Below are 72089 nucleotides of genomic sequence, written 5' to 3'. Positions count from 1 at the left end.
ATGGGACGTTGTGATGACAGTTCATAGTGTAGTGAAGGAAATGCTCACTGAACCCCAGGTGAAAAATGCAAATTATCAAAAGAAACTCAACTAGTAATGAAAGATAAATAAATAAAAAGACACTGTTTTTTTCCTGGGATTTTCTGTTGGGTTTTTGGGATTTTTTTTTTTTTTTTTAAACAAACAGCTTCAAACAGCCTCCTAGTAATTGAAAGTGGTTGTTTACTCTTGACAACCAAGGCACTTGAAAACTGAGATGTGAGAGAAGGGGAGTCCCACGGGGCCACTGGTACCGGTACAGAAGATGTTATCAAGCGTTATCTGGTGGTGATCTCCCTAAACATAAGTGAAACAGACAGCGCCTTTCCACAGAATTTATGGTGGCCTGTTATTTCTTTTTGTGAATACCAAGCGTTCTCCCAGCACTGGCACTTTCAGAGAGAAACCTGGTACACTGACACAAATTGATTATGGGAGCGAGTAGACAATCTGTTTCTTCCTCTGAACTGATAGCAAAGAAGGACGGGATGAAAAACACGGGCATGGACATAGACGAAGAACGCGCGACTGAGAAAGAGGCTGAGGGAAAGAAATAATGGGATGGGAAATTAGAAGTGAGAGAAACGATGCGGCGCAAAGTTTTGCAACAAATTCCCATTTTCAAAGACAAACATGCCAATGAAAGTGTTTTGCATTGCAGATCCATCTGGTGATAGTGCTGTACCTGACAGAATTTCAATGATAAACACATTTCCACACTTTGCTGTTTATAAAACTGATAGCACAAGTTTATTAACTCTACGGGCAAGGCCTATTCTGCTTTCTTGTTCTTACTGCAGCTGATCCGACAGCAGGACTCACTTTTCATGGCTGTAAAATGAATCAATATTCACAACAAAATGAATGACACAATGTCATGAAAGTTTTATGATTGTATCATGCATAACCTACAAATGGCTTACAAGGAACCATAGTTAAGCATACAAAACATTTTCAGACCTCGTGTTTTCTCATCTAACAATAAAAGTCTAATGTATATGTAATATTCCAGTTGCTGCATAGTAGCATAGCTTGTGTGCCTCAGTAAATGGACTGGACTGGTTCTTATATAGCTTTTTTTCTGCTCATCCCTCATTCATCCATTCATACAAGCATTTTTTTCTATCTAACATTCACACTCTGATGTGACACATCAGAGAGCAATATCTTGCCAAACTGTTACAAACTGGAGCAACCGACGATTGGACCACCAACCTTCCGATAACTGGATCACCCGCTCTACCTCCTGAGCTAAAGCCAGGTGGTAAAGCGACCTTTATCAGCGGGAGCTTAAGCCCATGGAAGATCTAATTAAGCTGAGAAGGGTAGAGTCCCAATGAAAATGACCCTGTCCCAAAACCATCAAGTTACAGAATCAACGAAAATAGTTCATGTATAATGCAGACGTTTCATGTTCTGACTATGTTCAAAACATCAGAAACATTGCAGGTCGTCAGTGAGACATTTAGGTTTGGCTTTCGTGGAATTTGTGAACACCACTGACTCTGGATTTTAGTGGTTAGTGATGGATCAGTCATCCTGTCTTCTGGACATGAGAACCACGATGTTGCAGTGAAGTTGGGTAGAGACGAACTAGAGTCTATCCTGACTGACATGAGGGTGTTTTGTAGTCTTAAAAATAAACATGTATCCACACAATCTTACACTCACATGCAACAGCCAATTTGGAAGAATATATCCGAGTAATGTTTATCAACAACAACCCCGTTCTGTCACATTTTGTGTGTCATATCTACACGATTTCATCTTTTAGCGTGCCATTTAATGGTTGGCACGAAGGTAAGGGACAAAGCTATGATGTTATTTGTTAAAAAAAAAACGTTCCATAAAATAGCCCAAAATACCAAGAAAATGTGTATAACCCATTATGCATTATTTACCAGATACATACATTATACATTAGATTTTCTCTGGTCTGATTTAATGAAATAACCTTATTTTGTGTTCTGCAAAGTTTCATTCCTTAAAGTTGTTAAATAACGTTGTTAAATAACATTTTTTGCACATGTGCCTCATATATCAGCACTTCAATAACCCCCCTCAGAAACATTTATACTGGCAGACTTCAGCAGAAAGCCAGCATCATCATCAAAGACCGCTCGCACCCTGGACACTCACTTTTTTTCCCCCTTCCCTCTGGTAAACGTTACAGGTCCATCAGGTCAAAGACAAACAGACTCAACAGAAGTTTTTACCCACAGGCTGTCAAACATGCCCTACCTCCACCCTGATTGGAGAATAACTGCACTGCCAACACTCATGGACATTACACCTTATTTATAAATCGTATTTCTATTTATACTTCAATGCAACCAACACCCCTACCTCTTTAAACTGTATTTATTATAACCTTATTTATTATAACATGTATGTGTATGTATATAGATGTAAGCGTGTAAGTGGAAATATGTGTGTGTGTGTGTGTACGGATGCATATATGTATATATACATATATGTATGTATGTGCATGTATGTATGCAGGTGTATCTATAACTTGTACATATCTTTCTTGTGTAAATGTAAATTTGTCTGTTATTGTGTAAACACTTACGTTATTGTGTACTTCACACACGGAGAAATGCCGAACTGCCTTTCATTGTTCTTGTAGCAGTGACAATAAAAAGCTATTCTATTCTATATGCATTTGTACATTGCTGTGAAAAAACAATTGCCCGTTTCTTGATTTTTTGTGGGGCATATTTGTTACATTTACATGTTTCAGCTCATCGAACAACTTTTAGCACTAAATGGCCTGTATTTGTATAGTGCTTTTCTAGTCCCTAAGGACCCCAAAGCGCTTTACACAACCAGTCATCCACCCATTCACACACTGGTGATGGCGAGCTACATTATAGCCACAGCCATCCTGGGGCGCACTGACAGAGGCAAGGCTGCCGGACACTGGCGCCACCGGGCCCTCTGACCACCACCAGTAGGCAACGGGTGAAGTGTCTTGCCCAAGGACACAACGACCGAGACTGTCCAAGCCGGGGCTCGAACCGGCAACCTTCCAATTACAAGGCGAATTGCCAACTCTTGAGCCACGATCGCCCCACAAAGACAAAGATATCTTGAGTAAATACAAATTGCAGTTTTTAGGCGATGATTTCATTTATTAGAGCAAAAAGATGTTCCGACCTATACCTGGCTCTGCACTAAAAGTGCCTGAAGTTTCAAAGCTGCGAAAGCTTTGAGTGGGGATGAACACTGGCTGTTTATTCTGGGATCAAAGCACTGCAAGATCATAACGGCATCCAGTAAGAAGCATGTGACATCACTGTCAAATGCAATTATTAAATTAATGCCAAAAGAGAATTAAAATCTCAGTTCATCACTTCGAGGTTTGCGAGCCAACTTGCTTTAAGAGCTACACAGACAGCACTAATCTCCACTCCTTACTTTATGTATATGACAGCACAGGTAAAGCTGCAGAGCTAATACATTTGTCCTTCAGTACATGACACCTTAGCCTTACTAATGAGCCATTTAACATCACAGTGAAGGGAACAGCAGTTTAACGAAAGGCCCCTTGTGGATTTGGTAAGAGCATGTCAAGACTGGAAGAGACAGTAATACTTCACTTTGACAGGTGGAAGAATGAATAATGAGAGGTTTTGCAGGTCTTTCAGTATGAAGCTAATCACTCTACATTTTCCATTCACTATCTATCTGTGGAGGTGTAACAGTACCTGCACAGTATGCCGCAAAACCAGCTCATAATGTGCTTCGCATTGTCTTAACTTACCATTATATGGCTCCAAATTCATTTACTATCTGATCTTCTGTGAAGCCAACAGACTATAGTCTCAGAAAAATGCTTTTGCACTGTAGACACGGAATGACACTGAATATTTAAATACCCTCTAAAGCATATTTCCTCTTCATGTCTGAGCTATTTTAAAATATTCCTCCAAGATGCACTTGAGGGTCTAGGAACCAGAGAACTAGTTCTTGTGAGGGTTTTTTTTTTTTGCACTGAGGCTTCTTGTATTCATGAGCTGGAATAGGTAGTACTCTCCAATGGGATTGAAGTGTGTGATCAACAGAAACTGTCAGTCATTGTCAGTGTGAGCGGAGAACTCATGGGACATTGTTAACTTTTCATTACAACACAATACTTACAGTTAGACTCCAACAGCTCGCCTCAAAAGAGCCAAAGCATGTGGAGAACAAACAGAAGAGGCTGGCAACCCGCAGATGTTCATGCATGTTGAAAGTTAAGACATCATTTTATCTCTAACAATTTCATGCAACTTTAGTTTTTTGTGAGGGCAAAAAGTAATACTCCAATTCCATCATCAATTTTCCCCTCAAGGTTAAAAAAAATGCAGTAACAGTGTTGTTATAACCCATTTTCTCATAATTTTTCCCAACCTCACCCACCGGAGCAGCTATTCTTTGCAGGAAATCTAAACCTCTTTCATATTTGCGTTAGGTAGCATATTGTGGAGGGTACCAAAATGAAACATATTGTTCTTATTTTATTTATGCTACATCATTGCTAGCCACTATCCAAGGATGGCTGCCTAAACTCTGTCTGGTAATGGATGTTGTAGATACCCAAGAGGGAACCAGCAGCATGGTTCAGTACTTTGATTTTTAAAAATAAAAAGTTGCATTAGAAAAACATTTGAACTTAGCCAAGCAACCGAAAGCACAAGGATGTAAATGCTAGCTTGGAAAAAACCAAGACCATCGATGCTAACAGTGCTGAGGTTAGCTAAATTGCAAACTAATCCGACAATATGTGTTTTTGCGATGTCGTATAGTTATTTCACATTTCAGCAACATTTACAAGGAACATGATTAATTGTCTCGTATAGCTAGAAAAATCCAAAAGTCTTCCTTCATCGAGTTTAACGCCTTCCTTTTATCATATGCTGTGTTTTAAATAATTTTTGAAGGATTGTCTGTTTCTTACTTTGATATTTAATATGAAGCAATCTCAAAATGTGCTGCTGATTACACCAGGGGCGTAATCCCCCGCCCAATAATCAGACCCAACCAATATAACCCCCCAATAATATTATGAATTATCTCGCATAAATAAGCTGTTGATTTTCTTTACTCATTTCAGTTATTACCAGAAAAGTAGTTGCATGTTCAATCATCTGGGAATTTACCCAGATTTATTTATTTATTCAGACAGAGATCTTGACCCCACCCCCAGTGTTCAGCACAAAGTTATTGATGGATTATACTCTATGATATCCCTTAGAAAGCAATCTGCTTTGATGACAATTTTTTTTCTGCTTTCATCTGCAGTGTGGTGCCCTTTTTTTTTACCCGTATTTACAAATCTCCAAACTGGGAAAGAAGGCAACTCTGTTATATTTACCGAGATCAGCAGCAAACTTTTAAGCTTGAGTTGATAAATATGTGAAAATGACTCAGCTTTGTAGCATGCTTTACAACTTCATGGACTGTAGGTTCTAATTTGTGAATGATGTCGTACGGCCGTGTTGGGAGAGGGTAGTCACTTCTTCAGAGGCGCAACTCATATCTCCAGTAGATGGCAAATAGCAGTGCTGGTGCATGGCTGCAACTGAACAATTTGAAAGAAGGAGCTGTACAATATACCTTTGTAGGAAATTCTGATGTCAACAATTATGCAAGTGGTGTGTCTCCTGACGCTGTCAATCTGTTTCATTTCTTTATTTAATTCATTGTAGTTTTTACTCTGAAACAGCACTGCTCATTGGCTTAAGGAAAAGTTGAAACTAATTAGGATCCAGTGTCACTGGCAGTGTTTTATGGCATCGACTGCAAGACCTGAAAGTGAAAGTTAGTTTTCTGAAATGTATCCGATCCACCCGGGCAAATTACACAATGCTCATAATTGTAGTTGTCCAGTAAAATCCTCCGAAATTCATGTGTCACTAATAATGTTGGTCATTAATACTAGTTCTGTTTGTACGCTGATAATCTCGATTTTCATTTCTAGTAATTACTGCAACACTGAACATGATACAACATATTCAATTTCTGTCTGAACAAACCTCTGGCTTAACTGCCTGGAAAACCTAATACCGTGACCTGCTCATTAACCACAATCCATTGTTTTATTTGAATTGGCAACTTATCCTCTTACCACTCCACTTGCCATTTAGTGAAAAGTGAAAAAAAAAATAAAGAACCACTGTCAATAAACTGTGGATAATACATTAGACATCACGGCATTTCTCTAACTACTAGTAATTTATGTACAGCTTCCTTTCAGAAAAAGGCAAAGGATGGAGAAAAGACTAAAAAGAAATTAAGGAAGACGGAGGTCTTGCAGTGGTGGAAGTGACAGCCCAGCATGCAAATGTGCCCATCCATCTTACTGGGGAACACTCACTGTGCTTTATCTCATCTAGAAGGAGCAGTTCATCTCAGTTGGACAGCCATTTGGAAGCATTAGACTTAAAAAGCAGGGCTCTAAATCGGATAGCAATTGTAAAACTGCACATATCTGGGTTTGCCTATGCCTAGAAAGTCTCCTCTGCACAAAGCATGTCAGTGGTGACTCAGCCCTGAGCTGCATGCCATGTGAGCTTTAGTTAAGGCTACCTGACCCAATTTACATCAGCAGACTAAAGGAAATAAAACTGCATATGTGTGAGTAGGTTAATAGAATCTGTGTGCAGCATTTTTGTTGCCACTGTAAGAGGGGAACATGTGTATGTATATATGTATTCTTGAGAGCTTTTTGATATTGGCCACTACACAGCTAAATTAACCTAAACACTGACCTAAATTGTTTTGTTTTTTCCATCAAACAGCTTTTCTTAAATCTAGACTTTCATCCATTTAATAAAGATTAAAATGAAAATCATGGTTATCATTGTTATTCACAGATTTTAAAATTCAAAACAGAAAAGAATTGATCAAGCTAATCAATACATTAACTTGTGAGCTTTAATGAGTTTCTAGGCTATACGATCAAATACAAAAATATAAAAATGTAAAATATTTCTCAGCTGTGCTTCGTTATTTTTTCAGTTGTATCATAATTATATATGTGTGTTTAAATACATTTCCTTGTGTCTTCTGTAATACTAACTATGGTATAGAGTCTATAATATTGGCAGACAAAAGCTGCAACAGCATACGATTTGTAGGTAGAAAGGTGTCGTGACAAAGCCTTAGTCACGTCCGACAGCATCCGAGTCCATCTTCGATATTTGTCTGGACGTGTGAGGAAGGAAAGAAGAGAGACGTAAAGCGACAACAGCACACTCAGAAACAGCGAGAAAATCTTCAATGCAGCCTCTCTGTTCTGTTTCCCGGAGCTTTAGAAAGCAATTCTGTGAACAGCTGCAGTCACTGCAACATGGCAGCCTGAAGGAGGCTCACTGCTTGACATGTAAGAAAAAAAAAACCTTTAGAAAAGGCGAATTTAGAGAAGGTGAAGGCAGGGAGACATCACTGGACAACAAGAGGAAGCCGTGGAGCGAGTTTGAAATGCTCTGAGCTGTGGGAAGCAGTCATCAGGGCTGGTCAACCTGGGTGGAAAATTCCTGAAAAGGGCCCAAAGGATACTGGACTCACAGGGTGGTAATACTGCAGTATGAAAAACAATTTGAGGGATTTATTTTGATCTTACCTGCAAACCAAACTGATTAAAGGGTTAAAAGATAAAGACCAGTTTTGATTACTACTTGTATGTTTATAATATGTAAAAGCACTGCAGGAAATCTTTTTTCAATTGACTTATTGTTTAATGCAAAATGAGCCTAGATTATATTAGAATGTAATGGATACAACATGCTCAGAAAAGTAGTTTTGGGGACAAATACAGTTACATTTTTTCCTGCTTTAATCATCCCTCTGATGTTTTAGATGAGATAAAATTATAGATTCAAACACAGAACCATACTGGAGGCTTAACACTGAGATTTCCCAGCACTGCCACTGCATTAAAACAAGTGTGGAGACAACACTGGCTACGCAAGACTACATAAATGTTAGCTAATTAACATTTATTGCTCTTAATACACTTTTAGCTAAAGATGCCAGACAAAAAACTGTAAAGTCTGTAGATTTAGTGTTATTACCAACAGCATACTTTATCACTTCACTGGTTTGCTTTTAGCTGACCAAGGTTAGCCATAGGTGGGTGACTCTTGCATGCTTCACATAAGAGGAGTCATCTTATTCACGCCTTCAACACTAAGCCGGTCAGTTTTCCACTTTTCAGCAGTAGAAGCTGCAGCTGCCTTTGCTGTCTTATTTGCTGGGGTAACGTAGGTGAAGGCCAAGCATTTGGGCGTCTTTGGTAATAGTTGGAGCTTTTCTAATAAGGGTACCATTCCATCACAGCAGCCAGTTTCAGCAGAGGTACAGGACTGTCTATCCTCTGCAAGATTACCTTCTTATATGATGTGAACAAGAGTGTTGTTTTTTGTCAGCATCACAGGGGCATTTCTCATGGCATTTTGCCCTTGCCTCTATTACTTTATTAATTTCCACAAGCAAAATTTCAGGGTTATTAGATGCTGCTGGAGTCTGCATGATTTACAGATGTTTGGCAGCAAGGAGAAAAATAGCATTAACCAGGCATTGGGAAACAGCTGTGAGCATTTTAATGTCACTCAGCTGCTTGTTATACTCTAAATGCATGCAGACATTTAAAAAAAAGCCTGATAATGGAAAGTGGTGGGTTCTTTTAATAGGCAGCTCATTTTTGTTGATTTTTTTTCTAAATCAGAAATTATTTTTTGCTAAGATGTCAGTAAAGATAAAACCAGGGGGAAACATCAGCAGTTTACACAGTTATACACCACAAACCACATTTACTTCAACCACATTCAGTAACATATCATATAAAAGGGCATAATGAGAGCTGTACACCACACTTTTTTTTCTCAATAAGTTGTGTTCTGTTCTGTTTAATAAATTCGCAAGAACTTCAAGACTTTTTTCTCTTTGTCATTATGGAGTTTTGTGTGTAGAACTGTAAGGTGAAAATGTAATTGAATCCATTTTGGAATAACGCTGTAACATGACAAAATGTGGAACAAGTGAAGCGCTGTGAATGCTTTCAGGATGTAGAGTAAAATGACAAATGTGGCTTTGAGCTGGAGCACTGTTTGGGTGAAGACGCATTAGGTGATCATTGTGTGCAAGGACACCAACCAACACAAGGGTGGCCAATTAATTCTCCAAAGGGGCCACACCACTATGCTTAAAGAATTAGAATTAGTATAGAGTAGAACTGAATTCACCTTATTGGTGTTGCCCTTGACAACAATCACAATTTCTCATGTGCGACCTCGGGAAAATGATCTAACTATCCTTGCTGTGGGAGGAGAAACTATTCTCAAAAGACACCATGGCTTTGAGCTAAAACAAACAAAAAATTACATATAGTATATGGAAAAAAACACAACTGAAATATTGACTTTGCTCTAAGCGAGTGTTAACAATTTATGGTTAATCTTTTCACTTTCCCCTTTGCCCCTATTAGAAATGATTACTATAGCAGCATACATTAAGTGAATCACACCAAACTCTAACATGGTTTAAAATGCAATTAGACTTTGCAAAGTTTGTCTTTTTGCACTTTGGGAACAGTCTTTTTAAAAAAAGGTTACGTTTGAAACAAAACAATGGAGGCTAGCTTCTTGTTACTGGAGAATTTGCCTCTGCAGCAAATGAAAATCATAAAACACGATTAAGAAAAAAGGACAAAATACACTTTTCCTGAGACATCTGAATAAGGAGTAAATAACATTTAAATGTTAATGCAAACCCATTTTTCTAAAACTAAACTCCTGCAACATTACATTTAACCAAAGTTGATACAGCATTAAACAGAGGTGCTGAGCTGAGGAGAACAATACTGTATCCCTCAACTCTCTTAAATCTAGTGACAGCCTCCTCGTCAATCCCTGCTTTTATATCTTAATAATGATTTAATTTTATAAATAATTATTATATTGGCTGATTTAGAAGGATTGCACAATTATATGTTATGCGTTGTATTATCCACTCCGCATTACCGCAGATGCCACTGTGCTTTGGGCTCATGTCAACAGAGAAAAGCGAACCCTTGAGCATCATTTACCAAATGGAAAGCTTTCGAGAGAAACATATCCTGTGTCCTGCTTCTCTCCCCTCTGCTCATATAAATCAGCGTCATTGTCACTGACAACTGGACAGACTCCAGTTTTTAAAAGGCATCTCAGCGTGCCAACTCTGGGACGCATAAATGTATCCCTAAACATATTCCTGTCTTTATGCTTCACTGCTATTCATATTGGCCAAGTGTTAAACTGCTTTTGTTGTGAGAGCCTATAACTTCAGAGTGCAGCCAGTATTGTATGATTTAATTTATTTGCACACTATAAATGTATAATGTGGCCCTTTCGGCTTTTTTTCTGGACTTCAAATGGCTGGATGCAAGCCCGGATGAAATGCCCATGCAAATTGGCCTGCACACGCGCAAATAAACTCATTTACAACCAAGCATAATAATAGCATCTTTTGACCTTGATTGCCTTCAATAAAGGCTTTCAGAGTTTCTTGCAAACGTCTGACATCTGTCTTTGTGCAAAAGCTTCTGACTACCTAATATTTGCCTCCTGTGTTGTCATTGTTTTCTTTAAATGCCTTTCAATCCGTCAAATCTTGAGGGATCAGCAATAACAGGCATTCCAGAGGTAATTTCTAAATGATGAAGCTGAGGCAGAAGTCATAAAGTCAGTTTTACCAATTAAGACTGATGCAGGCTCACTGGGTAATGAAACTTGTCAATCACACATCGTTAGCTAATGGGCATTCCCTGATTTTCCCTTCTTTGTGACTATAATGGAAAGCACATTTACAAAATCAACTGCATGTTCTATTAAATACAACTTGAAGCTAGTAATTAAGCCACAATCAAATCAGGAAAGGTGTTGAGTGACCTGCTTGCTGGGCACTTAAGAGAATGTGAGCTTAAGGCACTTCCACACTGCTACACTGTTTGAACAGGCAGCTATTTTGGTCTCTTATATACAACCTATTTCTCCATCACACCATTCATATAACAGGATTGACCAAACTCCGTACTCCATACTGTGAAATTACCCGCACTGATGTCGTTCTGTTGTCGTGATACAGGTACAAAACATATGTATATGCAGCTCTTAAGTATTTGTTACTGTTGTGCACATTTCAAATTCCAAGGCCACTTTTTGCATCTATCAGCTTTGAATAAAAGCATGTGATGCATGAATGTTTTACCATATGAGTTTTATTACGGTATGGTGAATTCTTTGTGAGATTTTTTAACCTCTTAAATCCCAACAGCGTTACCGTGATTCTATTGGTGCAAATAATTAAAAGGCGGGGTCAATCATGCAAATACACCAATAGAAGCTGAAGTTATTGCTCCGCAGAGAGAAGCTGCAGAGACTGATTTCACTGTGCAAAAACAAGACCAATTGTGCATGTGCGTGGGTAATCCTTAAAAAATATATTTAAAAAAAACAACTATTTTTATGCATTTAAATAAAGTTAAATCAGTTCTGCTGTTCAACACCTAAGAAATGTCACCTCTCACAGGTTCTGCCAACATGTGCCAAATGCTCTTTCACTAAAACAGCTGTAACTTTGCTCTGTTGCACAAATAATGTCCATATGTTAATTAATAATTTTCTGGAGTTTATTGTCTCCCGCAGCATATTTTCAAGGTAGTTGAGGAAAAAATATTCTTATTTCTCTGTGTTCCATCCTCAGTTACATTGACACAATAACATCTGCTGTAATATTTACACCTCTGATTAAATAGCTTTACTTTGATACCAAAATTGTTTACACAGAGTTTATAATCGCAGAAAAATACTCTATTCATTTTGGGCATGTCATTTTCAAGCAGGAACCTCAGAAATGACCCTTGGGGTTCATTAAACATTGCGTGTGAATGCATGTTGACCATGAGAGACTTGTTCATATTGTGACGCTTTCACAGGTATTTTTGAGCATATTAAAGGTTATGGTTCAAGTGGGCGTGAAACTCTTAACTTTCAGCTTCTGTGTACCTTTTCTTAACATGATATTCAAGAGGAAGAAAAAAATAAAATAGATTCATTGAAATCTAATCTAGTCTGAATTTTTTTTTTTTTTATACCCTGTTAACAGGACATGAAATGTTCTTTATTTCAGTTCTGTCATGGGAGAAAAATAACAAATTGCGTTTCTGGCAATGCGTGGAATTGCAAAAATTAGAGAGGGGATAGAGAGGATAGCCTAACATGTGAAAAAGGAAAAGACCGCTGTGTAATTTATTTCAACAAAGTAACTGTATTCTAATTATCACCTTTTTAAATGGTAACTGTAACAGAATACAGTTACTCATATTTGGTATTTTAATTATGTAACGCCGGCACATGTATTCTGTTACTTCCCAACACTGTGGTCTTTAAAGGACATTAATATGTGAGCACCATGTTAGTATCTCACACTATGTCAAATATCTCCCCCTCTCTTTTTTTGGTGTTGTTCTTTTTAATTTTCGCTGTGTCTTCTGTATTTACTTATCCGTCTCCTTTTTTGACTGTGGGCTACTCTTGTGCCACCTCTAGTGAGTTCTTTAATCCAGACCTAATTACTTGTCCTTATGTTCTGTTAGTCTATTAGTGTATTTATAGTCCTCTCCAACCCTCAGTCTTCAGCTTGCCTTTTCTCCACGTCTTCTTTTTACTTCCTTTAAATGTTTGGAACACCTTCAAGAGCTTTTGTGTTTTATTCTGGATCCGCAAAATGTGTTCCCTTTGTTGTATTCATCTTCCTGTTAGTACCTTGTATCTTCCATTTGGGTGCTCATGTTGATGAAAACATAATAATTGCTTTTATACCTGGCCCTTTTTTGTGGAGAAATATCTTAGGTTGCAAAGCTCTTTTGAAAGAAAAACTATTGAGTCAGTTCATATATTGTAATTTATTGTGTCAAAGTGTGGCATATCCAGTCAGCATAGAGACTTTGCAGAGGGTTTAAGGTCAAACCTCTTTATTATCTGTAAAATATGCCACCAAGATCCGTACTGCAGCTGAAGGACCATTTATCATCAGACCATTAAGCCCCTATCACACATGTAGTGCTTTAATTTCACCGTGCTCTGACCTGCACTCTCTAGTTGACAGTTCAAAGTGCACAGCAGGAGATCCAATGCACCTATTAACTCAGGCCTGTATTCCTCAACAATAGATCCAACTGAAAGCCACAGTGTATTAGCTCTGTTTGCTTATCTGTGCTGAAAAGCTGGAAAGTGTGAAGTAAAAGAAGACATTTTAAACTTAGCTTGAATACAACATACACACAAGTGTTTTTTCTTACTTTGTCAAGGTTAGAAAAATCAATAGAGTCAATTACAGTTTGTTTTTTTAATGCATTTTACTGTGAATGTACATTCACCACACAACCGCTCATGTTATGACCTTAACAATTAACTTTCTGAGTGCTGCACTCTCGAAATGTACAAGGAAAAGTTTGTTTTCTTTTAAACAATTTAAGGTTATATGACAATATTTACAAAAAGCTTATTTTGTTAATATGCATTAGTTATGTTGGGGGTGTAAAAGAGACATTAAATTTTATATAATTTTTACTTACTTACTGAAATTCAATAACACAAAGAAATGATGATAATAAAATAATGAATTTGAATAGAATTATAATTAAATTGTATTTTTGATACTTTTATATTTTGACTAACTAAGATTGACAATAACTAGGTATAGTTATTTTAGCCTAACAAGGCTGCATTAGCCATTTCACATTTTCTATCGAGTATGGTGCCAGCTGTCTCTATAAAGGTCACATTTCATATTCATATGTGCATTTTGATAATATGTTAACATAAAGCTTCCCCTGTTGCTGACATCTGGACTTTGATTGGGCATTTGCAGCACCTGGACTCTTTAATTTTTCAGCCATTCTGTTGTAAATTTGCTGCTGTGTTTTGGATCATTGATCTGTTGCTTGATCCAGTTTGGGCCAAGCTTTAATTATCAGAGCGATGGCCTCATATTTGACTCTAGGATATTTTTGTATATCGATGAGTTTATGGTCATCTTAATGACTGCAAGGTGTCCAGATCCTGTGGCTGCAAAACAAAACGAATTCACCTCTGTCCTTGAAAGTTGGTATGGGGTGTTGGCATGAGACATCTTGTGATTTCACCAAGCGCAACTTTGTAAACTTAAACTTAAACTTAAGCTATGTTGTGCATCTTATGAAAGAAAATAGACTTTCTCCTGACAACCTTCCAAACAAGCCATTCTTGTTCAGCGTCTTTCTAATTGTACAGTCATGAACTTTAACGTTTAACATGCAAACTGAGGTGTCCAGTCTAAGATATTTCAAAGTAATGAGTTTAAATTAACATCATAGCCCCAACGTGTTCATGCTAGGTAGGCTATTGGTCTTGTCGCTAGCAGGTAGAGTGACCTTACAATAGCCGCGCTAATTGAGCATGTAAGCTAATTTGTTTCCATAAGTTAATTGGTTAGCGAGTACATAATGTTATTGTAATGTGTAACAGGTCATGGTGTAATTCATGTACAGTTGAAGAACAAGAAAACTTTTTGATGAGATTAGTTTCATTGCGCTTCAGTTTCCATGGAGTTAAGTTCACTAAGCTTATTCATATACAGGGTGGGCCATTTATATGGATACACGGCAATAACATGGGAATGGTTGGTGATATTAAAGTCCTGTTTGTAGCACATTAGTATATGTGAGGGGGGAAACTCCTCAAGATGTGTGGTGACCATGGTGGCCAATTAGAAGTCGGCCATCTTGGATACAACTTTTGTTTTTTTCAATAGGAAGAGGGCCATGTGACACATCAAACTTATTGGTAATGTATCGAAAAAATATCGAACCGTGACATCAAAGTATTGAACCGAACCCCTAATATATATCTATATCTCTCTCTCTCTCTCTCTCTCTCTCTCTCTCTCTCTCTCTCATATATATATATATATATATATATATATATATATATATATATATATATATATATATATATTGGTTAGACTACACGCCTTTGGAGCCCAGGATCGCAAGTTCGATTCCTGCCTGGGGCGTCTGTATCCAGTAAGGGTCCTAAGGCTAGACCCCCTATGCTAAGCGAGCCTACCGCAGACATGAGCGAGACAGATAAATATGAAGGCATGCCGGCTCGGACGTCGCCCGGATCAACAAGGTCCGCGTCAGGTGTTGAGGAACCAGGGCACCCTGACGAAAAGTGGGCTACTGGAACAAGAAGGCATCGGTGGGCAAAAGACGAAAACAGGGCGTTGTTGGAATGCTACTATGCAAGTAACCCCGGCGGAAGGGGCTACATGAATAGGATGACGGACCTATGGATTCTTCGATACCCAACATCCACAATGACGGCGAAACAACTAGTAGCTCAGTGTTCCAACATTCGAAAAAGAGGAACTGACCTGAAAAATAGGATAAAACCTGGATCCCCCGTAGCCGGTTACCAAGATTATGTGAAGTACCCTCAGAAGGTCTGCTAGATGATGTTAATGCAGCACTACGGACAGGCTCAGAGAAGAGCTTGAGAGGATGTGGAGGGTGAAGGTAATGGTGGTCCCCGTGGTAATCGGAGCACTAGGTGCGGTGACTCCCAAGCTAGGCAAGTGGCTCCAGCAGATCCCGGGAATAACATCGGAGATCTCTGTCCAGAAGAGCGCAGTCCTGGGAACAGCTAAGATACTGCGCAGGACCCTCAAGCTCCCAGGCCTCTGGTAGAGGACCCGAGCTTGAAGGATAAACCGCCCGCAGGGGCGTGCTGGGTGTTTTTTTTTTTATATGTGTGTGTGTGTGTGTGTGTGTGTGTGTGTGTGTGTGTGTGTGTGTGTATTTGATATTTGAACTGTAAAAGATAAAAGTCAGCCTAAATGTCAAATTAAATTCTACTTGATACTTGACATCATGGAGTACAGAGGAGTTGTGTGGTACTAACACTCATGGTCAGTATATCCAAAGGTTTTAATAAATGAATCTAATACTATGTTGGATGTAGAATTTTTACTGTGTTGTTAGTTTTCATTTAGCACTCATGTCTTAAATTTTAGCAGTGCGCACAACTGTACTGTCAGGTGCACACTGCACTGTGGAGTCACCTCAGTGCTACTCAATCTCTTCACCTTACCTACACATCTTTATTACCTGCATGTGGATTACTTAGTAAACTCTTGAAATAAAGCCAGTAACAGCTCTAGCAGCAAAAACACACTATATAATGTTATGAATCGAATTGTAAGCCAAGTTCATCATAACAAGACATATTACAAGAAATTTGATCGAGAAAAGAGTCCAAACTCCAAAAGTAAAAGGATTCCTCTAACCAATGTTCAGTATTCGAGCCTGTTGGAATAGCCACTAGTTTTCAAAAGGCACCGTTCTGAATTGAACTTTGTATAAAACTTGTGAATGCGCATCGTAAGTGAAAAGCCACTTTGTCCAAATAAACCAATTAATGCTGTGTCAAAACAAAAAGTAAGGTTCAAATTAAAGCATTTGGTTTGATTTAAAAATATTTTCCAAATGTTTTTTTTAAACAAAAATATCACTGTTGTCATAAAACAAATCACGATGTCACAACTCTGAAATTTGCTTTCACGCACGGGGCTGTTTGCTTCTCGAGCATTTCCAGGCACAAGCTCCAATTACCAAGAACAATCATCTCTATTCAAGCCATTAAACTTGCATTTTCCAGTTTCCATTGGCTTACAAACTGAAGACTGTCCAAGATGTCAGACATAAACTTCTTCTCTGCTGGTAAAACAGTCTGAAAGATTAGTAGCAGCACAGCTGATATTAGTCCACGTTAGCTAAATTATTTTTTGCTTCATATGAACTAGCAGTGAACTTGTAAAGATCAGAGTTTCAGCTTGTTCCAAACACAACACACCCGTAAAGAGGCATGAAAAACAAATTTTTGACCAATCTGAGCTGAATTTATGACAGCTTAATACATTTTGAGGCGTTTTATAAATAGACGCGTGTGAGACAATTTTCAAGAATTCAAAGGCGGCCGCTGCAGCAGCAGCAGCATCATGAAGGAAAATATGTCATTTTCAGAAGTACCAAGTACACTGTTACTGCTCCCACAGGATTATTAGGAGGGCAGGTAGCAGCCAGGTGCTCTAATCAAATATACTTGATTTAGTGCTCATCAGTGTGTGAGCACCTCTATAAAAGCAGAAATTTTGTCAGATGCTAGTCTGGTGCGTTCAGGTGTGTGTTTAAAAAAAAGCCACAATTTGCCAAAAGTGGACATTCTGGCAAAGTCACCCCAAGGTCAGAGCGTGCAATGTTCAGAGAAACTACTAGAAACCCAAGAGGTACATCTCAGACTCTACAGCTCTCAGTTAGCATGCTAATGTTAAGATTAAATGTTAAAATTCATAACAGTAAAATTAGAAAAAGACTGGCTTGTTGCATGGCTTGTTTAGAAGGGTTAGCAGGAGAAAGTCTTATCTCTCTAAAATAAACATGTCAGCACAGCCTAGCCTTGCAAAGCAGCATTTGACCAAACCACGAGACGTCTGGAACAATGTCCTTTGGACAGACAAGACCAAAGTTTACATGCTTGCCCATAATGTACAGTACCAATTAGGAGAAAACCAAACACAGCATATCAACACATGGATCTCATACAGCGACTCAAGAGGCCATCTGTCCTACAGCTAAAGCTTGGCCAAAAGCGTGTCATGCAACAGCACCATGATCTCAAACAGTAAATCTGCAACAGAAAGCCTGAAAAACTAAAATAATCAAGGTGCTGCAATAGCCTGCTGCAACAATCAGTCCAGACTTCAACCTGGTTGAAATTTAACGTAACCAGTCTTGGTGTTTGTGATCAGCAAGGTCCTGTTTTGTGTTTCATGTTAAAAACTCTTTTAGCCTTGTTTCCGTAGGGTTGAAAGTGAATAAAAGAAGAAAGAAGAGATCCAGCTTAATGCACTTTTAGCAAATATTTATCTAAATAAATCAACTGAGTAAATAGTTATCAAACTTTCTGCTGTGTACTAAAGAGGCCTACCTTACACGATGTAATGAAAAACCTTCAGAGTGCTACATTACACATTTCTTCTTATCCATAATGGACGGTGGGTGCTGTCATTTTGTCCCAGCTCAGGCTCATCAAAAGCTGGTCTAGCCTCCTCTGAGCTTTCACCTTCCTGCTCCTCTAATGTCTGGCCGCCCTCCACATAATCCCCTGATAGCAATAAGTCTGACACCACCTTGGACAATTCTGCATATTCCAGAGGGCATTATCCTTCTCCCCTTACCAGAGACAAGATCAAGATCATTTGTTTCTTTGATAGACTGCCTAGTATTGAAGTATCTCTCTCAGCTTATTGAATTAAGCACCCAGTACATCTGGATCCTCGTGTATCCGAGTCATGCCGTGTACACAAATGTACTGAAAAACGTTTCAGTTTTAAGCATGTCTTCAGAGACGAGCACCTCCCTGTGGTCCGTATGCTTTGACATTTTCAAAAACACGGTTGCCTAATTAATGTTTTAATGTTGCCTGCTTTCGTGTTTCATGTCAAAAACTCTTTCAACCAAATTGCAATTATTTGAAAAGGCCCTTATTTCTCCCTCTGCACACTGTAATGCCTAACCCTAGGTTACACCTTTTTTTTTTTTTACCCATAATGGACAGTCGAAAGCTGGTATGTCCTCCTCTGAGCTCTCGCGTCTGTCCTTCCTCCACCTCATCCCCTGACAGATAAAGTCTGACTCCCCTTCTACAATTTGGAGTAAAATCCTTTTTGCCTCACTCGGCCCTCTGCTTTCTGAAGTGGAGCCACTGGTTGAAAAGGGGAGTTAGCAAGTCCTGCCATCCACTACGAAGGACACTGAATGAAACTTTTGTTTTTAAAAGGGTTAAAACTGTAAAATCCTAATAAGATTAATTTAAGAATGTCATATTAAAGAAATAATTTGATTTTTAGCTTCTTTGTGGACATTGCATTGACCATGAAAAGAAAAGAAAGCTGATGAAAGCTATAAAGCCCAGGATGTCCTCTTGACTGTACAGTAGGACTCAGATAGTAGTCTATCTACTATCTAACTAATACGTTAGCTAAGGTGATGTTCAAGTGTATAAAGGAGTGTTTGTTTTATATACAAAGGGTCTGGATCTACAGGAGGAAATCGAATCTACTCCAAAATTGATCTTAAGTGTTACTCTTAATAAAACAGTGGATTATGTTGGTGCTAGTATAAATGCAAGAGAAAGCTGAAATTCTGTGAATATCTTGGCAACTCAGCTGTGAACAAGATCAATATCTGATTATAATAATAATACTCTTATGGGGGGCAAAATAATGACTGAAACTGGATACGTGAAGCTGCTCAATGAGGTAGCAACTTATTTCGACTGTGAGCAGAGGCGAGCTAATAATTAAGCTATTACTGCATCTCTGACTTGTAAATATCAAATAAGGCGCTTACAAAGAAGAATGTGCACTGATGCCACACAAACAGTGCACAGTGAAGGATTTAAAGGCTTTACAATGGAAGGTGAATGAGAAGAGGACAGCAACTGCCAAGATATCACACGGCATCAAAGCCTGCTCACTGCTTCAATGGGCTTTTACAGCTTATCAGAGTCGCCTTCCATGGCAAATGCAGGATGGTCTCAAAGTGAATTGCTGATTCTCAGTAAACTTTTGACAAGGCCTATTACACAGATGGATAGCAGTTTTCAGCAGGAAAACAGAGGCCAGGCGCACTGAGCTGTGTTTCCTGTCTCAGTGTCCCCAACACAGCCCTGTTAAAAACACTCCAGGCGACACATATCTGATAAGGCGCCCGCTTTTCAACAGGACCTGCTATGATACAAAATGCTGTTACCTAATCACAGCACTGATGGTTCAATGTATGAAATAAAAAAGTGGTGGGATGCTGCCACACAGCACAGCATCCAGCCCATTACAGATCGCATCTTTCAAGGAGCTAAGCTTCTTACAGCCTTCTCACAATAACTGATATTACCTGCATAAGTAGGATAAAAGGTATTAAGACATAACAGTGTCCTCAGCGGTGATGGATCGCATTATGTTTCCCAAAAAATAAAAAGAGTTAGGGCACATCAAGGTTGGAGTGTCATTCACAACAAGGTTTTACGATGCTTCGAGTTAAAATATATTTCGGAAACGGCTTTTCACTTAATATATCCCCCCAACTTAGATATTTCCTGACAATTGTGGGAAACAAACCCCGCTGACACCCTGTCAGACTGGCGAGCTCCAAGATGCTGTGTAAGACAACCACCCCGCAGATGAACAGCTGACACACCACAAAACAAAAAGTGAAGACAGAGACAGAAACATGACCAGATATTTCCAAGACCAGACTCAGGGAGCCGATCTATATTTGAGTCAATGCAACTCCAACAGCAAGTCCTCTGCAGGCAAAAAAATAAATAAATAAAAAATGCCATCATCAGTCATCTGTGTAATCAAAGATTGATATTTTGGTATGCAGAGCTGAATACCCTTTTACGGGAGTTGGAGGGGAATGGTAACAAAATCTTTTTCATAAATCACTCAACTGTTGGGCAACAGTCAGTCCTGTGGTGCTGGAGGGAGGGTTGTTAGCCTCAGCACAACAGTACATTATCAGAAGGGATAAATTTAGCATCGTCTTCAGGCAAACTCCTTAAGCTATTAAAAATTAATAGTACCTCATTATGCAGCGCAAAGTTAGTATGTGGAAAATAGAAATGTGCAGTTATATCCTTGCTAATATAATAATCATCAGCTTAGTTAATGGAGCACTGCCAATGTGCAATAAATGAAGTGAAACACAAATCACACGCAAAACTATGACTCCCCATCGAATACTGCTCCCTAAATACAATTATCACTCTTTCCAATACTGTAATAGTCTTACCGCTCCACATCTGTGCTGATGACATTGCAGACAAACACAAAAACTCCAATCCTCAAGCCTTTGCTAAATCTGATTAGAGCCAGCTTTGGCGAGAGTGAGAGAGCAAGGAGAAAAGAAGAGAGCGTTAGAAAAAACAAAAGCAAAGAAAATCACTCAATTTTTCTTTTCTTTTTTTAATCTTCTGGCCTCTGACCAGGAAGTAGGATCCAGAGTATAATGCCAAAGACGGGGCACGGGTAGGCAGGTGAGGCCAAGTTGTTGCTGAGTGATTGGAACTCGACAGGGGAGGAGAGGGCTGCTTTGATCTGGAGAAATAAAGAGGACATAAATAGAAAACATGCTTCCTTCTACATGTGCAGTGCAATCTTTATACGCACTAACGAGGCTGCAGCACCAAGCTGAAGGCAGATGTACAAAAAAATAACCTCTACTAAACTTTCTTTTTTTTTTTTTTGTAGGTTTCAGATTGTCTGTCTTGCTCTTTATTTTGTTAAACCGCTGGTGTTTTTTATAGCACCTATCCGCCTCTATAAATTCTACAATGGTGCTTTTGGAAAGGAAGTGTCAAGAGGATATTGCTGGATGGCTGACTTAAGAGTTGGACAAGGAGAAGAAATTGATTTTGTCTGGGCATAACACAAAAGAGTAGTGTAGCTGGGCTCGGCGAGCACTGATGGTATGTTGTGGCTTGTTTTAGATTCACTCCAGCATTGGCTCGAGCCATAATGTGATTAGAGGTTTGAATCGGAGACAAAAGAGGAAAAGCTGGGGAGACACTGAGACAAAGAAAAGTGGACACATAGATGTGGAGGGAGCGGGCTGAGGGTAAGGGGAAAGACGGATCGGCTGCCAGGACTGGAAGATGAGGGAGTATGACACGTGTGATAAGCAGAGCTATAGATGGCTAAATACAGGCCTGCCAGGAAGCACTGTAATGAGATGCATTTAATTAAAAGTACATCCAAGATTCGGGATTTTCATTCTGGGAGACAGGTAAGCTGGAGTTGAGTTCACCCAACAGTCACACAGAAATACTGGCAGAGTAGAAAGTGAAGTAAACAAACTGCCAATGGTGTAAAATTTGCCAAAAGAAATGAAAACCATGTTGAGAACATGCCTACTGTTACTAAGAGGGATGCGCTGATCCAACATTTGGTTTTGTTTTGTTTGGGTTTTTTTGCTTTTGTTCACAATACCAGCACAGATATGATGGCTTTGGGTAACGGCCAATACAGAGCCACCACAATCTGATACCAGAGACTGGGAATCAGTCATTTATTTGCAACATCAGGTTTGAGCTCAGCATTAATTTCCTAACTTTGTAAAGCAAAAAAATCTAACAAAATGTAGACACACACACACACACACACAAAAAAAGCTTATCAACGGTGGATAATGAAAAATAATGAATCTTTTGACTCTATTAAGTGGGAAGTTTTATTTGCAGAACTGTCTTCATTATGACGTCTACCCAAGACTTAATTGCTGACTTTGACAGTGATACAGCTGCCGCCTTGACTTGGTCAGACGTTGTGAACTGTGGAAATAATTGTGTCATCGTGAACTTCAGTTGTCTTCTGTGGTCTTTAACTGTTTGGTGTTGCTGAGCTGGTCAGTGCATTCATTATTTAGCAGGTTGTTGTTTTGGCCACTTCTAAAGCTTTTGTTGTCTCTCTGAGCTTTATAATCACCTCCCTCACTTGCACTAACGTCTCATATTCAAAACTACTTTAAAATGACAGTGGAAAAGATATAAAATACAAATTCAACACGCTACGTTTGATAACAAAGCGAGCAGGCCTCACCTGAAATTAAAACTGGATGTGAGTCAGCTGTCCCATTAATTTTGAACCTCTGAAAATGAGGAAAGTGCATAAAAATCGTAATACTGCATTCGAATCACATATTGAAGGTTTGATTTATAATGCACTATAACTGTCGGCAGTTATTATGTTCTCTTAGACATGTTAGCAATGCTGGGAGGTAGTATGAGAAGTATAAGTATTTTTAAGTATAAGATATTTTCATATCCAACTTAAAAATAAAATATAATAAACTGTGCAGGTTACCAGATTTACATTTAGCACGTTAAGGTCAAATGAATGATCTTTGAAAGCAACTTTTCCTGCACTATGGATAAGTAAATACAATAAGGATGAGGGGAAGCTGAAGTTTGTTCTTATGGTCTCATGTGATCGTCTTCATACGCTCCTGTATTCTCTTTTATGTCACTGTTATTTCAGCTGTCTGTTTGGAGTTCAGCAGAGATGCATCCATAGGTCATCGTACGTTTTTTGAGTAATATCTAGCAATTTTATCATCCCTTCAAATTCACGCTAGATTTTCATTCGTGTGAATAATTCTATGCAAGGAGACAAAACCTGCATTTCTCAGGATAAAGTGCGACTTTGTTTTCTTTGCGGTAGTTTCCATCATGTTCACCAAAATCTGCAAAGCCTGTAACTTCCTGGTGACTTCTTTCCTTGTTGGCTACAGCATTAGAAAGGATAACCTCCACTTGAATAGAACAAAAAGCCTTCCCTGTTTTCTTCACATGAGGTTGACTTTAGAAAAGCGCACATCCTGCGGAGCCAGTCAAAATGTGGGACATTGTCTCAATATGTGGGACAGACCGACAGACTATCATGTGGTCATAATACTTAGGCATGCATTTCAAAACAAATCATGAATTGTCATGCTTCTCACCGCAAATGACGGACTGGGAAGATGTGCAGTTGGGGATGGTGAGGGTGGTGCACGAGTCCTGGATTTTCGGAGCTCCTTCAAAGGCACGAGGACACCTCATCGCTGGTTCCAAGAAATGTAAACAAGGACGACGAAAGACTCCCCTGCCTGCAGCAAAGGCTTTGTTCCTGTAGCCGCAGAGGTAGGGTAGGCTTGGAGGCTCCTGCTCTCTGATCTGCGGGGCCCCCACAGAGCCACAACCTGCGACAAAAACCTTTTTCCTCCTCCACAGTAGACCAGCTGGAGCAGAGGGCAACTGCCTTTGAGCTCGTCTTTTATCCAGCCGTGCTTCACAAAACCCCAGGGCGTCATGATTAGGTTGAGATAAAATTAATGGTTGATTCAGTCTTTTCAGATTGCATTTACAAGTGGTGTTTTGATTGAATTTTTACTTCTTATTGCTTCTGCAAGCATTAAAGAAAGCATATATCCTGTTGAGTAAAGCCTTAAAATCCTTAAAATGACAGTAGCCTCTTCTCAGCGATTTAAAACTTCAGATAATGAGCACCTACATCAGATCCTTAATCGAAGTCTTTAACCTGCTGTCTGTAAATGGAGGAATTAAAATTTCCTCAGTATGAAAGCATACTTCTAGTTTAAAAACTATCCAGCAACTAAGAGCTGTTACAATAATAAGGAAGCTGCTGTGAACCAAAGCGTTTTCATAGGTATTCCTGGGGTGGGCCAGCAGGGGTGCTTATGAAAAGGTAGCAGGGGATGCTTTGGGGAGAAGACAGTTAGCAGCTGGATGAATCTCCTTAGCCTCATCCATTCAGTAAATTGATCTTGTTGATGAGTCAAGTAAGCTACACTCACTATAACATGAAAGTTGTACTGGGGTGTCAGGGTAACACCATGTTATTTGCCTTATTTATTGAAATGCAGCTGCCATTCAGTTACATATTTAATGTGGGAATTAAATTGAGAAGATTGACACATTGTAACACAGACCTGATCCAGCTGTGTGAGCCAGTATAAGGCCAATACAATTACTGGTCATGGAATACAGACTAGTAAATTGCAGACTGGTTAAATCTAATGCAGTATAATAGCTTACGACATTTGTGTAATTGTAAGTTGCAGGCCATGACTTTATCAGCTTGTGGGCAGAAACCGCTGTGGATGCCATGTATGAGCAGTTGTCCCCGTTATTCTGCTTTTTTAGCTCCACTTATTGTCTGCAAGAAGGATGCATGTGTAGTTGGTGCAGTGTGTCTGATACCCCCATGTCCTGCATCACCATTTTCAGAGTGACTTCTGAATCATTCTAACATAAAAAAAAAAAAAAAAAAAGGCTCCTTACTCAAGGGATGAACCTGTGCTGTCTAGTATATGCATAACAGGCAACTTAGGAAAGAACTGATTTTAAATTGTCTCCCAGCACTTTCTTACTAGCATCCTTTCACTAAAACACATCTTGTGTTCAAATTTCTTTAGTTGAGTCTATGAAAAATACTAAAGATAACACAGTTCGACAAGTATAGCATTGTATTTCTTTCTTTCTTTCTCTCTCTCTCTTTTTTTTTTTTTTTTTTTTAACCAACATGTGATTCCCAAGGAGCTATTAGCTGAAATCTTGGCACATGTCAGCATAGTGTGCAGTGGGAAACTGGACAAGTGGAGGACAAACGTGGCAGGCCTAAAAATCTGCAGCTGATGAACAGTATTTGAAAGTCATGATCTTAAGAAATAGAAAAACAGCAAAGATCTGACACAGGAGCTGAGACATAGCCCTTCAATTGATCTACTGTTCACTGAAGTCTCATCAGAAATGTTCTCAGTGGAAGGGTGGCTGTCAAGAAGCCACTCTTAAGGACTGGAAACAGAGAGAAAAGGCTGAGTTTTGCCAAAATAACAAGAACCTCACTGAAAATCAGTGGCAGCAGGTCTTGTAAAGTGATTAATCCAAACTTCAGGATGGAGTTATGAACACGGAAAAGTACCATCAGATTTTGATCCACCATCACATACTATCTGCTAAGCATGTGACTGGCAGTCGCTTCATTTTCCAGCAAGACAATGCAATAAAAGCATACCTGGATAGAAAAACATGCAATGGAACACCATCAGTCATCGATCAGCGTCCCCAGAGCTGGGACTTCAACATAATGGAAGGGGTGTGGGATCATCTTGAGAAAACAGAACGAAAGACAGCCAACATCCAAAGAAGAGCTTTGAATGTCCTTCAAGAAGCCTGGAGAACTATTCCTGAAGACAACTTAAAGAATTAAGAAGAAAGTAAGCCTAAAAGAGTTCAGGCTGTGTTGAAGAATAAAGTTGGTCATACCAATTTCCCATTTTCCAAGCAACATATAAAGAAATAAATAGTGGCTCAAGACATTTGCACAATACCTCGTGATCTATAGCATCTGTGTCTCTCCTGCATTCCTTGCACAGTTCTGGTAATGGCTGCTCTCTAGCTCCATGATTAACCAGCAGAGGACATGTGCAGCTGCCACTGTGCCATCAGTTAATTGCACTGCAGCCCAATAACAGCTACTAGGTTAAACATGTCTCTAGAGGAATGTTTATTTTCAAGGCTTGTAGTGTGTTCCCCATTAATATGACCTGCATCTGCATAATCTACTGAAGTCTCGAGTGCTGACTTTTCACTCATACTAATGGTGTTAATTAGCCACGCGAGTTGTTTGGTTTTTGTTGACAAGAGCATCACCGCACTTTCTCATTAAAATCTCCACCCTTACGGCATGTTCACAAGCAACTACACAGTTCCCCGGATTGGTCTGGAAATGATCGTGTTACTCTGCCATCGCTCTCACCCACGTTTAGACCAAAAACACACCGCAGCTGTCCCTGCGTACCTCTGTAACAAGCCCCACGAGGCGGCACCTCAGGCCACCTCAGAGACTGCTCACATCAGTTCAGGCAGAGGTCCAAGTCAACAGGCCCGACCCAATAAAGCTCACAGAGCTCCCCGCTGCCTGGGAGCAGCCTCTCAGCTCGCCTCATAATTATTCTTTGGGCCCCGTTAAGAAGCCAGAGACTCTTTCCTTGCCCCATTACTCACACAGGGAGCCAAAGATGCTGCATAGAGGCTCCCCAGGCTGCACTATCACAAAGCCACAGCGGTGTAGGTAGGTAGAGGTGTACGTGCAAACAAACGCTCGGGCTCAAGTTGTATTTTAATGTTAAACATTCCGTCAATATCACCCACACAAAGTTATTAAGATGCTTTTCTCACAGAGAAACAGCTTGAAGCTTTTAGCTGGATAAAGGATAAAAATCCTCGATGCGCTCTCAGATTCAATCACTCCTGTGTTTGTTTAACGAGATCTAAGTTGTTGTTTTGGAGGGGGAGGGGAATGCTGATATGGTTTTTGGGTTTAGACATGCCACTTTGCTGCCTGGGATTTCATTCATTACCACAGACCGGGAGAGCAGCCTTATTACCTGCACGTGTGCAATGGTTGGTTCAGAAGGAGAAGAAGTGACAAAGCAACAAATTACAGCTTTTAAATAGGTAATTTGTGTGCTTGTGGGGAATCTCGGAGGGTGTGGTGTTTTCTCAGGTCCCTGCGACCGAGCATAAGGTGAAAATAAACTTGAGCCTAGATGATGACATTATCGGTAATCTAGTTCTCACTCATCAAGCATGCGAGCCAACCACTCACACGAGCACTGAAAAAGTAGCAATCATTAAAGAGAAAATGAGCCAGAAACCTGTCAAATGTTATACGCTAACCCGTCATCCCACGAGCCGCATCTGACAGCGTGACGTGGAAATTCAGGATGGGAAGAAAAAAATTCCACCGTGTGTGACGCTACCTGATGGCAACATTAGACAATCTGCTGCATGTCTTACAAACATTTATAATATATGCCAACGTGACAGTGACATTTGCTTTAATTGGGTTATTTGCACAGTGATTAAAATGGATCATGAAGGACAGATTTCTATACGATGAATTCTATTTCACAATGTCTACTACAGATTTATGGGATTAGGCGTGACCGTGATGCCAATCAGCCCATATGTTGGATTTTAATAAACTGGAGCCCTGCACTGGATCTATAAATCTAAATAATTAGCCAACAGAAGTAGTTGTCAGAGCTGGTACATGTCTTATTAAGTAGAGGGAGAAAACAGGTACATACATCAGTATCAAAGTTAACATGGGGCTGATCTCGCACGGATAACACTTTAAACTCCAAATGCATGGACGCTCACGCACACCTGCTCTGATGCAAACGAGCTGTTTGCTTTTTTTTTTTGTAATTTATGATCACATCGCTCTTGTTGATTTAGTAAGCTGCCTTAATTCAAGGCGCTGTTGCTACCCACATTTATTCCACAAATAAAAGAAAAAGGAGGGAACAATACCTGAAATCAACAGGAATCTGTGATAGTCTCTGGACCTTTTATGAGAGCCTACATTTCAAAGCCTAATCACCCCTCTTTTTATTCATTTTAAGGATTGTAGCTGCTGCACACAGTTTAGTGGAAATGTAGTGCTTCAAATCTTGGTTACTACAATAAATGACAAGGTAAAAGGTTTATTTTTATGTTTTTGAAATCCTGCTAAAGATGCACCTCAGTAGGCAGAACATTTTGGGTAAACAACATTGAATTTGCTCTGTATATACACTGCAGTGTATATTTAAAATGATCATTGTTATTACATGGGGTCTGTTGGGGGCCTCTGTAGGAGCACAGGGGAGCAGCAGCACAGCCTGTGAAGCTCACGGTGAAGCAGCTGTTTATGTAATTTTGGCTGCCACAGCACTGCAGAGCCTCAAACAGGAGATCAGGGGAAGAGACTGCACTGGAGGGGTGTGGACTGAGGGAAAGCATGAAGGCAAAGAAGAGCCGCCATGTAGTCTTTCAAACAACAGCTCCATCTAGTGGTCAGCACAGATAAAATAAAAACAGGGGTATTCCTTAAATTTTGGTTGAGCAGTGACTCTTGCTCTTAATTACGTACCGCTCCCTTTGTAGGAGCTTGTGTAAGAACTTGATTTGAGGCTACATCTTATAATACTGTCAAAGCTCTGTGGCTTAAAAACACTGCAGTGAAAAGTGAGAATAGTAAGAACGAGAGTGCAAATGGACTTAATTATCCTTTAAAGCAGATTATAAAACCTGGATTACAATTAGGATGCCGGTTCCCTGTCTTAGTTAAACATCTTTATGAGTTTTAAACCAAGGTTTTCCATGAATAAACAGAATCTCTCAGTTACTATGTCACTAAGTCTCTCAGTCGTGGTTTAAATGTTTTAGCAGTCCACAAATCAAAGATGCACAAGTGATATGAAACTTGACTCTGTCATACAATTATATCTATATATAGTTTAGGTCATTTAAGGATGCCACAGATGTTGGTGTCAGACAGATTTTCCCCACACAACCATGTTTTTGGTTTAAAGAGAATGGTCTGAAAAGGAGACAATACCCAGTGAGCTGCAGTTCTTGGAAACGCCTTGTTGGTCACAAGAAGCGTCACAACTGGTTCTTGAAGACGACAGCGAGCTCTCTGTACTCAAACGGCCTCCACAGTCATCAGATGTCAATCCAGTAGAGCACCTCGGGGTGGAACGGGAGATTGACATCATGGACGTGCAGGAACTGTGTGATGATGTCACAAAAATCACTGAGGAGTGATTCTAGCACTTTGTTGGATTTATGCCACAAAGAATTAAGGAAGTTGTAGTGCTCTGGTCTGAATGTAATTTTTATTAGTCCAAATGTTTTACAGCTGCCATGTGCGATTAGCTTTACTTATGTTTTAAAGTAGTTCAAAAGTCTTCAACTGTCACAACTGGATAGAAAATGTTTTGACAGTTTTGAGATGTGTCCGTTTCAGATGACCGAGGACTGCCTCGATGGTGTTGTTTCCTTATCAAAAATCCCAATGATTAAACATACTTGGAGGGCATAACTGGAGAGAATATATGTAGGTCCCAGGTTAAGTGTAAAAGAAATGATTTCTTTAATTATTCTACGACTGGAAAAATTACAGAAAGAAGTGCAAAGAACATAAAAAGAAACTCCAGAAAACAAGCGGGTCACTTGTAGATGGGTTTGAGGCTGGATTTTATTTAGTCCACTTTTAAAATGTACATTTCTCTTGAGATTCATTAAAAAAGATAAAGCATTATCAGCTTTGCAGTCCATTTCACGAAGAGACTGCAATAAAGGAAAGAGTGAAGTAGGAGGAAGATGACTTAGTAGGCACATCTTTCAAACGATACATGTTAAATCTAATTGATGGCAAAATATGTACAGCTATGAGTTGTTGTTTTTTTGTTTTTGTTTTTTAAAATCACGTGGTAGCACATGCTTGGGATTTCTGCGGGAGAGCCGACAGTCAAGTCAAGTAAAGCAGGGATGTATGTAGGCAAAGACTTTCCGTCTCTAAAATATGCATCAAGTTGACTGCACGAGGCAGTCAATTTCCCAAAACTGTATGCCAGTTCAATTTAAAATAAATTAAACCTAAGTGGAGAGAGAAATGAGGAAGAGAAAGGAGAAATGAACCTGTGAAACTAATTGACCGCTTGTCAAACGAAGGATTTTAGCAGACTTTAGCAAATGTTCCTCCATATCAATCAATACTGAGCTAAAAAAAAAAAAAAAGGAAAAAAATGGACAAGACATCCACCTGATACAATAACTCGAGAAATAAATTAGAAATGGAAAGTTGCATTAATATGCATTCATAAAGAGTACCTGATTTTTCTCTCTCTCTTTCTCTCTCTCTCGCTTTGATACCTTTGCATAACTTAGAGAAAACCTGTCACGTTCTTTTAAAAACTCACAGTAATTCATTCATTTATCACAAGTGCTGATACCATCGAGTCAGGTACGGGATTCTACCCTGCAGAATCCATATACCTTAGAGTCAAACATGCTGGATATTCCATACAAATAAAGGACACTTTTCCTGTTTATATACATAACACTATTGTACAGTCTTTGCACTTCCATTACAACAGATCGAAGCATCTCCACTTACTGAATAAATGGAAATCGAATCATGTTCAGTGGATTAAAAACCTCAAGTGAATCTGAAGCTTGAATTTTAGTACAGGTGCCTACGCAAGTGGAAGAAAAATCTAAAGTAATGCTTCTCTGAAATTTTGTCGTACTGGCTTTCCAGTTTGAAGTTCGCCTTAGACACAGTTCGGGGTCAGTTTCCTGAGCTGCTAACAGTGTCCATGGTAACTTCACCCTGCTCAAACAGCAGGAAAACAAAAACATAAAACAAAAACACAACACCGTTAACGTGCTATGCTAACGTTTAGTGTTGCGCTGACAGAGCTGTGATCATGTTATAAAGTGTTCTCACTTGCACTCCAAAACGACATCAAACAGCATTACAATTTTTAGGAAATGTTAACTCTGGATCAGCCCACAGGCCGCTGAAAAGTGAACGACGACATAACTAATCCGGAAAGAAGGCAGTGAATGTTCAAAGTTGGTGAGTCTGCTCAGGTCAAATCCTGCAAACAAGTCCAGTCTTTCCTCATGCTCTCAAACTGCATACAGCTTATTCCTGGACCACACCCCTTTCTACAGCTGTACACACAGCGCTCCTTTAAGCCCGACAGCAGTGTAAACTAAACAACGTTGAGTGGCTATGACGCTCCACTGGCTCTTACACACTAGGGATCTTGTTAGGTTGGAACGAGACAGCTGGATCGTCCCAAAGCGAAAACCAGAACCAGCATTAGTGTGGAAGCTGTGGCGTTTTGGTAGTTTAGAGTGGGTTGGGTGGTGGGGTTGTGTTGTTGGGACAACAGGGTCACTTGGGTCCTTTGGAAGGGGTTTCTGTCTCTGTCAATTGGCGGCCATCGCTCCAGGCCTCCCGGGTGCTCTTAAGGGCCTGTGTTCGTTGCTGGTCCACAACTACATAGTCGACACGCTCGTCTGATGCTGTGATGCCAGTTCCGTTGCTTTTCATCTGAGGAGAGATGAGGTCAGTCTTAAAAGTTTGGCCATAAATTTCCTCTGATTTAGAACGTGCGGTTTGGAGTATGGGCGCTGGTAAATTCCTACCTTCCTAGGTGGGGTAGACTTGCCGGAATCGAGATCCAAGTCCAGATATTCTACCTGCTTGTCTCCCTTTGGTTTTACCACAGGGCTACTCCCACCGTCAGCATTCATGGGCGGAGCGAGCTTCGTGATCTGCGTAAGTCAGAAAAGGGATTTATTTTTATTTTATTTTTTTAATTGATAGCAGAGTCACAGAGAAACACAGCTCATACTCAAATGCACCAATGTGTTGTCACAATATCTAAAATATTCATGCAAATGGGTTCAGGTCTGAGAGCCCTAATCTATCTTTAGAGGGTGTTTGTGCGCATAGGGTTACAAAAACTCGTCATAAAAAGTGCAACTGTTGGGCACCAGTTTACCTCACTGGGTGAGTAGGTGCTCATATGCCTTGCGGCCACTCGCTCTCCCTCAATTTACTATTTACCCTTTCCTGCAAGGCTGTCAAAATAGAGGCAAAAAAGCCCCCAAAATATATGTATTTTTTGAAAAGACTGCAATTGTAGAGGAATGAACATATTCAATCAGTGACCATCTTTTCACGTAATTTGTCCCATTACTAATAATAGTTTCAAACCTTTAAAACAAAGAAAATTTCTACTTTAGGCATAGTGACAACAACTTGGGCCTGTAATTAGTGTTAATTATGAAATACAGGTACGATGGAGAGATTAATTCGAATTAGGATGGTGACACAAAACTAAGAAATTCTAACTGTAAGGAAAGTGATGGTAGATAACGTCTGAAAATTCACTGCAACCTTTATATTCAAGCCACGGCTTGTAGGTGGTTTTTGCACAGCAAAGTCTTCGTACTTTCTCATCTCACAATAGCACCCAAAAATGACAGGGCGGGCTATGCACGTCTAACCTGGCAACCCTGCTCACCTCCTCTATGGTGTCAAGTTCCTCCACCTCCCTCTTTACAGGGGTGATGGGGACTGTGCAGTAGAAGGACTCCTCTCTACACAGTAAGAAGAAAGTAGCAAAGGATGAAAGAAAAAAGGAGGAGAAAACAGCAGGTGGTTAAGAACAAAATGCAGGAATAAGGATGACGATGGTAGAGAAATGAGAAACTAGGGAGAAAGCAAGAAATTAAAAAAGACTGATAAAAGTTCAGGAGGTCAGCAGACGATAGCAAAGCAAACGTTGGAAGAAAGTAAAAAAAAAAAAAAAATTAACAGCAAAAAAAAGAAAGGAAAAAAAAAAGGAAAACTGTGAATCGATTACCCAAAGTGTAAGAGAAAGTATCCCCGTAGGTAGAAAAGTCAGCTCATATAATAGTATCATTCTTCAGAAAGAGCAGTCAATTTTAAATGAGACACATTAACTTCATTTCTTAATAGCCAATATTCCGATTTAAGACAACACCTGAAAAGTAAATGAAGAGAAAGAAGGAGCATAAAGAAAGCAGAGCAGCAGGGCAAAAGCAGAACTGCAAAGAAACGGGTTGAAGTGGCGAGGAGTCCATCTGCAGCAGCCAGTAATTTGTCCGCACTAATGTGTGGCTTAGGGAGAAGAGCACTGGAAATGGGATTTCTTAATAGTTTCAGTAAGCAATTACAGCTCAAAATTGCAAGTTGCATGGTGTATGATCCTCCAAACTGTCTGCCTCAAACTAAAGCTTCTGCTGTGTTTATTTGTGTGTTTGCAGATTTAATTTAAACGAGATGAAACTGATTGCAGACACCACAAAAAAAAAAAGAAGACATTTATCAGATTATCAGCTTTGATTATCTGTGAATAGAAAAAGAAAGGAGAAAAGTAATCTCTGTATCAGAGTATAGTTGTGTGTTACATACTGCTTCATCTGTGGACATATTAGGGTTCATGGCTACGTAATTCGGTTCAGTAGAGTCCTCGGAGTCAGTGCTGGAGGCCGTGCTATGCACTGACGGGGGTCTCGTTGGCATTGGAAACCTAGAAGGACTAAGCAGCATTCACAATGTTTACACACTGACTTCCCAGAAATTACAGTCTCTGGTGAGCACAAAATATAATACAGACATAACAGCCCAAACCCACTGCAGCCAGAAGAGTCCCTACAGCACGAAAGCACACAAATTACCTCGTCTCAGATAAGCCAACAGACTTCCTTCAGTATAATACAGAATTCTGTTTTATGAGCAGTGCTACTTTGGTCACAGAGTGACTACAGTAAAGCATGAAGTATTAGTGCCTACATCTTTAGTTAACTGGATCTACTACAAAAGGGCACGTTCACACCAAAAGAAAAATAAACTTTCACTGCATGTTGTGGCAGAGAGTAAAAAAAAACAGGACAATCCAGACTTAACATTAGCTGCTATACACATGCAGTATGTTTAAGGTTCTTAACAGGGAGCGAGGGACGGTGTGTCTTCTGGGACAATGATCTCGCTGCAAAGAGCTGTGTGAACATGCCCTTATTTGTTAGCCAAACACTGAACTATAGAAAAGCTGAGGAACGTCTTAGGTACTTACTCTCGAGCGAACGACCGTGTCACAGGTGAGCGGACGGGTGTGCTTGGCTCATCCCATTCTGGCACTGGTTTGATCTCTAGTGGAGCAGGTTTTACTGCAGGAAGGAACACACAGCAGTCAGCCACTGCTCGAAAAGCATCCTTAAACTGTACAGGGTGGGCCATTTATATGGATACACCGTAATAACATGGGAATGGTTGGTGATATTAAAGTCCTGTGTGAGGGGGCAAACTCCTCAAGATGGGTGGTGACCATGGTGGCCATTTAGAAGTCTGCCATCTTGGATACAACTTTTGTTTTTTTCAATAGGAAGAGGGCCATGTGACACATCAAACTTATTGGTAATGTCACAAGAAAAACAATGGTGTGCTTGGTTCCAACTTAATTTTATTCTTTCATGAGTTATTTACAAGTTTCTCTTTGTTCGCAGCCATTGACATGTCGAAGAGGTTAACACGTGAGGAGCGGATCGAAATTGTGTTATCTGGTGAACGCAGCAACTGTGTCATTGCAGCAGATTTCAATGCAAGACACCTACGAGACCACCCATCTCCCATGCTACAGTTAGCAAACTGTTTGCTAAGTTTCATGAAACTGGTTCAGTGTTGGATTTGCCAAAATGTGGACGCAAGAAAACTGTCACTGATGAAGAAACGTCAGTGGTTGTCCTAGCTTCATTCAGCAAGAGCCCACAGCGTAGCACTCGCCCACAGCGTAGCACTCGCCGCATGTCACTGAAGAGTGGCATTAGCCGAACATCCCTTCGGCAGATATTAGCTACTCACAAATGGCACCCTTACAAACTCCAGCTACTGCAGCATCTCAACAAGGATGACCCAGATCGGTGCCAGGTCCGAGCATTCCTAGATGAACAGTTTCCTGGAAAGTAGATTGGTCGTCGTGGGCCAGTTGAATGGCCCCCAAGGTCTCTCGATCTGACCCCCTTAGACTTTTATCTTTGGGGTCATCTGAAGGCAATTGTCTATGGTGTGAAGATACGAGATGTGCAGCACCTGAAACTACAGATACTGGATGTCTGTGCTGGCATTTCTCCTGCTGTGTTGCTATCAGTGTGTGAAGAGTGGGAGAAGAGGGTTGCATTGACAATCCAACACAATGGGCAGCACATTGAACACATTTTATAAGTGGTCAGAAACTTGTAAATAACTCATGAAAGAATAACGTTACGCTGAAACCAAGCACACCATTGTTTTTCTTGTGACATTACCAATAAGTTTGATGTGTCACATGGCCCTCTTCCCATTGAAAAAACAAAAGTTGTATCCAAGATGGCCGACTTCTAAATGGCCACCATGGTCGCCACCCATCTTGAGGAGTTTGCCCCCTCACATATACTAATGTGCCACAAACAGGACTTTAATATCACCAACCATTCCCATTTTATTACGGTGTATCCATATAAATGGCCCACCCTGTACATAAAGACTGACAGAGGTCAAGAGCAGCATAAATGTTTATATTTTGGAGATCTGTGTGTGTATTAAACTGCACTTTTAAATGACAAAACCATATTCAAATCTAATCAAACCAACATTAGAACTAAAAATGTTAAAAATTAAAAGTTTGGATTGTAAAATGCTCAATAACACAAATATAAGTTAGTGTTATTTAACATTTCATTCATATTTCTTCATGTGATTGCACTCGAAACTATCCTTAACCAAACCAGAACTTATTTTTTGCTTTTGTGAAACGGTGTTGGAATATTTCAGATGTAAACCTGAGAAAGATGAGCCATGTGCTGCTTGCATTGTGATAAGTGCCCAATGTGCAACTCTGTTTAGATGTTAGCCAGGGATGGATGATTTCCCAAAGCTTCTTATAAAGGGACTGGACTAAATGCTTTAAGCAGGCAGTGGGTGAGAAACGTGAGGAAAAAACTATATAAAGTGTCTTATTATGGTAGTGGGCAACCTTGCACTATAGCACTGGTTCTCAGAGTTTCTGGAAGTCTTCTGATGAGATGAACTTCATTTTTTTTCTCATTTGGTGTCTTGATGGTGTTTACGGGGAGTGCTGTCTGAAGCCAGCCTGAGCCTCCCATAGACATTAAAATGGACTCAATTACTTGGTGATTGTATCAGTCCCCTCATGCCCTAAGGGTAAGATGCTGTCCTCCTATAAGATAACACTTCAGGACAAACTGTGCAAGAAGAGTCAAAGTTACACGTGCACTAAACCTGTGCATAATGCCCTGCACAGTACAAAAGAGTTGCATGATCCCTTCACTGCAGATGGTCAAGAGCTTTGGGATTTTCCCCAAACATCATCTGTATGTATGGAAGCAAGCGATATCGCTTTTATTAGATAATATCGTTGTTCAATTTCCTCCTGAAGAGAAGTCTACTCTTTTCCAAAGCCCTGTGTGAATGCTTCTCTGACAACAAGTGTGTTCTGGCTGTTACATCCCAATGTGTTATGAAAGTAAAATGTGTTGAACTGCAAACAAAAACACAGACACAAATGTTTGAGCAGAGAAATGTTAGTGAGTCATTTGGCTCCACAGAAGAAAAAAACATCACATTGAAAGTGAGGAAATATTTAGGTTAAGATGGTAGAAATGGTTTATTTTTAAAGGCATGTTATGACTCTTAATGAGCTTCGAAGATGTAACAAGTGTAATCCACCATGCGTGAGGTACACACTCATCCATCCCCTGCTGGGATTTAAAATGATTAGACTGGATTAATGCAACACCTCTGACACTTCATATTTTTAGAACACACACACACACACACGCACACGCACACACACACACACACCAACACCCCTGAAGAACAAAAATTGTAAAAATCCCCACAGTACATTTACTTACAGCATGCAGAGAATCAAGATGAAGTAGAGTGTGAAAAGGTCACAGAATGAAAAGTATTCAGATGCACAGCAGTTCAGTGTGGTGTACCTACCCTTGCGTCGTCGACTTGGGAATTCACCTACGGTTTGAGAGTCAGTTCGCTCTAAACCCGCTCTTATTATTTTAGGACTGTGACCTGATTGGTGAAAGAAGACTTTACTGATTACAACATCTTTTTGGTGATCACAACAGTTCAGCCCTACTGTAACAACTGCTCTGCCATGCAAAGCGGAAGAGACGAGACTTTGATGAAGAAGAGCAAAACTGCAACCTCACGTACACCAATTTACCTTTTTTTTTTTTTTTTTTTTTTTTTTTTTTGCACAGCACACTTCAAGAGGATGATTGTCATGACAACAGCAGACCCATACTGCCCAAACATGCACCTCACTCCATGCACCACGACTTCCCACACAAAGACTGACATCACAGCTGTGCATGCACGACGAGCTGTGTATAAGCGCTGAGAGAACACTGAGAAATCATGTCATGTTGACGAGAGCTCGGACCAATCTGCAGAACAGAGCAACTTGAGGACGACACGCACTGCTCCTTTGCACACTGATCACAACATTTTTCTGCAGTGCTGTCAGAAATGCGCTGCGATTGCAGACGAAGATAATTAATTTTAATGAATCCACGTATAATGGAAATAAGATGCCGTTTGCTTTGAATACACTAGTCAAAGTGTTTGCAACATACGGCTCAGACATCCAAAGCGGAGAGGAAAGTGCACGGAAGATGAAAAGAGGTTGCAGAGATTCAGATTAGTCTAGAAAATGGAAGAAGTGGATGGCTCATTTTAAATATAGAAATGAAAAACATCACAGAGCTGTTTAAAGGTGATGCGACATCCTACCCATGCATAACAATGAATACACCAATGGTCTCTACTTTAAAAAGCTAAGGTCCAAAAGACAATCAGCACATAATGATGCTCCTAAAAAGCAACATCACTAACATTAATATAATACCATTTAAGGATATCAGTTAAAAGATACGAGTTTATATTCTTATTCATGTCTATGTGGCATTTTCTAACACAAAAAGCAGCTGTGCACAGATCCAAATATCTACAACCTGCAATCCAAGTAGAGTAAATTTATGCCAGGAGCAATGGGATTGAACACTGGATAAATATATTTTAATGAGAATTTTAATATTAGCTAAAAAATAAAAAGTGAATGAGATAAAACAATATTTTTTTAAAAAAAACATAAAAAAGCAAAAAGATTTGGGCTTAAACAATAATACAAAACTCAAACTAGACTACAAACATTTACAATTAGCATTTTTATTCGTCTGCTGCCAAAGATATTCAAAAGTGTAAAACTAAGTTTTATTAGCAGTGAGGATTAGGACTGTGTGTGTGTGTGTGTGTGTGTGTGTGTGTGTGTGTGTGTGTGTGTGTGTGTGTGTGTGTGAGTGAGTGAGTGAGTGAGTGAGAGAGAGAGAGAGAGAAATAATAATCACTTCAAAGCGGTTGCTTGAAAAGAAGCTACTTGATATGATTTTTTTTTATTTAGACACAGCAGTTCAGCAATGACCAAAGCCAAACTTGGAGCTGACTGACTCAAGGGCCACGTGAAAGGGAGAATTCCCAATCTGGAAATGTAAAACTCCAGAAAACTGCTCCGTTTTCGACAGTGACAGTAACAATACCGGCTTTTGGTGTGCCTCTGTGATTATTTCCCATCATTCTTCAACTCTCTTTCAGTCTATGAGGTCCCCAATCAAAAGGCTCCATTCAGATGCTGGGAACAAACGGGATGGAGGTGACCAATTAAGGCCTCAATGACTCCGTGGCACAGACAGCAGACCCCTCCGAAATGGCTAGCAGAGCCTCACGGGAGCTGGAGGCAAACGCGGTTTTGACAAGGAACTAACTGTGTTGAATGTAATCAAATGTAGGGAAGTAAACTAATTCATCAAGAGGTGAAATAAGCTGGTCAAGGACGGGCGCAGAGGAAGACGGTGGTATTTAATACACCAGACAGACCAAAGAAGACAAAATGAGAGAAACATTTTTCCACATTAATTATGACAACAACTAAAGCAGGATGAAAAATGAAACCGCTCTGAGAATGAAATTTTGTACAGATGGCTTTATGACCATGAGCCATCCACTGTGGGAATAGCAGCAGAGTGTGAGACAAAGCACGTACAGTTGGTGCATTAGTGAACGCTGAGCATACTAAACTAAGCTCACAGCAGCAACAAACTCACACACCCCCCTGAAGCAAGAACTCCACACACACGCACACACTCACACACATCACTTATGAAGTCACAGCTATGCATGCAAGCACACCTACTGTCCGCTCACCTTTGCGATCGGGTTTGAGATTTCGGTCCACAGGTGGGGGCTGGCACTCACTAAGCAACGGCCTGCGGGGAGGGGTCTTCGGGCTTGAGCGAAATCCCATGTGGGCAGGTGGAGGAACCTGTTTTCCCAGGGATGAGAACTCCATAGTACCTGGGGTCATGGGGACGTAGTTGGTTTCGTGCATTGGCTCTGGCAAACTGCCCGAGTGATGATGTGACGGTGAGTTGGCACTCATGGGCACGTAGTTTTGGTCGACCTCTTCTGTAGAATGGCTACCCACTGGCATCATTCCTTTGCTTTTCTGAGGGTGACAAGGGAAAACCGATTAACATACACATTTCCCCTTAAAGCCACAGAACGATTATCCAGCAGTTACACTTGAAATACTCACAAAATAGGTGTTGAAGCTTTCATTGAAGTCAAACGAGCAGCTTTTGTCAGAAGGGAACGATCTAGGAATGTCATAGCAGTCCTGGGATCCAAAGTCTACAAAAAGCAAAACCATGATTACAATGCAGTTTATAAACAGCCCCTCTACACAGAGAGCAGCAAATGATGTGCACTGTACATTATTAGCCTTCTTTCAGGCCCATTTATGCTACAGGACAATTCCCACATAACAGTTGTCCTCTATTGTGTGTTAAGTGTTTTCATGACTTTGCAGATTTAGTCCGTGAGACAAAGCTCAAAGGCACCATGTAAGCACTCTACTTTGCAGCATGTAATTACTGTATTTTTTTTATTTTATTGTCATCAGGTACTCATGCAGTTGCTAATGCATTCCACTTATGACCACAAGAACCACAACAGCGCGAGAAAAAGCTTTGAAGACAAATGTGAGTCTCTTCCGGGGAAGAGTAAGAGGGAGGGGTGAACATTACAAGGAGACATGAGACTGTTTTGGCTCTCCATCACTCCCCCTGTGGCTACCATGCAAGTCTCCCAAGTTGCTCGAGTTTGCTGCAACTCGCTCAATCTGTGTCGAAGCCATCTCACAGCAGAGGCTGCAGGCCAGCAGAGACCGGTGCTCCTGAGACCGGCGTGGTGTGGTAGGTGAACAGCACGTTCACCTTGTTTTTGTTACTCAGTTATTTGTTTTTCCATGGAGTTCTTTCTAAATAAGGACATCCTGTGTAAAAAAAAAAAAAATCTCTTTTATGAGGTTTCTTAAGTAAATAAATTATAAAAAATTATAATATATGCTCAAATTTTAAAAAAAAAAGTGTTTTTTTCCATAACAGTGCAGCCCTGCCCTAGGCACAATAATCTGTTCTGTCACCAAGACACAAAGCATAAAAGGGAAAAAATTCACAAATGCCCCAAATTTATTGGGGGAATAACCACTGCTCATCTAAAACAATAAAGTAAGACGTAGTCAAAGGACTTTGACTATGATGACCTCGATGACCTGAGATCCTTCACAGAAATAAAGCAAGACCTATTTTGCAATTCCGATTGTCACCACAAGAGGGAGAAGCAAGAAGAATCTACACCATGAGTTTCTCTTCTCTTGCCAGACTATTTTGAGGCTCTGTAGAAAGGATGTTGGCCATGGATTAAAGAACTGTTATTAAAAAGGAAACTCAGAACATTTTTATCTGCTTTTGTTAGATTTTGGTGCAACAAATCTTCATAAGATTAAATAATAGAATATCCTGCCCACCACATATATGTGCCGTATTGTCCAAAAGGTAAAGGTGAGAATAGGTTTTGAAATGAAAATAAAGTGAAAAGGGCACCACAAACAAATAAACCTCTACAATACAAACCTTTGCGGAGGCGTGAACAGTCCACAGTGCCAATAGTGTTGCTGCGTAAAGCCTTACTCCCAGCGCTTGTGGGCACACAGTAGTTTCCATCTGTCTCTGAGGCTGATCGAGGCACACTATAGGTGTCTGTAGGTGAGCGCTCAGCAGGAGGCGGCGGGAGTCCTGAGCTGGAACTGAGGGAAGGCTTGGGTGGTCTGGGAGGGGGCACTACATCTCCCCCGCTTTCTGAGCCTCCTACCCCTGTGTTCGATACTGTGCGGGGCACTTGGTAGGTGCTGTTTGCACCGGGTGTGGGCGGGATGTCGTAACTGATAGAAACGTTGCGCATCTGTGTCTCTACTGAGGGCTTCCGTGTCGGCGTGTTGAAGACATAAAGGTCAGAGGCATCCGCGCCGTCTGGATGAGCCGGAGGGGAGGAGGCTGACTTGGGGAGCAGCACAGTGTCCTGGGAGTAGCTGCGAGGAAGATGATAAAAGCCACTGTCAGTTGAGAGGGAGGCACCGCGTGATGGAGGCGAGTCATAGATGGAAGGGGCGGACACAGGAGTCTGGTGCGGTGGGAAGAAGCCATTGTGTGAGGTGTGTTTAGCCGAGGAAGTGGAGGATGTAGGCGTGCGGTGAGATGGAAGGTTGTCATTCAGGTCTGTCTCTGAAGAGGTAGACTTGGAGCACTCAGCATGAGCTCTGATAACACAATACACATAAACACCAGATAATTAATACAAAAAGTAAAATACGTTGATTTGCCGATCACACAGTCACACCAAGCCAAAAACACTAGTATACAAAGGCTATGTTAGTAACTAAGTCATATCCAGACAGCTTTTATCATTAAACGTTTCCAACTCTTGCCATGTCAGCACGCTTTTGTGGATAAAGTGGAAGACTGAGGTTCTTGGTAACTGTTTGTAACCATGCAGGAAATAACACAATTATTACACTGTTAGGCAAAACACCCACGTCTTTTTCTGTTTAGAAGGAAGGCCTTTTGCTAAACAAATGCAACCTAGATTTAATAACCGTCATTTACATTTACAACATTCACAAGTGTTTGGAGATCTGTATTTTATGCGTGTGCAACACTCCACACAAGCAGGCAGTTCCAGCTGGATTGGCTGGCCACTCACAGGCTAGCCTGTGGAGGAACAGTCTTGCTCTCACACTCCTCCAGGAGCAAATACTCCTGGTCCCTCTCCAAGAGAGAGTGATGCTCCACTGAGCTACACACAGCATACGGCAGAGACAAGGACAGGAGTGGCAGTACAGTTGAAAGTATACAAAAAGAATAAATGGCTTGGAAACCACACTGAAAAATGCTTAGCTCACCATGCGACACTCCAACATAGAGAATATGGAGACTTGAACCTATAAAAGAAGCATATTCGGACACGGTCTCACCTGCTGGGTTCAGGCTTTTTGCTCTCACAGTTAGCAAGCCACAGGTAATCCTGGGGCTCCTCTGAACTGGACTGTGAGTCCAGGTGTCGCACGCTGACTGGCTGGTAAGGGGCCGGCACATTGGTAAACACTCCTGGACCTGGGTGTGGAGCGTTTTCCACCACCAGTCCCATGGCGGACTGGTGAGCAGCTTTTGCTGCATCTGGAGGACAAAGAAATGAAAGCTGAGGATAACTCCTGTCAAAACTTCATGTTATTTAGTGAGTAGTACACAGAACTAAAGAATGAAATACAGTAAAGCTGTCTCCATAACTGACCACAGAGGTTTCAGGCCACTGCCAGTGAATTAATGTCTAAGCAGCAAAGGGAAAATTTAATGAATGAATAAGATTAATTTCTTACACTGATCACACAACTAAAAAAAAATAGCCACAAATAATGCCAATAAGACCTGTCACATGTGGCTCAGCAGATGTCAGTAAATGCCTGCTTCACAGTTTTAAGTGCAACACCAGCAGAGCACATTAGCATTTCTGCTACATTTCCAGCTGTTTATTCAACTTTGACTCCACATGCATTGGCAGTCACTGATGAAGAGCAAGGAGCTGCACCTACTGTGGCCCTATGAAACCCACTGAAAATGAAAGAGAGGCCAGAGATGGTATTAAGCACAAAGTAAAAAGTAAACTGTATGTGCCAATGTCAACTCTAGCAAAGTAAACTTGGACCCAAGCTGTTTCCTAGCAACCCAATTCCAATGTAACGCTCAATTGTTTCCATTCACGCTGACACTACGTCAACTTTGCGCCTGTATGTGTGAACTTGAGCAGCTGATGTATATACGCACATTCTGACGAACAGATGTGCGTCCCTCTACTGTGTATATCAAACCAAACCTCAAATTAAGGTCGTTAGCCTGCAGCTAAAACACTGTTACTGACTGACCCAACAAGCCACAACAACCTACTACAATTACGATAACCTCACTTCCTTCTTGGGGAGAAATCCCACAGGAAATAAATCCAAATGCAGCACGCTGCCCAGCATGAGGCCAGGAACACTTGCACAAACAACTCATGTCAAATTAAAGCAGATGGATGTCACCGATATCACGACTCTGCGTTAGCCTACATCATTTCATGTATAACACGTCACCCGAATAAAAGCTTTGTGTCGACAGTCTACTTTCTGTTTTTTTGCCTTCCAACAAGCTACTCCTCAGACATCATTTTTAAAGGTCTCTCTGCTTTCCCACATGATGAGCTACTAAACAAACCTGCTGCTCAAGCTGATTGTTCTACTGCACTCAGAGCCAAGATAGCTGATGCGTATATGTGTTTTCATTCCACATTTCTCTACTTTTTTCTCCTTTTTCACAGCTCTCCTCCCACACTCTTCTATAACTGATGTGGTTTTATCTCATGCAAGGTCCCCGAGTTCTCTTCTTTTAAAAGTCAGTTTCTCTCTTTTACGTGCATCATTTGCTCCTCTCATCTCCTCCGCTATGTCCTTGTCTTTTTTTTTTGACATTTGTTTGTTGAAGCTTTAAGTGCTGATTCATACAGGAAAAGGGAAAATCCCCTCTCCGTGTACTAATCTATACCTCCTACACTCGCTCTGAGAGCCTTCATTCCCCTAGCCCTACTAATGTTCCCTGCCCAGCTATGAAGCACTCTACTGTGGCCACACCCACACGCGACAGAGGAGTGAGAGTTCTGTCTCACATGCAGAGAAGTGCAAGCAAGCACAAAACAGAGAGCCAGGGACATTCTTTTGTACTGAGCAGTGAAGGGTATCTGCAAAGATATCCGTTTTTACACCCAGGCTCTCCTTTAACCGTCTTACTATGAGTTCGTACATCGGGGTTTTCAAAGCCAGCTCTGACATCTACAGAAAAGGTGCCATCAGTGTTGTTATCATGGTTACCCTGCAACACTAGCTATTTAACAGAGCTGGAGGCATAGTCACACTTTGGAGAGAATGACCTTGGAGGAGTATCAGTGACTCAGTTGCCAGGTTTGAAAAGCACCTTCGTCTCCAACAAGAATCAGAGTTGTGTAGCATAGAGCAGGGCGATATGACCAAAAATATTTATCACGATATACATTTGAAAATTTGCGATAATGATATAACTGACGATATAATTGACACTAGACAAAATGCTTTACAACTCCACAACTTTATTAGTGCAAAAAACCCCATCAATGTATTTTCACTTAAACAAGCAGCTGTTTTTTTATGTGCATTAAAGTTATATAAAAATGTAACAGTGCAAATGCAAATTCCTCGCTAACAGTTTAACCAAAAGGCATTTCCAGTGGAAATTGGCCGACATATCCTCAGCACAACCATGTATAATATCCACAAAACTTAAAAAGAGGTTATACACACACAATACGGTAATATTATGTTGAAGCACAGTACGTATCACTCCGTGAGGCTCCTGCCTACAATAGCCGTAATGCTCCGACAATCCATCAAGCGGTGCCGGTTCGTAGCTTAGCAAAGTCGTACTAAAACATTTGACAGATTTTCGAGCGCCGTGTACATAAAATCGTTTCGAGGTCAGTAAACACAACCAGAATTCATACATTAAGGCACACGGGATTATAAGGGGCACTGTCGATTTTCAGAAAAATCAAAGGATTGATTTTAAGTGTGCCGTGTTTTCCAAAAAACACGGTAATAACGACGGCCCGCTAGCATGCGCTACCAAAAATAGTGCTTTGTTGTGTATCTGACGGACGAAAGCCAAACCAGTTCCACGCCACTGAAGTTGCAGCATTTTTACAAACCAATTCTGGTTCATCCGTTTCATTCAACGATCCGCTTTCGCTCTTCTCATTCTGCGTCGCCGCCATGTGCGTATGTAAACATAGGCATTGCGCATGCGTGTTTTACCCATATTCTATCGTGATATTTCATTTTCCTATCGTTGCCCAAAATTACACCGGTATTACCGTGAACGGTATGATATAGCCCAGCCCTAGTGTAGCATGTGGAACAGTGAACATGTGCAACGTCTGTGCCAGTTCTCACCACACTAAAAATGCTCATTGCTTCGCTGATGAGGTCAAGAAACTATAGAAGACATTTAGACAATTAGTCTCAAAGACAGAGCGACAAGAGAGGGAAAGAGGAGTGTTCAAGGGAGAGGAAATTAAAACCAGATAAGAGGAAACGAACGAAAGAAGGCCAGTGAGAGTGACAGGCGTACAATGCTTTTATTATCCAGTACTGGGGAAAAAAAAAAAGAGTAACGTGAGCCTCAATACTGCACAAAGTTCAACACATGGATCATTAGACCTTGGCTGAGAACTATGCTGAATAGGGACCTCTCGACACATTTAACTGGTTCCCTTAGTTCCTTCAGAAAGAAAGATCCCGACATCTGTGAGGTACAACAGTGATATCCAAAAGAGACCCATCAAATGTAAATCATTTATCCTCTACTTTTATCCTGTATTGCTCAGCTGTGGTGATAAACTGGTGTGATGGCTAAAAAGAATCCCCTGATGCTCCATGGCATCTTCACCATGTCCAGGTGCTTTGTTGAGAGACACCAGCGTGGACAAATAGTGATTTCCTGTAGTCATCTTCTAACAGGGGAATCCTTGGATCGCTTAAAGCTGCGGTTCTTACCTGGAGAAACTTACATGGCCATGCTATAGTATCGTTTTGCCTGTTCATGCTGTTGCCATGATATAATGAATCTCACTTAAAAAAAAAAAAAAAAGGAGAGATGGCAGATGTTGTTCATACACTAAAAATTATTCATTGCTGTCCACAGCTACTACGCTTCTAGTTACTAGTTACTACTTCTAGTTACATTATGCATTCTGTGGTAATAATGAAATTAGGATGCTTTTCTAAGGTGTTGCAGGTGCATTAACGCTAAAAATGGGTTGCTTTAGCCCGATGCTAGGTGGCTGCAAACCAACATGATGACGTGAAAATATCCAATGCAGATAAGAGAGCCTAACATGTGCCTGTGCACCACCTTTGGTGGCTCAATTCCTGATGGTCTAGGGGAAGTTTGTGGAAAAAGAAACACAAACATGCAAACCGAGATTTTGTGTATTATGGTGAAACATATAACCAGGTTATTATTTCTGATCTACTGATGTTCTTAAATAAATCACAGCCTGTGCCACAAATGTAACAAAATCACCCTATTTCAAATATCAACAGTTCAAAGTAAACTTTCTACTCGAAAGATACAGAATATAAGTATATATAAACATAAATATCACTGTGTAACCTCGACAGTGAAGCAAAACATCAGTGCCAATAGTGCCCGAACAGAGTGATGTGTGGCTAATTGTAATTACCGTCATCGGTGGGGTTAAAACCACAAATGTCGCAGATGTGGCGGACCCACTTATTCATCTCGTCTTCGGTGTCAGCCACCAGATAAAAGATGCGGTCAAAGGTTTTGATGTCGAATATGTAGCTGTTCTCCAAATCTTTCTTGCTGAAGGTCAGACCGGCGTCCACCTGAGGGAGAGCAACCGACACGGCTTAGCTTAATGTGGCATCAGCCAAGGAAAGACTGATCACTAATAGAGCTAACCAAAGAAACGAAAAAAAAAGGGAAAATGTATTAAAATGATCATTCTTAATTAAGAGAATTTGCAAAAAATAATCTAAAAGGTAACTGCTCTCTAAGCAACAAATGAAATTTGGAGCACTAGAACCCAGCACTTAAACTATTATGCTAAAACATTTGTACATCGCAGTCACATAAAGGCCATTTTCATTGTTTTACACAGATTTTTAAGGACAATTAAATTCATCTTGGATATTCATGCAAATATGCCAAATACATCAAAGTGACATCATGCAAACCTGGATCTATTCAAGATGGTAATAATTTATATAACTTATGCAATAAAACTACAGGGCAGAAGTAAAAGGGGAGCATACCTGTTCACATAAGTTGAGGTCAATCACACGAATGGGCTTCTTGGCATGGTCATTCTTGTAGTACTCCAACACGTCTGGGTCGCCTGTCAGACGGCCACTGCGAAGAACAAACCACCGCTTCTTCCATGCCTGCAGGGTGAGCACAGAAATGAGGCCAAAGGTTACATGTGTGTTCTCACAATGACTTCTCCGTTCCCAGATGACCACAGGCTGGCCAAATGCTGTACTTTTTTCAGTTTAGCCACTGTGTCCTATCATAGCTTGTGTCTTTGTGTGCATTCTCCACCAGCTGCACTGCCCTTGCTAAAAGAACAGTGAGAGCCAGAGGGAAGAGGCCCGCAACCAGAAATATGTGTCTGGGATAACCAGAACAAAAGCCACATAGTTTGGTCTAGCACCCTGGCTGCAGTGAACAACCAAATCTATAATAAGAAACGGCAATTGGGTCCTCTCTTTCAAATCCAATTTATTGTCTGTGAGAAAAAGACATCACATAGCAGACAAAAGAGTTCAAACTCAGACACGGGGGGGGGACATAAGCAGACGAGAGCTCAGCACTGTAAATAAAGGGTTGAGCAAGCAATCTAGCAATATAATCCTTGAATATATTAAGGACATTAATGAAACAATGGAATGGGACCATGGGAGGCTATTTACCATAATCTAATGCATCAGTAATAAATTGTGATGAAAACATTCCTTTGTGCCACTAATTCCACGTACAGTTCATCTGTAATCATGATTAGCTCTTCAGATATAGGATATGTAAGACTGCCAGCTTCATCACTATGTTAAAGTGACAGTTACTATGATTCACTGCTAGGTTGCCTTTTATAACATTATTCTTCGAGCCATAATAATTTTTTTGATTGGGTCATTCATCCTGGACTTTCTCTGTTTGTGTGTGTGCGCCTGTCCACTCGGAGCCTCACGTTCACTCATCGATGACAAAACTCAGTGCCATTCATACCCAAGTGGAGCAAAGTACAGCATTATCAGGCACAGGAAGTTTAACCCCTGCTTTAGTATGACAGCATGCATTCAAACTCCAAGGGTGCTCATTCACACCAGAATCACTAAGACTAGGACGGATATTTGGACAGGGTGTTGCTCTGGATCAGATTACCTAAGGTAAGCATAGCAGCAGCAGTTAGGAGGTATTCCACACCTGGTACACCGACGGCTCTTATTTGTATGTTTGCAGTTAATTAAAAACATTTTCAAAGTATCGTCAAAGTGAAGCGGCATGACTGAAAAGATCAGAATACGACTATGCTTTCTTTCTCTCTCGCCCACTTTCACTCCCAACATGTTGGTTTGTTACGAAGCTTATTTTAGTAACTTAGCATGTTGTCCTAAACTCAGTTAAATAATATTTCACTCCGGCTCTTTGGCAGCTCCACACGTGACTTGTGTTTGTGAAGAGAAAAAAAAAAAAAGTAAAATAAAATGATTTTATTTGTTCACATTTTATTTTTAAGTGAGTAAGAAGTTTACATCAAACACGAGGAATTAGCAAATTAGGATTTCAGCTTATTAACTTAAAACTATGTTTGGATCAGTATCAGCAGATACCAGTATCAGAGGATCCCTTATCAAGACAACAAGACAACAGGTTTAGATGCATGAGAGCACCTTATGGGAAAAGCCAATAGTAAGTTCAGGTGGATAAGCAACAGTATTTGGGGTAACTGGACAAAAAAGTTCCATAATAATAATCAGAACACGGGTTAAAGGCTCTCATCTGAGGCTGAATCCTTTCAGTGCAGACAGGCGAGAGCTGCAGGAGCAGGGCCGTCCATCTTTTTTAAACTTTTGTGTTTTACTTCTTTATATTTCTTCTTACTGCAGATTCTGAACTTGTTCACATGTTCACACTACAAATAAAATGTGACAGCAAACACGCTCTAGTGTGAACCCTCAAAGCGGCCCGCATGCGCAAAAGAAGACGTCACACACAACGCGCTCAGCTTAGATCCAGACCAAACAGTATGGTTTGACTGATGGCCCTTAATATAAAGACTTGTTTCTGACTTAACGTTTCCCAATTTTGCTTTAAGGTATAAAGTTATTTTGTTATTTACAAATGGCCTAATAATTATCCTTATTGCTGTTTTAGAGAGGAGCGGTGCTTCAAAGGATAGTTGCAGATTTCTGTCAGAATCTGCAGATTATACAGTACAAATAAAATGTTTACGTTTCTCCAACGTTGTCTTCCCAACAGTTTTACTGGATCGCCAGGAAGCTTTCGCGATGTCTTCTCGGGCGCTGATAACTGTCTTGTGTCAGTGACGTAAAAGATGGATTTAATGCGACATGACCATTCAAACAGCAGTCGCTTTCTAAAACATCAGATATGTATCGGATTCAGTACCACATACGAAAGTGACCCAGGTCAGATGTGAAAATATCGAATTTGTGCTGTTCGTACTGTCACACCATGATCGGATATGGGTCGCAAAGGTTAAAAAAGTCAGATTTGATGCGCTTTCGCTTGCAGTGTGAACGTAGCCTAAGAGTCAGGGGCCCACTTGGGTGTACAAAGCCAAAGGAAGGATTGCTTTGTCACTGCATTCAACATTCAGTAAACACACAGACACACATCAATGCTGAGTCAAAGAAGTCATGCTCTCTTGCTTTTGTTGAGTCATGGCAGCTGAAATGAATGTTTGTTTTAGAGCTCAAAATAAGCTCTCTGTGAAATTATTAGTGAGAATTGCCCAAGACAGAAAAGGCGATTTTGTAGAGGACAGAGGATTTGTCCAAAAATATTTCACTTCCTTTTACTGCTAAAGCCAGGGGCCGAGGAAAAAGGGATTTTCTTTTCTTTTTTCAAAGATTTATCAAATGTCTTGCAACACCAAATGGAAACGGCCAACCCAACAGAACCTCTCTGAGCGATATTTGACATGTGAGTTTAAAATGGCACACGAGATCTAGTAGACAAACAACCACCACTGAGATCAAACAGATAAGGAAGCATACCAGCAGAGTGTGAGGAATGCAAACTAAAGCTTTGTTGTTGCTATTTTGGAATAAGATTTTGACCCTATTAACAATGCTCTGGCCTTGTTTTTTCATCCCTCTGTTGTTTTTCCATCCACAGGGTGTCCTTTGTTAGTGGGCCAAGCGCCACACTGAGACGGCATGAAGAGCATCAGACCTTTCCCTCCACCAACAGGATGAGCAAACAAGCAGACCTGCAGAGCTCTTGGATTTTCGATTACAAGCACACAGATATACAAGAATCAGACTGAAACGTTTAACAAAGAACATTCACATCACACACTTGCATAGTGCACTCATGCATGCAGCCCATGTTTCACACACTCTAGTTCAAAAGGCCTGCATTATATAATCACAAACACACCCACACAATCCGAACTGAGGCTTAAACCTATTAAACCTACATCCTTTGAGGTAGGCCCACTTAAATATCACATTTCAAATATCAAAGTACAAAAGCTTGGGTGGTGAAAAAAAAGAAAGGGAAAAAAAACACAAAACAAAAAACACAAGGCTCATGTGCCCGTGCTGGTTTGACCGAGATGGTGGGTGTGGAGAAGGAACCTCTCTCTCTCTTCCATATGACAAAGCAATCCTGGGTCAGGTTACCCTGCAGGGAACAGAAAGACCAAGAGCTTGGGTTACAGCGAGGCCAGGCCCGCCCAGGGAGAGAGTGTTGACAACTGAGTAAGTCGTATACACTCAAGACACGGGCAAGTGAAACCTGCTCCACAAAACTGCTTCACAGCCACAGAGCAAAGTTATTTTTAAAAATATACACCATCCATCCATCCATCTTCTTCCGTGTATTCAGGACCGGGTCGTGGGGGCAGCAGCCTAAGCAGAGAAGCCCAGACCTCCCTCTCCCCAGCCACCTCCTCCAGCTTGTCCAGGGGAACACCAGGGCGTTCCCAGGCCAGCCGAGAGATATCATTTCTCCAGCGTGTCCTGGGTCTGCCCTGGGGCCTCCTCCCGGTGAAGATATACACATGACTGATCATTTACGTCATGAAAAAAAAATTATAATAATAACAACAGACAAATATGTCACACAAGCAGACAACATCTGCAATTCCTGCACAATGACGACTCAAACTGAATACACAACAACAGCATGAGATGTCACTGATAACCAATCTTAACAAAAATGTGCCTTCTGTTTGAAAAACACACTTGAAGTCATTCATTATAATAAATGATAATAAATATGTTAAAGCACCTGTCCAGAGAATAAAAGTACTGAAAATGTAATAATAAGTTATTATATCAGTTAAAATATTGATGATTCAGTCCTGGGACAGATTGTTAAAATATAATAATTTCAAACTATGTATTTACAGTGTAACAACAGATGCAAACACAAAAGCCAGTTTTAAACCTACATGCAATACTGTGTTATGGGTCAGCCACAGTTAAAAGCAGTAGTCAGTGTTGCCATGAATCCGTGCGCAGTGTTTCTGCACTGCCACATTAGCATGGTCACAGACTGAAGTGGTTCTAGGAGGACAAGCTGTGTGGTAGCTAGAGCATCTCTCCTCCATCTGTGGGATTTCACACAGTTTTTCTTATGCACAATTATACACACTCGCACTGTTTTTTACCAAAGATCTGCATTGCCCAGCCAGCCCTAGGCATATGAATAAAAATGAACATCTACATAGTTAATAACACACAAATGAAAATACCACCCAGGGTCTTAGCATCCCTGATGGCCAGCTCCTCGCACAGCTCCTAAATCGCACCTCATGTCACTGGCATGGATGCATAATCATGTTTATGCACACAAGACAACATGAAAGAAGTAGAAATCAAATCAGTGCAACGAACTGTGGAATATATTGGCAGGAACTGCAACAAAGAAGTTAAAAACCATGCAGTGGTCTGTAATCACATTTCTCATTTACCTCCTACCAGACTGAAACGATTTAAGATTTAAGTGTGTTAAAAACATTAAGTGTTCCTTTTTTAAAAGTGCATGGGGAGCGACAGTGTAGTCAGGCACTAGCCGTGAGTTTCCTTTGGATTTACCTTTATATAAATTGAATAGAACAATGCTACAAGTAATCATCTTGCCTTTCATCCTTTCAAATGCATGGTGCAGTTTTTGTTTGTTTTTTAACTTTTGGTGATGCAGAGATTTAACTGGGCCTCTTTTTGATAAATTAAAAGTCTTTTAAGCCCCAAAGTAATTGAGAAAGGATGGGTTATGTTACCTCCAATAAAATATGAGATGAAAAAGAAAACAAAATATATAAAAATTCTGCACATCCTTGTCGTTAGTGCATGTACAGTACACAGACAAAATGGTCAACACAAGCACAACAACACAAGAGTGCAAGGCCAATTGATTGCTGCCCACTATTACCCACCTCCTGTGGATGCTGATGAAGACTATGATGGGGTCTTTAGTCCTGCTTTGTGGTTTGTATAGTCCATTGTAGCTGCTGCTGTGTTCAATTCATGGCTAAATCCAAGTTGATCTAAGACTGCTTGCAGTGCCTAATGACTACATGGTCTACGCATGTCTATTCCAGCATTCTCTAAATCACTGTCCTAGTCTGAACTGTGAAGTTCACCCACAGAGCCCGCTTCAGCTTGTAGAAGTCTAGTGTTCGTGGCTCCAGGGCTGGGAATGGGACAGCATGGGACGATGCTGGATCCGGATGGGGAGGGCTCCCTTGGTATGGCAGCTGTGCCTGCCAGCCGTGGTTCATCCCTCAACCCGTTTTCTCCAAGTAAGCCTTCTGATAGGATGGGATGGGACACAGGAAGAGACCCTCTATTTGCCCACCCAGGGCCTGGAGCCTACTAGGAGCAGACAGAGGGGGCATTGAGGGGCTCACTAAGATGGTGACACAGGAAGGGAGGGTGGGAAGTTTGAAAAGAGATGCCAACTGAGTGGAGTCACGCTGCCGTCAGAGCCCTCCTGACCCAACACCACTGAGAATGACGGAGGCAAGGGTGGGGGAGAGAAGTGGGGAAAGAGCATAAAGTGGGGGGAAATCTGCAAATGTTACAGTCCTATTTAATTCCACAAAGAGAGAAATGATGAAAGACAAATTAGCTATCTTCTAGCATCAATCACAACAGAGGGTAGGCCTACCCTAGATTTTATTTATTGTGCAGCGCCTACCTAAACACGTAATCTCAAGATGACAGAAAGAGAGCTACATGATTTACCTAGAGGAAGCTATAATCGGAATTCGTTAGATGGGTCTGTGGAGGGACCAGGACTCTTCCTCTCAACCTGTATCTCCATGCTGGTCTTTTGAGAGCATATATGAAACCAGCCTGCACCTGCAGACCTCTGATGGTGGAGGCTGCAGCCTACGACAAACTGTAGCTTTCGCTTTATTCATCCGTTTTTGTTTTTTCAGAAATGTCAGGCTTTTATTTTGTAGTATGTTAACCCAACACGGGCAGTTTGAGCTTGTTGATGTGGAAAGTGAAACAACTTGAAGGAGTCTGGAAACATTCCCACTGCACTGGAAGCCAATTAGACAAAACTATGCCTTTTAGGCATTGATTGGTATCAATACTGACACTATCCCCTGTTTCAGCTTGTTGGCATTTGCTTGTGTAATATTTCAGTATCTTACTTCTATGCCAACACATGAAATAAGCTAGTTGGGGAAAGTATTGCTAGTTACCAAGTTATGCCAAAGTCCATAACAGAGGAAGAAATGACTGAACCAAAATGATACCACAGTGTGTTGATTAAAGACTAAGCTCCCAAATGCAGTATGATTTAAATAAATACACACTTCTGAGCTATGTGCTTTTCCATGCTGCTGCTGCCAAACTTGACTAAATGCTGAAATAGTACTCAGAGTACAAGAATTTGATGTAATTTATTACTCTGAATTTGTGAAACTGGCTGCTAGTGAAGCACCCTGCCAACAACACTCAAGCTCCAGCAACTCCAGCTTTACTACGCTTAAAAGGCTAATTGCGCTTCATGGTTTAGATAGCTTAATGTAGCTTTAAAGGCCTTTAAGTGCCCTAATTGCTAATGCAAATGTACTCTCATCACAGGCTGTTAAGCTGCATACTTAAACTCCTCCATATGTCTAATGGTAAATGACAGAGAGGAAGGCCTATGTGAATCTACAGTTGCACATGGGCAGTCGGGAAGTTACATAACGTCGTTTGTTCAGGACACAGTAAGGTGTGCCGTCTCACTAATAAATCTGTTGGACAACATGTGAAGAGTTATTTCTGCTTCAGGGAGAGTTTGTCAGTGTTTAATGTGTGCCGATCAGTGGTAATGAAAGCACAAGTCGTGACTATGCATATTAAATGCAGTGTACCAAAGTCAATTGTCAGGAGGCCAAAAGGACACTTACAATAACTGATTACAACACTATGCTGAAGGGCTGCACCCTCTGACTGAAACAAATAAGCAGTGCTTTTATTACCACTACTTTAGTGAGAGCAGCCAAACGCTCAAATCAGAGGAAAAAAAGACCAAAACATACCTTACTACTACTACTGCTGGTGGACTTAATGGTTCCAAAGTTGTGAACCTGAGGGCATGTAAATCTGGATTGCCAGCAGAAAAATAAACTTGAATATATGTGGTGTCAAAAGACAAATAAAATACCAGAAACTGAAAGTACCAGCGCAAAAAGCAATCCAAGTAAAGGTAATGTTAATCCTCAGGATTGGTAACATTACTAAAGTCAAGCAACAGACCAAAGACAAGTTTCAGTCCAACTGACTCATAACGTACCTAAGCCTCAAACTGCTAATTTATTAAAAAAAACAAACAAACAAAAAAAACAGTGTTGCAAAGACTCAGCGAAACAGCCAAAGACAGAACACAGGGAAAGAGCAGTTAACATTTCATTAACTTGCTGTGAATTAAACAAACTCCTAAAACTACAAATTGAAAAACGTCGACCCCAAACATCAGAAACTTTGGGTCAGAGCATTAGCAGCTCTCCAACTAGTAACATTAAAGTTGAACTGCCAACTAGTCAAAAGAAGAAAAAAAAGAAAAAGTGCTGCATATGCACACAATCAAAACATCTGCACAGACAGCATGCAAACAAATCCCATTCACTTTCCTGTTTTGAAGGAAAAGGGGGGCTGCTGGAGAATACTCTAGTTTTAAATAAATTATGACTGTCAGAATCCAGGAAATGTATTTGTGCTGTGCTGAAAAACAGCACAAATGTTAGTAAGCATTAATATGTCATCCTAAGAACAGTTATTATAAGACACTGCCTTTAAATTTAATCTCTAACACAGTTCGCAGTAAAGTGTCTTCCAGGGTGGCTACTCACTGTGTTTACTTTAGGTCAGACTCAATAGACAAGTGGCGGGGAAAAAGGTGATGTTAAAAATCATGTGTTTTGCATAAATTCTTGATCCCCCCCCCCAATCTCTGAATCACAGGCAGAGAATGTCAAGTAAAGACTCACAGAGTCACAAAGGCGACATTTACAGGAAACACCAGAAATATCCTTTAACCTTAATATCACAATGCAAAGCTGAACCTTTCAGTCCTGGCGTGTGGCTGTTTTGTCATCGTCATGATCCAAACCACATTGGAGAACAAGGGACACGGTAAAATAAACAAGAAAAAAAAAAAGTGGCACATGCAATCTGAAAGTCAGCTTCCTGGTTGTTCTGTGCACAAACCGTGTCACATTTGTATTCAGCTATATCCTAGTCTTTTTTTTGGCCCTCTGTCAATTTTAAGCCTCAGCCTCAAACATGTAACCATAGCTGAGCCGTGCTGTGTCAAGATTTCACACATGACCTTTGCTGTAAAAAGAAAACTCAGTACCTCACTAACCTACAGTCAAGTAAACAAGTAAACGTAGTTTCTATCGTTATACCGAACTCCCGTCTTGAGCTATTGAGTCATCACCTGTGCATTTTTCACTTTTACCTATAGATCTGTGATTAGCTGAACTCTTTGCACTCAGCGTTAGCTTTAGCTTAGCTCTGGGTGCACAGTTAACACCAAGCAGCATGCGACTGGCTGAGCCATCTGTCCCATCTGAGTGGGCTGCGGGTAAATGACCTGCACCCCAGCTGCACTGACTCATCTCGTCTAGGACAGCTTCTCTGTTTGTTCAGAAAAAGAAGAAGAAGAAAAAAACCACAGTGTGAGGTTTAGAGCTGAAGGAGAGACGGGGCACGGGATACGCACGAGGTGAAGCTGAGGGAGAAAGAGAGAAGGTCAAGATTTTGGTGATAATATGAAAAAAACAAAACAAACAAAAAAAAAAGTAAATGATGCTCTTTTATCTGCCAAAAATCACCACCAGACTCAATTTTTATGACCACATAGAAAACATCCCTTATTGGTTATTTCATATAATATAAAAAAAAAAAAAATCCTTGTATTAGCCTCACACTGACACGATAAATCTTTCCACAGCAGGAAATTAAATTTACTGCAGTAACCAGTGTGTCTGTATTGATTTGTGTACTTTTCAGAGTTGTCTCATTATAAGGGTGCCTGGAGGGAGGTGAGGAAAAGAAAATTAGATGTATTAGATGCTCTAATCTTACTTGGTGTTCATAAGGAAAATTTACATGAAATTCAATCCTTAGTGCTGTAAAAGAGGATACGTCAATCTAATCAAATTCTAGCTTCAATCCAAACAATTAAAGCCGCTCCTGTGTAAACACTTAAGCATGCCGCGTATCTGAACGAGTATTTCTTCCACTGTTGATATGCATAACTAATATGGAAATTCTTGTGATTAAGTGGAGTCAGAGAAAGGTCACACTACAGCAACCCCAAAACAGTAACACTGTTTCCTTTGTGCTGCCAAATGCTGGCCAGTTTTATTTTAATAGTTATCAATTTTCAAATCGAGTTTGGGGGGAAAACAAAAACTGAAGGAGCGAGAGTCCCTGTGACATTTTCAGCTATTTGGGTTAAATGCCTGATTATTATGAAATTGCGACCGCTGACGCAGAAAGGCAAACAAACTACTACAAAACATTTCCATGACACTGCGATCTTACTGAAATGCGGTAAACAAATGTGCAAATTTTTAGAGACCACACTGCTTCCCTGAGTCTCGCTATCACGTCCTTTATACTTTGCTGAACAAAGGCTGTTTTAAGAGAAGAGTGTCAAGAGCGTCAGAGATTTTGGCACTCGCGGCCTTGGTGACGAGGTCTGCAAAAGGAGTAGGAGGGGAGGGACAAAAGCTTCTCTATGCTTGGTGCTGCAACTTGTATAAATCAGTCTTTGTTGGTGAGACATGACTGAGATTCTTGCTAAACAGCTATTTTTACATCCCTGAGCACTGCAGAGGGCAGCTAACGTACCAGTAAGAGTGCATGGCCTTTGGCTAAGTGAGGCCGTTCAGCCAACGTCATCTGCCCCTCCGCCTGCTGGAAAGAGAGGGGACCTCCTGGAAAGCTGTGCATGACTGAGGTCCACGGTCAGTGAGCGGTTGCTAATAGCCAGCTAACGTTATGACCAGTGTCGGACTTCCAGGTAAACACTCGTGATTACGCTGGTGAATCATGGTCATGCAAGCTGGAGTATTGTTAGACCAATCTAATGCAATGACCCAAAGTGAACAGCTGGCACAGCAGATGGCCAGTGCAACAGCGAGTCCTCCATAAGCATAAAAACCATACAAAAAAAAAAAAAGACAATTTCCTACACAAAGAGCAGAAAGATCTAGTACATAGGCGTTTTCTTCTAATTATTACTGACACGCAAAGGAGCCTCTTTAATTCTTTTCAGCCATCAAATAAGTAGCATTGCCAACTTTATCAAGATTTTTGTTTAACATTCACTTCACTCAAACATGACACCTGTTAGCAGATAGCAAAGAGACAGCGGAGAGTAGAAAAGTTAGGATTAGGAAAAGTTTGGATTCTAAAGAAGACTTTCTTTGTGTCTCACGGCTGCTTCACTAAGATTTTAAAAAACATTCTTAGCTTTAATGTTGAGCTTCTAACAAAGGATCTACCAATACATCTTTGCCTCGATCTTAATATTTAATCTTATTTGATGAAAAATCTGCTGCCATTTCAGTTAAACCTGACAGAGCACAAGCACCAAATGACAGTTAAGTTTGGACTGAAATTCTGATTAAATCAGCATTCAAGTTGGATCTTGGTGAATTACAGATGATGAGATTTTCTCTAAATGTCTTCTTGAGAAATTGTTTTTAAAGACAGCCCAAAGAAGGATGTCATTAATGTTTTAAAACCAGCTCTTTTTCTTTGTATTTCATTCTAATTTATACAAACTACATGCATAAAAGAAGGCACAAAGAAAGCTCTTTTTCCTTCATGACTTCAATTTCATACATGGATCCATAAAATGAGCAGGGATTGTTATTGCGCATTACAAATAAGCTTTGATGAACTAATGAAAACTCATTTTCCTGCAGCACTGCTATATGAAGGAAAAAGATGATTTTCAGGTATTCCAGTTACGCTGTATGGCAAACCTTCTAGCCCAAATATCATCATCAAGACTGGAAAAAAAAAAAAGATTTAAAAAAATACAGAATTCCAGAGCTTGAAGTACAGATTGTCCATGACTGGCTAAAAATAGTGCCCCTACCTTGGAAGCTGCACATCTGTAGTACAAAAGTTTCTTAGCAGTATTCGGCAGTATTTCTTGATGGTGAATTGGCGCTTGATGGTGAAGTGCGTGTGGCGCTGTTTTTGTTGTTGTTTGCGCCTTTTGCCTTTATCATGTGGTGCAGTGTGTGTGAGGGTCTGCAGTTTGTAACCTCTCCCTCCTCCAACTTCCTTTTCAGTGTAATCAGGTTGTCCCAGACCTTCATAGTTGCCACTTCTAAATCAGTGGGGGTGGGACCAGGAGAGCTGCAGTAAGCGCTACACGTACAGAAATATGTAAGTACCACAACGTATTCCACTTGATATTCAAATAAATAAATAAATCTCGGTGTAACTATTTTTACTTCAGCTGCAACACACTGCATATGTTCAGTGTCTGCATGAAACCCGTTAAGTGATAATTAGGACAAAATGTCAATAATTATCCAACAGGGACGTCAATATCAACATCGTAAATTTGATTATATACACAAATATTAAGAAAGAAATATGTAAAGTGACTCCATGGTTCGGTGTTTAACGCGTTCACCTTCCATGTGGAAGATTCCCAGCCCAAGACTGGGAGGACACACAAGCCCTGCCTCTGTGGTCACACGGCAGCGCAGTCGTAGTGCCGATTGCAAACCGGGATAAATAGAAAGATTGCCGTCAGGAAGAGCATCCGGTGTAAAATCTGTGCCCAATCAACCCATTGTCGCAACCCATTGGGAAAAAAGGGAGCACTCGAAGGATATCTTTTAGATCTACTTGAATATTTAATTAAAAAATAAAGACACTTGATGGTGACAGTTATGAAAAAAATATTGTAGTAGCTGCAGCTCTTCTGAGCAGCGCACAAAGCACGATTTCCTCCTGAAAAGTTGTTCGACACAGTGCTGCTGGAGAGTTCCATCTACCTGCAATCACCACACTGTGTGCCTTAAAGTCAAAGTATAATGCTGTATTTGAATGTTTATATATATATATATATATATACGTTTCAAAACGTGATTTATAGCCAGTTTTAACGGCACATTTACCCAGACTATCCGCCTGTGTGATGATGGATATTCAGGATCATTTTTTCCTAACCAGGATCTTGCTTAAATAAATATATGAAAATATGTTTTCCAATGATTCATGTTGTTTTTTGGGATAGATTTCACACATAAAGCTCTTCCCCCAGGTTACAGCAGTGAAATATTAATTTCTTAATTTCCATTCCTAATCAAATGTCTATCCGCAACTCATAATTCTACAGACGTTGCAGTCTTTGCATTTCTTTTTCTGCGGCAGAATCTGAAGACTGCATCCTCTTCCCTGGATCCGAGCCTCCCCCCTGCTTCCTGTGGAGACTTTATGATTTGGTTTCCCATCTGCACTCTCAATAAAAAGAGGTCAGAGATGCCACAGTGTGCATAGCTTTCTGTACTCGCCTCCTTCACAAAACCACTACCACAGTAGAAGGCAGACCCCAAATGCTTCTCCCAGTGCTGCCAACATACCTTGTTGGTGACTGGAGGTCAAGAGACAACAAGGGGTGATGTCTCACTCCAATGTGTTTTCTATGTGGAACAGGCTGAGTGTAATTATATTAAGATGAATGATAATTAAAGCAACTTAAAAAAAAAAAAAATAGTAAAAGCATCCTTGGTAGCTAGGCAACAGTAGGAAAATGAATATAGAGCTATTACAAGCATTACCTTACTGTAGATATCAGACTGTGAGAGAGGTTTGCTCATGCTTAGCTGTGGTTTTTGTGCTTTACAATAACATAGCTCTAAGCAGTGCAACAACAGTGAGAGTGTACATGAGTAGCTTAACAGATTAAGAGTCACCTGTTAAACAACTGTGACTGATCCAAAGGGTTACAGCCAAGTTACGCAGGTTACGCGAAGTGCAACAGCACAGTGCATTAGCGATGTATGCGAGCAGTACATTAGATGGATAAAAGCTGTCACTCTCATTAGACTGCACCAGAAACACTAGTTTGTTAAAATAATAACAATTAATATAATTTGTGATGGGATGAGCAGGGACGAGAGTCGGCTGAGATTTTTGGTAAAATTGATCTGAGCATCTGTTTAGCATGTTTTTCTTTATTTGATTGGACTGATCGCTCTTTGGTAAAGTGGATATGTAATGTTAATTAGCCGTGTGCTGCTGATACTCCTGCTTTCGTAGTCATATGGAGCTAATGTCTGTGAGCGTAAAAGCTGGTTGTAAAGCATGCTAGTCTGACCCAATTTTAATCCGGTGTGAACTGAAAATACACGAGAAGAGTCGAGTTTATGTTTTTCTTTGACAAAATCAGCTTACTATCACCTCAAGAATATTTCAAGGATCAAAGATCTGATGTCTCAACAGGACCTGGAAAAACTAGTCCATGCATTCATCTTTAGTAGGCTTGATTACTGTAACAGCATCTTTACAGGTCTACCTAAAAAAAAATCAGTCAGACAACTACAGCTCATTCAGAACTCTGCTGCTCGAGTCCTCACTAAGACCAGAAAAGTGGACCACATCAGTCCAGCTCTGAGGTCTTTACACTGGCTGCCTGTCCGTCAGAGGATAGACTTTAAAGTCCTGATGCTGGTCTATAAAGCTCTGAATGGTTTAGGACCAAAATACATCAGTGACCTCCTGACCCAGTATGAACCTTCCAGATCCCTCAGGTCATCTGGATCCGGTCTTTTATCAGTTCCCAGAGTCAGAACCAGACACGGAGAAGCTGCATTCAGCTTTTATGCTCCTTATATCTGGAACAAACTCCCAGAAAGCCTCAGATCAGCTGAAACACTCAGTTTATTTAAATCCAGGTTGAAGACTCACCTGTTCTCAGCTGCATTTGAATAAAGCACCAAATCCACACTTTTAAGCTTAAATTTCAAAACTTACATTTTAACTACTGATTTTATCTATTTTGATTTTATATCCTGTTTTGTTTGTTTGTTTGTTAATTAGTTTGTTTGTTTGCTTGTTTTAATCAATTTTAAATCATGCTTTTATTTGTTTTTGTTTCTAATGTCTCTGTAAAGCACTTTGAATCACCTTGTTGTTGAATTGTGTTATACAAATAAACTTGCCTTGCCTTTCTTTAACTGACAAAAGTTGTTTTAGCGTTACCATATTTTATATATTTTCATTTAAGTGCATTCAGTTCAGCCAACAGCCCGAAACAGGTTGATATTTAATTTACTTCCAAGAAGCAAGCTGCCATGACAGAAAGGAAGACGCTGGAGAGTGTTTAGCATTTTCACTGGAAAAATGATTAACTAGTGATTGAAGTTATCATGTATGTAATACCTAAAATGACTAGTTAAAATCAGGAGATTAAATTGTCCAAATAAATTATATCATAAGAAATGCACAATTCAATGACCTGCAGTGCTGAGAGGCCAAAGACGGGAGAGGAAATTAACAAAGAGAAATAGAAAACAGAGCTAAAGATAGGACCACCCAGGCAAACAAACCGAAGTAACTACAATACCAGCTTATGTGTGTGTCCCACTGAACCTTTAAATGTTCATCTTAGAAACACCCACAAAAAAAAATCCCAACTGGTTCTTAACTTCTCAATTATGAACTGTTACCACAGCATAGCCATGCTCCCATCTCAGAGTCAACCTCTTCATTTCTCTCTTCTCCAAGAGAAAACAAGAACCATCACATCGTTCCTTTGTATGCAACTACCCCATCTTCCCACACAGGTCAAAAAACACAACAGTGAGAATCCCAAGTCTCAATTCTTTCAGAAGAGCCAAAGTTCAAGACCAACAATTCACAAGAAAACAGACATTTCACTTTTAATTGACTGCAAATGACTAACCTTGCATTAAAGTTCTCTGTGTTATTTATTTATTTTTAAATCCTGTGTTCATTTTCAGACATTTTTTAATGTATTTCAGCAAAGTTTTATGACGAACAGCAGACACAAAACTGGATGGGTATAAAGCAGTAATATTGATGAATTTTGTGCTTGCTCATTCTGTGGCTGCACATAGCTCTGTACAGACAACAATGATATTTTTACTGCAATATGAGCCTATACCACGGACTCATCAGAAAATGTTGCCTGAAATGCAGGGAATCAGAAACGTCATCCGAGTCACGAATGTCGTGCCAAAAAATTCAACATTACTCAACAAAGCCCATTCAAAATTTCCTGTTATTTCTTCATTTGGTGGGGATAGGCCCAAAACATAAAACAATAACCTATCTAAGTAGCATATCTATTAAAGTCAAAAGATACGGGGCCTATATTAAACAATGTAGATTAATTATTTTCTTTTAACTGTGCAGGTCTTGCATAGCTGGTATATTTTAGTTTTTCTAAATGTAAACAACACTGAATGAATGATCTGCAATATTCAAATATCAATATGGAGATTATTAAAGATGTTATCATGCTATATATTTCACATGGTAAGACTAATGATTGACTAATTTTCATGGCTTTCTGAGATTTATAAAGCTTTATAAGTTGAGCACATGAGATTTCACACTAGAACAGGCTGGAGACACATGCAATTATTCTGAAGCTCAATATTTCAATATAAGAATGTCCTTAAGAAACAGTTTTAAAATGCTTAATTACAAATGATAATATCTCATTATTGCACAACCAAATATCAAGTTAATGGGGATCTGTGCAGAAACTTGTGCAGCAGCTACAGCCAGCCTGGGTAGAGGCTGTTAAGACCAAACAAACATGGCAACATGGCAGTTGTTTTATGCAACTGGGCATATATGATGGAGCTACCACTTGTGCATTCCAGCTTTGCCAGAAATAAACCGGTGAACAGACATCTGCTGTGTACAGTAAAAACAGAACGTGCGCTCTTCAGCAGTGCGCTGACCCATTAGGAACATCTACCACAGGATCAAAACATGCCAGTTCGCTTCCTTCCCCATCAACACAATCAGTCATTCCCTCCCTCGATCCACCATCCTTCGGTCACTTTGCTTTCATGTGCAGCTGTGAAATTCTCACCCAGCCAGGCGCCATCTGACCCCAGCCCCAACAAGCTACGGTAGCGGTCCAAAGAACACAGACCCCGGTAGTCATACTGCTATCTTTGCAAATAGCGCACACAAAGATGAAAGACCATCTGAAGGGCAAACAGGTGTTCTTCATTTATGGGCTTTCACAGGTGACCTAATAGCAGGATAACATCATGATTCTTCAAACTCTATTACCTCAAAAACTACTACAACTTAAAGCAAAGACCACAACCACCTAGCCATAACTTCAAATACACAGTAGGACAATCTGAAACAACTAAAAGGTGGTAATTTTTTTAAAGTGTGGCGTGACCTTGAACTTCGAGGGTGAAGAAAAAAAAAAGATCTACAATTGAAATGGTAATGCTTACCCAGGTTTGCAACAGCAGGCAGTTTGTTCTCTGAAGCTTTGTTGAGGATGTGCCCTAAACCAACTGCGTGACCTTCGTCTCGTGTCCATACAGCCCAGGACCACAGTATCCCTGTTACTTCTTTGGCATGGATAGGCAGCTGTGCATTTGCTGTCGTTTCTGCACTAACTCTTCCTCGCAGGGCGGAGACAGGAACTCTCAGCCAAGCAATCATCCCATATCATTCATTAGAGTGTGCTCCGACAGCAGGAGGGAAAGACCGAGAGAGAGAGAAAGTGAGAGGGAGAAGGTGGGGGAGATGAAACAGATGAGAGCGCGAGGAGGAGAAGAACCGATAAGCAGCTCTGAAGAGTAGCTGAGAGAATGGTGGGTCACCCCGGCCTCACTTTCAGACAGGCTCAGACTTAAACCGTACTCACAAGGTAAAGCATTAACTCCAGTGGAGCGGGTTTAAATATTAACACAGTCTCACATCCCGTATGACTCAAGGAACACAGAAGTGTCAGTAGTTTCCTATAATGTAGGAAACTACATATACATAGATATACTTTTTTTTTTTCATTGTACCTAAACCAAATACCTCTTGCTAGGTTTTCCAGGAAGCACGAGTCTTTGTGAAACAGCAAAAAGGAGAGAAAAAACACACACAAAGCAAAATAACATCCCTTTGTGGAAGTTTCCACTTTGTAAGCGCTTTTTATCTTCCTGGTCATCTGTTCCCAACACACAAGCCGGGCAAAAAGATTTCCTGTTTTGCCTTCTTTTGTCACCGTGGCTGTGTTTGGGGGGTGTTTTGTCGGGTGCTAACTTTAGAACCTCGGCTAAAAATTTACCTGTTACCGCAATAGGTAATGTGTCGGCTTCTCCATTAAAACTACGTAGCCCAAATGATGCAATTTGACAGTGATGACTGTCTTCTTTGGAAGCTAATGACTCACTGAGGGGATTCCTGTGCACGTTGTGCTATAAATGCTATTAATGTCTATGCAGCGGGTAGAGGAAGCAGAGACGGTAACACATCTGCACTGTGAAAACTTTATAAGAGAATTCAAGGATTTGCTCACGTTGCACAGCCAGTGTTACCTGATACCAATGTGTGGGTGAGAGACTGTATTTAGTATACATATAGTATTACTCTAGTTGTTAAACAAAACAACCAAAATGACCTTGTGTGCAGCCAGAACCAAAGCACAAACAAGGAAAAACATAAGTGTTTAATAACCATTTTAGAGTTAAAGACATGGCAGGTGAATTGTATGGCACCATGGTCATTGATTTTTACTTCCCAATAAACGATGCTTGCCATTTCAGGTGGCTTTAAAGTGTCTCTAATGCATTCAATACTGCTCTTAAAGACAGTTTCTTCTCACACAAGAGCTGTCACAGCACTCGCTGGAAGTTGCTGCAGTCAATGATGGTCATTTCCTTTTGCATAGGCAAAGCTCACGCTTATGTTTAAAGAATTTCCAACACAACTGTGGCCATTTTGAACACCTGGCCCTGTCTGTGATAAACAAAACACAAAAAGAAAATGCCTTGTGTTCATTTGGGAGCACTTTTTTGTGATACTCATTCATAACTTTTCAACAAGGCATTTGAGGTTGTTCATTTACACTCAGTTGTTTACATATGGTTTATTTAAAGATTAATTGTGCTGTAACAACACATTTTTGTGTACAAGTGTAGCCATCAGTGATAGTCACAACCATATGGTCCAAATACACAACCATAAAGTGGGATTTAGGCTACCTAAGAGTCGTCAAAACTTCCACCCACTTCCTGTCTTCTATATTTCCTGCATACTTTGCCCCAAGTACAAATTTCAATTTGAATGTCTGATAAATACTTGACTCCATTTCTGACCTACTGCAGAGGGTTACAAAGCTACCGCTGTTTGTTAAATAAGCAAAGCAGCAAATCTACAATGACACAAAACAGAATCCTGAATGAGAAGCTGGCTGGTTACTAAAGAGCAATTAATATATCTTTACCTGGTTCTGACGAGTCCAAGCTTAGCTCAGATAAAAAAGAAAAACGGTGCAAGAGAAGCAAGGTAACCAAGCCGCTGACCAGCCACTGTTGTCGAGTGAGTCTGGTCACTTTCCTGCCTACCCTACTGACTTCCCTCCCCTCCTCTCACTCCGTCAAGTCTCCAACACCCTGCTCCAATAACCCCTGACCCACAGGAAGTAGACACAATGGACTGAAAATAACACACCACCTCCCCTGGCAACAACTGCCCACCGCAAACCCCCCACTGCACACCATTTCTACACTGCAGAACACCTACAACAGGCTGGCTCAAGATAGGTGGGTAGAACCAAAAATATCAGCCACTACTCAACAAGCTGTGCCCACACGCCACAAAGTGCACCGTCCCACTTTGCATTCCAAGCATGACTTTTTTTTTTTTATATATATATTCACTCCTGCAGTACAAAGAGAGCCATCAATGATATTATATATTAATATCGTGGATATTCTGGTATATTTATACATCAAGTCTTCAGTTTCACACTACAGCAGGTTGTGCTACAGACTCATGATGATCCCACTGCACCCCCACTGCACAGTGAGATGAATGACCACTACACAGTCAGGACTAAAAAGCATCTGTGAGTGTCTGTGTGGGTGTATGTGTGTAAATGTTAGGCTTATTTGTTATGTTAATAATACTTGCCCTCAAATGAAGTATACACCAATGAACCCCGGCAAGATATCTATAAACAATAAAGATATTTATATTACTATTAAAAAAAAAATGGTATAAAAAAAAAGAAAAGCTGGGTAACAGACACTGTGTTACTCCACTGCATGTGTGCATCTAACCCAGTTCTTATCCATGTAGCAGTCTAATCCAATCAGTCCAATGAAAATTATTCCAAATCAGATTTAGTGGCCAGTGAGAGGTTGCCTTAGACGTGATCTAATTAGTCGCTCCCTTGGAAGAGTCTGTCCACTAGGAAATGGCTTGAGATGCCGAACGCAGAGATAAGGAAATGGAGTCTGATATGTAATTCTGTGTGGCTAGTGGTGTTGCTTTCAAAAAAGTGGTGCCAGGTTACAGAAGAAGGAAAAACATAAAAAATAAAATATAAAAAATTTAAAAAAAAAAGCTCGGTGTTATAAAGATCAGAGTTACAAGTTAATGACTCTGCTGCAAAAGATAATTCACTAAGCTGCCTTTCACAGATCTGAAGCGCACCTTGTTGATTCTTATTTTCATTAAGGTGTTTGGTGTCCTGTTCTTAGAGCTGATGAGCATGCCTGGGCTTGTTTCTCAGCCAAGGTAAAGACACACCTCCTTTATTCACCAGTCCCCTGAAACTGGTACACACCTCTGCTCTCTGTTGTCACATTCAGATGATACTACTTTACTTTCAGCTGAAAGCAAATTTGTATGTTGTAAACACATACCTGAGAGGTTGTGTGCTGCATCAGTGGCTGTGTGCTTCCCACACACTGGTTCGCCTTTACCAAAGAATGTGTGGAATTTCTTGTACACACTACAAGCAGCAAAGACAACAATGCCAACGATTTTTCCAACTAAATTATTACACAAAACAATTTGGCCTTTCTTTTTTTAAGCATTTACATGTTTGCTGACTTATTCTCACTTATGGGACACTTATCTACAAATTAAACCTTTTATACAAAAGGTTTAACTTCCTAAAACGTATAGTCTATATATAAAGATCTTGATCTGTAATGTGGAACGGAAAAAAAAAAAATCCATGCATTTGTGCATTTCAAGGTTTTATGGCCATCTAATGCATGCTGTAGCGAGAAAGCCAGAGTTTGATCCACCACTTAAACCGCAATTATGCATTAACTCCTTTGTAAGAGCTGTCTCCATTAAAAACAAAGTGGTGTCCCATACCCTTTAATAAACAATTTACCATTCACCTCAATAGTCCTGACCACAGACTGCCTCTCTTTTTATATGAAAAAATATAAAAATTGCAGGACAATGAGGATTTATTCATAAACTATAACATTTTTGCTGCTTCTGATGATGGTTACAAAAAGATGCCCAATTTATCAGGAGACTATCCTAGCTGTCACTCAGACAAGAGGCAGGATCCACCCTGTTAGTCCTGTGTTAGACTTGGCTGTGTTAGACACAAAAGGGTAGACAACCATTCCAATCCACATCTACACGATGGGGGGCGATCGTGGCTCAAGAGTTGGGAGTTCGCCTTGTAATCGCAAGGTTGCCGGTTCGAGCCCCGGCTTGGACAGTCTCGGTCGTTGTGTCCTTGGGCAAGACACTTCACCCGTTGCCTACTGGTGGTAGTCAGAGGGCCCGGTGGCGCCAGTGTCCGGCAGCCTCACCTCTGTCAGTGCACCCCAGGGTGGCTGTGGCTACAATGTAGCTTGCCATCACCAGTGTGTGAATGTGTGTGTGAATGGGTGGATGACTGGATATGTAAAGCGCTTTGGGGTCCCTAGGGACTAGTAAAGCGCTATATAAATACAGGCCATTCTACACCTCGAGACAACTTAGAATCAGCAGTTAACCTAACAAACATGTCTTTGGACTGTGGGAATCCAAAGCACAGCCGTGGAAGCTCCACGCAAAAATGCACTTTTTTGCTGTGAGGCGACAGAATGACCCTCCTACAAATTCATATGTTTAATGCAACTCTGTAAGATTACACAGTATTTAAAAAGTACAATCAGAGTAAGCTACACTTTAAGATATACTAGTGACAATCATGGTCGCATCGCGTGTGAAGGAAGAATAATCAGGGGAGTGTATTGGATGCATAAGCAGAACTGATAGCCGCCTATTACCAGCTCCACAACCTTCACTTCAGGGACGAGGAGAATAAAAAGCAGCACACAGAAAATGCAGTCATCCTAACAATTATGAACACATCTCCGAAGTGTAATTAAAAGTGCATAAAAAGATTGACTCCAGAGCTGGCAAGGTCACAAATCTGACCGACTGGACTATAAAAATCAGAACAACGATGCTGCATATTTTGATCCTCAGGGAACGTGACTGTTTACAGCTTATGGTGAAGATTCTCCAACAAGGCCTGACTCTATGAGATCAAGATTCATGAGACTGACAAGAAACGTGGTCATATATCGAGGAAAACTTGTGTCTGAAAGCGGATATAAGGATGTCTGGCTGAGTAAAGTGACTGAAGTGCCATTAATTTCCATTTATTTATCTCAACTGTTTGCCGACAGCTATCAACAGTTTCTGATTAGTAAGACTAACTTATGAAGCATCCTGAGACATTCCCACTCCCACAATATAGCTAAGATTTCACAGAAATTCCAAATATTCCGTGTTGTAAAATATTTATTCATGTAAAGATAATTCTAATTTAGACCAGTGATCTCAAACAATTTTTTTTTTTTTTTTGGGGGGGGGGGGGGGGTTAAAACCTGAATTTTAATGACACAGTGGTTCATCTGATTCATCACAATCATCACCATTAACAGGTTACTGAATTGTGTGAAGTACATAAAGAAAATTAAGTTGTCAGAACTGGTTGGCTCTATTGTACAAAGTAATGAGAATTAAATTGAAGGAGGCTCACGCGTTTACAACACAGAAGGAGTACAAACATGGATGAAATAATTGCCAAAAATATTAGACCCCATGTGCCTGTTCATCTTAGCCGATATGATGCCTGACAGGAGCTTCCATGTAGTACTGAGGCAGGTTATTGGTCGGTAGTTGGAGGGGACCGGTCCCTTCTTGGGGGTCCTTGGGGATCAGGGACCGTCCGACCTTCGGTTAGCCATCCGGGTGTCTCTCGTTAACTAGCAGCTGGTTCATTTGTGCTGCCAGACGCTCGTGGAGTGCAGTCAGCTTCTTTAGCCAGTAGGCGTGAACCATGTCGGGCCCTGGTGCTGTCCAACTCTTCATACTGGAGACCCTTTCTTGGATATCTGCCACTGTGATGGTTACTGGACCCTGTTCAGGGAGGTCGCTGTGGTCTGCCCTCAGATCCACTAGCCACTGAGCATTGCCGTTATGGGTTGCGTCCTTCTCCCATATGCTCTTCCAGTATTGCTCCGTCTCCAGGCTTGGTGGTGCTGTGCTCTTATTATTATTCCCTTGCCACTGAGAGTACACCTTTGCTGGTTCTGTGGAGAACAGCTGGTTTATTCTCCTACGGATACCGACTACGGAACGGAGCAGTTGTCAGCCACCTCCTGTACATGGATGACATCAAGCTGTATGCCAAGAGTGAACGAGACATCGATTCACTGATCCACACTACCAGGCTATACAGCAATGACATTGGAATGTCGTTCGGACTGGAGAAGTGTAGTCGGATGGTAACAAAGAGAGGGAAGGTAGTCAGAACTGAGGGGATTGAACTACCAGAAGGCAACATTGCAGACATAGAGGACAGTTACAAGTACCTGGGGATCCCGCAGGCAAATGGGAACCATGAAGAGGCCGCTAGAAAAGCTGCAACCACCAAGTACCTGCAGAGGGTCAGGCAAGTCCTGAGGAGTCAGGCTGAATGGTAAGAACAAGATCTGGGCCATCAACACGTACGCCCTGCCCGTGATCAGGTACCCTGCTGGGGTAATAGGCTGGCCAAAGGAGGAGATAGAAGCCACTGACATAAAGACAAGAAAGCTCCTTACCATGCATGGAGGGTTTCACCCCAAGTCCAGCACCCTGAGGCTGTACGCTAAGCGGAAGGAAGGGGGCCGGGGGACTGGTGAGTGTCAGCACCACAGTCCAGGATGAGACAACGAACATCCAAGAATACATTGGGAAGATGGCCCCAACTGACCGAGTGCTCAGTGAATACCCTCAGGCAGCAGAAACCCAAGAAAGAGGAGGGAGACGAGGAACCATCATGAAGGACAGGCCCCTGCACGGTATGTACCACCGGCAGATAGAGGAGGGTGGCTGATATCCAGAAATCCTACCAGTGGCTGGACAAGCTGGACTGAAAGACAGCACAGAGGCACTAATCATGGCAGCACAAGAACAAGCTCTGAGCACAAGATCCATAGAGGCTGGGGTCTATCACACCAGGCAAGACCCCAGGTGCAGGCTGTGTAAAGATGCCCCAGAGACAATCCAGCACATAACAGCAGGGTGCAAGATGCTAGCAGGCAAGGCATACATGGAACGCCATAACCAAGTGGCCGGCATAGTGTACAGGAACATCTGTGCCGAGTATAACCTGGAAGTCCCGAGGTCAAAATGGGAGATGCCCCCAAGGGTGGTGGAGAATGAACCGAGCTAAGATCCTGTGGGACTTCCAGATACAGACGGACAAAATGGTGGTGGCTAACCAACCGGACATAGTGGTGGTAGACAAACAGAAGAAGACGGCCGTAGTGATCGATGTAGCGGTTCCGAATGACAGCAATATCAGGAAGAAGGAACACGAGAAGCTGGAGAAATACCAAGGGCTCAGAGAAGAGCTCGAGAGGATGTGGAGGGTGAAGGTAATGGTGGTCCCCGTGGTAATCGGAGCACTAGGTGCGGTGACTCCCATGCTAGGCGAGTGGCTCCAGCAGATCCCGGGAATAACATCGGAGATCTCTGTCCAGAAGAGCGCAGTCCTGGGAACAGCTAAGATACTGCGCAGGACCCTCAAGCTCCCAGGCCTCTGGTAGAGGACCCGAGCTTGGGGCGTGCTGGGTGTTTTTTATATATATATATATATATATATATATATATA

The 72089-nt window shown here is 40.8% G+C and overlaps 1 protein-coding gene and 1 long non-coding RNA gene across 2 annotated transcripts; both read right to left on the bottom strand.

The window, feature by feature from the left end:
• Positions 1 to 29728: 29728 nt before the first annotated feature.
• Positions 29729 to 62642, bottom strand: gab1 (GRB2-associated binding protein 1). Its single transcript, XM_040024780.1, has 13 exons — positions 62629 to 62642; positions 59037 to 59163; positions 47474 to 47602; positions 46879 to 47044; positions 42548 to 42749; positions 41151 to 41833; positions 39773 to 39867; positions 39382 to 39682; positions 37108 to 37191; positions 34181 to 34274; positions 33520 to 33646; positions 31722 to 31850; positions 29729 to 31626 (listed from the first exon to the last, which is right to left on the bottom strand). The coding sequence occupies exons 1-13, from the start codon at positions 62640 to 62642 to the stop codon at positions 31468 to 31470; spliced, it is 2310 nt and encodes a 769-aa protein (XP_039880714.1). The 3' UTR covers positions 29729 to 31467.
• A 2440-nt stretch (positions 62643 to 65082) lies between these two features.
• On the bottom strand, positions 65083 to 68678 carry LOC120728769. The gene is made up of 2 exons (XR_005694783.1): positions 67240 to 68678; positions 65083 to 67130 (listed from the first exon to the last, which is right to left on the bottom strand). It is a non-coding gene; the product is annotated as an uncharacterized LOC120728769 (long non-coding RNA).
• Between the last annotated feature and the right edge of the window lie 3411 nt (positions 68679 to 72089).

Source organism: Simochromis diagramma, unplaced genomic scaffold (genome assembly GCF_900408965.1).
Source record: "Simochromis diagramma unplaced genomic scaffold, fSimDia1.1 OVJJ01000302.1, whole genome shotgun sequence".
In the NCBI taxonomy this organism is placed as follows: Eukaryota; Metazoa; Chordata; class Actinopteri; order Cichliformes; family Cichlidae; genus Simochromis; species Simochromis diagramma.
This window is presented reverse-complemented; position numbering and strand designations above follow the sequence as displayed.

Bases quoted from the DNA above. Each gene is read 5' to 3' on its own strand.
- gab1 (XM_040024780.1), bottom strand. The intron at 42,750-46,878 runs GTAATTACAATT...TTTGTCCTCCAG, and splicing joins TTTTAACCCCACCGATGACG to ATGCAGCAAAAGCTGCTCAC. The intron at 39,868-41,150 runs GTTTGTATTGTA...TGCTTTTTGTAG, and splicing joins CTGTTCACGCCTCCGCAAAG to ACTTTGGATCCCAGGACTGC.